The sequence below is a fragment of the Glycine soja genome, chromosome 15 (genome assembly GCF_004193775.1).
Source record: "Glycine soja cultivar W05 chromosome 15, ASM419377v2, whole genome shotgun sequence".
NCBI classification, from domain to species: Eukaryota; Viridiplantae; Streptophyta; class Magnoliopsida; order Fabales; family Fabaceae; genus Glycine; species Glycine soja.
In genome coordinates, this window is record NC_041016.1 from 16375343 (window position 1) to 16447431 (window position 72089).

General features: G+C 35.6%; 4 protein-coding genes and 1 pseudogene across 6 annotated transcripts; all 5 read left to right on the forward strand.

Moving 5' to 3' along the window:
* The first annotated feature begins 4102 nt into the window (after positions 1-4102).
* On the forward strand, positions 4103-7111 carry LOC114388420 (zinc finger CCCH domain-containing protein 48-like). 2 transcript variants are annotated; one of them, XM_028348905.1, is made up of 8 exons: positions 4103-4193; positions 4688-5098; positions 5406-5591; positions 5692-5793; positions 5891-6040; positions 6165-6344; positions 6479-6576; positions 6681-7111. In XM_028348905.1, the coding sequence occupies exons 2-8, from the start codon at positions 4694-4696 to the stop codon at positions 6823-6825; spliced, it is 1266 nt and encodes a 421-aa protein (XP_028204706.1). In that variant the 5' UTR covers positions 4103-4193; positions 4688-4693; the 3' UTR covers positions 6826-7111. The 2 variants fall into 2 exon arrangements, with proteins under 2 accessions (XP_028204706.1, XP_028204707.1); XM_028348906.1 differs by having other exon boundaries at positions 4103-5098; positions 6479-6580; positions 6681-6710.
* A 12567-nt stretch (positions 7112-19678) lies between these two features.
* LOC114388421 (zinc finger CCCH domain-containing protein 48-like) lies at positions 19679-22605 on the forward strand. The gene is made up of 7 exons (XM_028348907.1): positions 19679-20723; positions 21032-21217; positions 21318-21419; positions 21517-21666; positions 21791-21970; positions 22099-22196; positions 22301-22605. Exons 1-7 carry the CDS (start codon positions 20319-20321, stop codon positions 22443-22445), a joined length of 1266 nt encoding a protein of 421 aa, XP_028204708.1. The 5' UTR covers positions 19679-20318; the 3' UTR covers positions 22446-22605.
* Positions 22606-37462: 14857 nt separating this feature from the next.
* Positions 37463-40474, forward strand: LOC114388419 (zinc finger CCCH domain-containing protein 48-like). Of its 2 annotated transcripts, XM_028348904.1 has the most exons (8): positions 37463-37553; positions 38048-38458; positions 38769-38954; positions 39055-39156; positions 39254-39403; positions 39528-39707; positions 39842-39939; positions 40044-40474. In XM_028348904.1, the coding sequence occupies exons 2-8, from the start codon at positions 38054-38056 to the stop codon at positions 40186-40188; spliced, it is 1266 nt and encodes a 421-aa protein (XP_028204705.1). In that variant the 5' UTR covers positions 37463-37553; positions 38048-38053; the 3' UTR covers positions 40189-40474. The 2 variants fall into 2 exon arrangements, with proteins under 2 accessions (XP_028204705.1, XP_028204704.1); XM_028348903.1 differs by having other exon boundaries at positions 37463-38458.
* A 20325-nt stretch (positions 40475-60799) lies between these two features.
* On the forward strand, positions 60800-63729 carry LOC114386833 (zinc finger CCCH domain-containing protein 48-like). The gene is made up of 7 exons (XM_028346889.1): positions 60800-61836; positions 62145-62330; positions 62431-62532; positions 62630-62779; positions 62904-63083; positions 63218-63315; positions 63420-63729. The coding sequence occupies exons 1-7, from the start codon at positions 61432-61434 to the stop codon at positions 63562-63564; spliced, it is 1266 nt and encodes a 421-aa protein (XP_028202690.1). The 5' UTR covers positions 60800-61431; the 3' UTR covers positions 63565-63729.
* Positions 63730-70501: 6772 nt separating this feature from the next.
* LOC114386834 overlaps positions 70502-72089 on the forward strand; it is a 2393-nt pseudogene continuing 805 nt past the window's right edge.

A 72089-nucleotide genomic window follows, 5' to 3' on the forward strand; every position in this document is an offset into this window, starting at 1 on the left:
AGAATTTTCTTGATAATGAGTGTCATCATCAAAAAGGGGGAGAATGTGAATCATGCATGTTTTGATGATGCTGAAAAGAAATCACTTGATGATGATTGTCATCATAAAAAAAGGGGAGAATGTGAATGTATGAATACATGATTTTGATGATGTCAAAAAAGAATCAAACAAGGTTGCTTTAAAGGTTAAACATTCCTTCAAGATTAATACAAGGTTGCTTTAACAAACAAAGCCTTGCTTCAAGTTTAATTCAAGATCAAGTCTTGCCTCAAAACAAAGTGTTTCCAAGATATTCAAGGCTCTGGTAATCGATTACCAGAGGACAATTTTGGAAAATAGTAGTTAAAAAAGGTTTTGAATTTGAATTTTGAACCTGTAATCGATTACCAGATGTTTGTAATCGATTACCAGCAATGGAACTCTTGAAATTCAAATTCAAAAGTCATGACCCTTCAAAATATAATTGTGTAATCGATTACCAGAAATCTGTAATCAATTACCAATGAAAATTTTCCAAAAAAGCTTTTTGAAAATACATATCTCTTCAAACCATTTTGAAAAGGTACGAAGGGCCTATATATATGTGTGTCTGACATAAAAATGTAAGAGAGATATTCCAAGAGAACTTAATTGTCAAATGCTCTCTCAACAACTCTTGGGCAAACACTTGCAAATCTATTGAAAGTTTATCCAGGAACTTCAAATTGTATTATCCACTCTAAAGGAGAGCAATCTTTCTGTTCTTCTCAAAAAGTCAATTGTAATCAAGAGACTGGTTGTTTCTTGAATTATGAGTTTCTTGAACACAAGGGAAAGGGATTCATTGGGTGTTCAGAAGTTGTAAAAAGGATTTTTACAAAGATAGTGGAAAATCTCAAGTGGGTTGTTTGAGGACTAGACGTAGGCAAGGGAAGTGGTTGAACGAGTATAAATCGAGTTTGCATTTCTCTCTTCCCTTATCTCATTTATGTTATTGCAATCAATTTTTCCTTTTATGTTTAAAGAACATTTTTAAATTGATTGCTTCTTCTTCTTATGCATTCTGAGCCTATCATTTAGAAGGGGATTAAAAGTGTGTTAGTGAGACTTAATTCACCAACCGTCTTAAGTTATTGAGGCCACTTGTCCAACAAATTTTTTGCTGATGTCGGCCAATGATTTTTTTTTTCGTTGTCATCAAGGTTTTTTCAGTTGATGCAACCTATTAAATGTCGACCGAAAAATAGTCTTGGTTGATGTAGGTTTTAAAACATCACTAATTATGGTCAGGCAAAACAATCATACTTAAAATTATAAATATTTTGTATTTTTACATTATTAAAAATTGAAAAATATTTTTTTAATTTATATTTCAAAATTAGATTGTGTCTGTTTTTTATAAAGTTTAATATTAAAATTTCATCTATTTAAAATATAAAATTGAAAATTTGCATGTGGAGAAAATTGAATTGTCTTATCCAAATAAAAACTTTAAAATTGAAGAAATTTGAATTGATTTATCCAAACAAAGCATGTAAAAAATAAATGAAATTAAAATCAAAGCAAGTTAAATTCTAAACATTTCAAATTCCTTAGAATTTTAAAATTTCTAATCCAAACAAAAGGTAACGTCACACACTAGAAATAATTTTATAAATAGACATTTTGGTTCCTGACTTTTGACCCTTTTTGCAGTCCCTATCTTTTTGAAATGTTAAAAATAGTCCCTATCTTTGCATAAGTTTTGCAAAATAGTCATTGCCATTAAATTTGAAAGTAACGTCGTTAGTGAGGTACATTATTGGCAATTTTAATCCCACATAGACTATCCAACGTGACAAATTATCCCAGATTGTGACACGTAGACTGGACTTTGATACAAAATTTAAAAAGTTGTCAAATATTTTCTTCTTCACTTGCTTCTTCTTCCTCAAATTAGGGTTTCTAAAGCTTCTCTCCTCTCAATTCCAACATGGTGGAGTCTTAAGTGTGTGTTTCTCCCTAGTCTTATTTGTTCCCCTCGCTCCATCTTTTTCCTCTCCTCACTTCATCTTTTTCCTAGTGGGCTTTGATTTCTCCATGTCTGCAAGTGACAGTTCTTCTACATTTTCTGGTAGAATCATTCGTCGTTACCACCATGGAAGACGTACAGCTATTCTAACTGCAAGAAAAAGGAGAAACCCAAGAAGAAAACTAAGTTTCTAATCCTTCTTCTGTCACAAGAGAATCAATGATAGTGACTAATTTGAACTTTCAAATTGAAGCATTGCAGAAGAAAATGAGAAATTTAGCAAACATTGTGTTGTTAGGTTTTTCAATTTTAATTTTAATGTTAGTTTTAGGGGAAATATATTTTAGGAAAAATTTGTAGTAACATCTTTTGATATTATAAGTGTTGTTTTGCTAAAGAAATATTGTGAATGAAGTTCCTCAAGGTTTTATTGCTACTGTCAATTACTTTGCAGTTCCTCAAGTTTTTCAGTTGAAATTTGATTTGAGTCTATCTACTGTCAATTACTTTGCAGAACAATAGAGTGACTCTCAACTTGATCAAATATCATATAATTGGTTATACTTTTCTGGTGTTGATTGCATACATCTAAAGCATAATTATCTAAAAAATCTATATAAGTCATTAAACTATCCTAAAATCATTACCATGGAAGAAGCCTACAAATTGGTTGAAGAAATGATAAAACTAAAGCAAACCATCCACCGGAGAGCAATTATCAAAGTGTCTCACTTTAGATTTAGCATTTGTGATAGTTTCAGATATCTTGGTAGACTCATCCTGTGCTCTGGCCAGTGATTCCTTGCACACAGTCTCCTTTTTTCCAATGTCTTCTTTTCTGCTTCACATCGTTCCAATTCTCTCTTGATACTTTCAACGATCTTTTTGCTTTTAGTAATGGTCATTCCTTGTTCTCTCTAATTCAAAGTTCAAATACCAGCTCCAAAACAATGTGTAAATTACAAGAGAAAGAGAAGAATAGGACATTAAATCATGTGATTATTTTTCAAACACTACAAGCTGCTTTAAGGTTTAACAGTGGTCCTAGTCCATATGAATAGTTCCTTACTATTATGGAAATTGTACAAATGCAGAGAAAATTGCTAGCACGAATTCCTCCAAAGTCTGCATAAAAGCTCCAACACCTGAGCAGAAAACTACTAGCAAATTTCATTTGACACTTCCTAAACCAAAGAACCAACATGGCTCGACCATAATTTCATTTCAGACTAAAGCATATGATGCGCACACGCACCACTGCATGCTAGTTAAGTACCGTAAGCTTTCACACCATAAACCAAAATACTCAAGCTTTCATAGATAAGTACCATAATGTTTAGGTCATTCAAGCTTTCAAATGTAATAATCTCGACTCATGTCAGCTGACAAATATTTTCAGCATACTTTGACAAAAAAAAAACTCCATTTGATATCAGCCGAAAAATAGTCTTGGTTGATGTTGATTTTAAAACATCACCAATTATGATCAGACAAAACAATCTTAGTTAAAATTATCAATATTTTATATTTTTAAATTATTAAAAATTGAAAAATATTTTTTAATTAATATTTCAAAATTAGATTGTGTTTGTTTTCTATAAAGTTTAATATTGAAATTTCATCTATTTAAAATATAAAAATGAAATTTTGCATATGTAAAAAATTGAACTGCCTTATCTAAACAAATGATTTAAAATTCAAGAAATTTGAATTAATATATCCAAACAAAGCATCTGAAAAATAAAATAAATTAAAATCAAAACAATTTTAATTATACACATTTAAAATTCTCTAAAATTTTAAAATTTCTAATCCAAACAAAAGGTAACTTCACACACTAGAAATAATTTTATAAATTGAAACTCAAAACAAATATTTTCATAAGTAAATTCAAACTATCTTCAAAATATTAAATTTCAGAAATGATTATCTTTTTTGAAAGAAAATAACTATCTATTTTTAAGCCTTAATTTATCCTTATATGACGGCTAATGTCCTTTTTTTAAAAAATAAAAAATAAAAATCCTATATCTCATCTTATTGTTGCGTGCTTTACAAGCTAACAGAGAAACTATAAATAAGCCTAACACAACATTGGCAACAAACACCAACGTTTGATTAAGAAAATAGAAGCCTTATTTTGCTCTGTGTTCTTTCTCTCAACAATCGTTCCAACAAATCAAGCTACGTTTCTACCACTCAGGTTTGTTTCTCCGAACGCGAAAATCTAATACTTCTTTTAGGGTTTGTGATGGATGATCTACGAGAATCTATGTTCTATCCGACTTCATTTATCTCAGTGAAGCTTAGGGTTCCTTTCAATTTATTTATTTCGGGGTTTTCATAAGGATCGGCAATACCCTAATTTGGGGTTTGGGCAGAGTCTCTAATGACGTTGCTGATCAGGGTTAAATTATTGGTCTTTGATCCAAGTCTTCAATGGGTTTTGATCTGGATGTTGTTGATCTTCCTCGATCAACATAGTTTTGTTGCCGTTCATCACTTGCTTTACGATTGTTATTTTGGGAATGGAAAATTTGGGAGCCAAAAGGTTTTGGGTTTTGGATGAAGAATTAAGTCTATGGCTGGGATTTAATCATTGAGTTAATGACTGAAAGCATGAGCCATGGAGAATTTTATTGATAGGATACAGTACCTGATCTGGGATGTCATTACAATGCCATGTTTGTTTCTTAGAATATCATGGATACAAAGTTTGCACGAAGGACTGAGCGCATTGGTAGTACAACATGCTCTTATTGGAGAGCTGGAAGATGTAACAGGAATCGTTGCAGATTTTTGCACATAGAGACACCATCTCCCCCTGCTGCTTGTGGTTATGGCAATACTGCATATAGCTACGGAAAAAAGCCCCATTCCTCCTCTGAGAATACCCCGAAATATGGTTCAAAGAAAGCATTGCTTGGAGATAATGGAGATAGAGGAGATGCAACAAGGGTTGCTAAGGCTTTCAAGAAATCATCACCAAGGATATGTAAATACTGGATCAACAACAATTGTGTACATGGTGAACAATGCCTGTATCTGCATTCATGGTTTCGTGGTGATGGGTTTTCCACAGTAACGAAACTTCATGAACATAAGAAGGTACTTGACTCTTGAACCTCCATTTAGTATTTAACACACCGAAATTATATTTAAAGTTCTTTCATAGTTCATTTTTAGCATAATGATTAAATCAAAATTGATATCTGACTTAATAATCGACTAATGTTTTAACAATTATTGATTACAGTCAGAGTTTTATAATCTAACTATATGCTAGAATAACGGAATAAGTTTTTTTTTGAAAAAGCATTCTCTTCCCTTGTTTCCTAGGAAATGCTAGAATTTGTGAGCCTCTGCATCATGTTAATATTTTTGTTAGTAGTTAAATTAAAGCTTTTGACATCAGGTTATCACTGGCATCGCACTTCCTGTTGGATCCGACAAACTTTATTCTGGCAGCACTGATGGGACAGTTAGGATATGGGACTGCCATACTGGTCAATGTGCTAAAGTCATCAATCTTGGTGCTGAGGTTACCTCTTTGATCAGTGAGGGGTCATGGATTTTTGTTGGTCTGCAAAATGCTGTCAAGGTAAGCTCTTATCTGTCATTGTTTTGTTTTGATGTATGATAATGTCTAATTATAGGAGTAGTACATGCAAACTGATTATGTGGCTGTGGTTGTTGTGAAGGCTTGGAATATCCAGACCATGTCAGAGTTTACTCTTGATGGACCCAAAGGCCGAGTCCGTGCCATGACTGTTGGCAACAATACACTCTTTGCTGGTGCAGAGGTAACTAACCATGTTATTAATATTGTCCAATGATATTCCCCTAACCGAATTCTTTTTTTCTGGGGTGAGTTAAAATTTGTTTTATTTAAAATTTCAGGATGGTGTCATTTTTGCTTGGAGAGGAAGCTCTAAAGCCGATTCTCCTTTTGAACTGGTTGCGTCACTCACTGGCCACACTAAAGCAGTGGTTTGTCTGGCGGTTGGATGCAAGATGATGTACTCCGGGTCCATGGACCAAAGCATAAAGGTATGTCTGCTGTTGAGGATTCTATTTTTCTTTATTAACATGAGAATTTTTTCTGAGAAAAGGATATGTAATTTTCTTTGAACTGTCCTATAACGACCGGATGTTGTTATTTTGTCTTCTTCAGGTCTGGGACATGGATACATTACAGTGTACAATGACACTAAATGATCATACTGACGTAGTCACATCCCTTATCTGTTGGGATCAATATCTGTTGTCAAGTTCATCTGACCGCACAATTAAGGTCTGGGCTTGCATTGAAGCAGGATCTTTGGAAGTGATATATACACACACCGAAGAAAATGTAAGCGTTGACTTAATCTTATGTGTTGAAATATCATTTGGTGTTATTTTCATGTGTAAGAAGTCAAGCTGATATTTCTTATAATGCTGACGAGTTGGTCAATCTCCTAAGTTGATGATTTTTTTATATTACAGGGTGTTGTTTCACTTTTTGGGATGTCTGATGCAGAGGGAAAGCCAATATTATTTTCCTCGTGCAGAGACAATTCAGTTCACATGTATGAATTGCCATCGTAAGTAAATCTAAATTATTCACGTTTCTTTTTGTTACTGTACCTCCGTCATGGTAATATTTCTTATTTTTTTGTTGAATCCTCTGATGATGTTTTTTCAACAGATTTTCAGAGAGGGGACGTTTATTTGCCAATAAAGATGTGGCATTAATTGAGTTAGGTCCTGGTGGCCTCTTCTTCACTGGAGATGAGAGTGGTTTGCTGATGGTATGGAAATGGTTGGAGGTACCCAAGGTGGCATCCTCATGACATGTGTTTCCTTTCAACATTGGAGTTGTATTATCCCATCTATTTCCTCTTGAAGTAGATGGCGATAAGGATGAATTTATTTGTCTGAGCAGTAAATTCACTATAAAAACAATTGTATAGAAATTGACAATTTTATAGAAATACCAATTTCATTCTTTTATATTCTTCCCAGCAGATGTAATGTTCTCCTGCTTTGATAAATATATTACTATTGTAAGTAACATGGTTTGTAATGAAGTCCGTTTTCAAATTCTTTCCATCATTATCAAAGAATACATTTTTGGAATCCAAATATAAGTTCGACCCAAAATATAGTTTTTCTTACTTGTTAAAAATCGTTATTGTAATTCAATTATTTTGGCATTACTGCTATTGTAATTCAATACATATATTTTGGAGGAGTGTGGGGGCGTGGGTGTCATCATCTACACCTGAGCCTTCATCATAATCACCATCTGTCTAGACAACATCTTCATCTTTTGTTCAAGAGAAGAACCAGATGAATTAACTTCCACCTACCTGATGAACCCTAGAGGATCTCCTGTCACCCATGCCATTGTAAGCATTAGAGGCCTATAGTTGTGGAAAGAAAATAGGAAGGGGAAATTGAGACTCCATATTTTGTTGACTCCGCAACAGTGGTTTTTTTTTTTTCAGTTACAATATAGACTGTTTCTAGTAATTCTGTCCGGGTGTTAATGATTGAAATGAATTTGTATTAACATAGCAGGATCTTGTGATATTCTTTGAACCATTGTACCTTGTGGCCCAGTTTCTTTGGAAAGTTACCATGTCATATTCGTATTACTATGTCAAAATATTGTTTCACTCCTCAGAAGCTTAGACGAGGGAGCAAGTAGAGAAACAGCCGTGTAGAGCTGCCTAGCTCAGTTTACGTTCAGAAAATTATTTTAAACATTCTATATGTTTCTTGTTATTATCCCGTGAATATAAAAATTAAACCAAGAAAAATATTGCACTGCAAATAAGCATGTCTTCATAGTTTTACCATACACTTTTGGAAGCTTCAAGTTCTCAATTTTGTTTGATGGGTTATAGAAAGCTTTGGAAAGCTTGATTTTTCTTCTTATTATTCCGAGAATATGAAAGCAATGGAGGAAAGATATTGCATAGCTAAAAACGTATGTCGTCCTAAGTATACTATACACGTTGAAAGCTGCTGCTGCTTGAAGTTTTTGTAACGTAAAAACTTTACACTGTCATATTCGAGTGAACTTCATTTTAGTTCTCATATATATTTTTATAGAAACATCATGCGTACGTGGTATTAGTATTTTCTAATAGACGATTATCACATCATCCGTTAATAATGACAAGGACCAGAATCGTAAAATAATAAATAGTGACAACAACGATAATAAAATAATTTATCAAAATTAAAATTATAATGTAACTACATAAGTTAAATATGAACAAAATTATAATAACATTCTTAAGATTTGGTCAAATTACATAAATATTTTTGTTTTTTTTTTGTAACTCTGGGACAAATCTCTTCTTATTGTTTGAAAAAATATTACACGGATTCTTCATTCTACTTAACACACCCTCCTTTGAATCAAGGCTAAAATGCATTGTTTGGTCATTCCATTTTATTAAATATGGGATTTTATTTCCCTTATTTAATTAGACATTTAAATATTTTAACCTTTTGTGATATTTTTTAGTGTACTTGGTGCACTATTCTGATCCCGTTTTAAATTTAGACTCCCCAAGCACTATAATTATAGAATTTAAGAAATAAATATATTTGAAACGAAATTATAAGCAACTTTCATGGAAGAAAATAACATGAATTATAAATTCAGTAGTGTGTTTGCATGGAGCAATTCAACAAGAGAATTCATTTTTTCAAAGAATTTTAAAGAATTCATGATAAAATGTCTTGTTTTGATAGAATATTTGAAATGCGATTTAATTTTAGGTATGAATCAATTTGATTGACTAAAACAGTGAGATTTTAAATTCTCTAAAAAATTATAGAATTTGAAATTCTTTCTTCGGAGATGCTCACTCTAACTCACGACGTTCTTGCTCGCGACTGATTCTCGCTCAACACTCGCAACTATGGGTGATCAAATTTTTTACGGTCGACAACAACATAAGTTGTTTTTTACTGACGTTGGCCGAGAATTTTTCGGTCAGAATTTTTTTGTATCATGTCAACCTAAGCTATTTTTTGCCGATATCGACTAATATTTTTTTTAGATGATGTTGGTTAGGGTTATTTTCTCACTGACGTCATTCATGGGAATTTTTTGCTAACGTCGGCCAAGGATTTTTTTGGCCGTTGTCATCCAGGTTTTTTCAGTTGATGTCGACAAATGTTTTTTTACCCGATGTTGACTAGATTTTTTCTACTGACATCGGTCATGGCTAACTTTTCAGCCAACGTCAACTAGGTTTTCCAGCCAACATTAGCCAAAGTTATTTTTTAGCCAATATCGGGCAGGATTATTTTTCCGCCGATGTTAGCTAAGGTGTTGTCATACACTAGTTTCGTCTGGGGAGCATTTTTTGTCGGCATGTGACATCTGTTTGACCACTTCAAAATGTTTAATACCCATTGCCATGAGATCCGTAAAGTTTCAGGACCTTTCGGAAAGAAAACAGCCAAAAACACAAAAGTGGGGGGTGAACTTATCAAACATAGGGGTGCACTCAGGAAACTTCATCCAGAACATTCTAGAAGGGGGGTGAACTTATAAATTATGGGGTGCATTCAGAAATCTTTCTCAAGAAGCCTCTTGGCGGCAACCACCTCCATTTATTTAAACAATGGCGTTTGGGGCATCTGGGGCATCCGTAATGCTTCCGTAAAATTTCCAAAAACCTTGGGTTAGCATATTTCACTTAATATTGGTGAAAGGGAAGAGAAAAAAGAGGAAAATCAAGTCCAAAATGCTTCTGTAAGGCTTCCATAACTTTTCTGTAAAGTACGAAAAGGGGGGTGAACTTAGTAATTGAGTGCGCTCAGAAATCTTCCTCAAGAAGCCTCTGGGCGGCAAGCACCTCCCCATTACTCCTATAAATAGGGGGAGGAGGTTGAGTTTCAAGGGTCCCTGACCTCTATGCTAAGCATTTCAGCTGTTTTGGGTGGAAAAAAAATGTGTTTCCATGAAGAAAATCCAAATCGAGGTGCTTCCGTAACACTTCCGAGACGTTTTCATGAGCAAATCCGTGAAGATTTTCCGTCGTTCTTCACCGTTCTTCGTTCGTTCTTCGGTCTTCAACTAATAAGTGTTCCAATCTGAGACTTTCAATTCATTTCTTATTTTGTTTGCTTTCATCTTCATCTCGTTCACTTTCGATTTTCTTTTCTTCCGTTTTTAACGAGCTTTAACCGATCGTTTAAGCCGTTATCTCGCCTAATAAAATGAATTTCAACCGATCATTTGTGTTGTAATCTCGTTTAATCACTGTTAAAATAAAATCCAACCGATCGTTCATGTTGTAACCTCGGTTAAATAAAAAAATGCAAAATAATAATAAAATAATCAAAATATCTTGAAAAAAATATAATAAAATAATCAAAATATCTTGAAAAAAATAATAATAAAATAATCAAAATATCTTTGAATAAAGTAATCAAAAAAATCAATCAGACATTTTTCTTTGGAAGTTTCCTTGAATGAATTGACTAATAACCAAAGTGAAACTAAGGCTAAAATCAACTCACAAATCAAGTTTTGTCCGCAAAAGTCACTTAAAACCGTTTTAAGGTCCAACGCCTTAAACGGTTCTCTTTGCTTTTATCGGTTAACATGGACCGTTCAAAAGTATAAAATCAACCCATAACATTACCGCTTTTGCAAGAACTACATAGGTCTGAGTTCCTCATCGCAATTGAGGATACGTAGGAGCAAAAGCCCCGCTTTTGTCGACCATCCCAAGAGATCGTTAATGGTCCAACGCCTTAACGTTTCTCTCCTTTCAAAAAAACAAGAGATCGTTAATGTTGGATCGAGTGGCCTCAGAATAATTAAGAAGGGGGAGTTGAATTAATGATTAATGTGTCTTGACTAATTAAAATTTATCCTTCTTAATATTACTAGATTCAATTAGGCTTTACTACTAAGTTATGATAAAGTAAAGAACAAAAACAAGATTTATACTGGTTCGGCAACAACCTGTGCCTACGTCCAGTCCCCAAGCAACCACTAATTCTTGAGATTTCTAATAACCTTGTAAAATCCTTTACAAGCAAAGATCCATAAGGGATGTACCGTCCATTGTTCTCTTTGAACAACCAAGTGGATGTACGCTCCACTTGAACTGATCCAAAAGAGATGTACCCTCTCTTGTTCTCAGTATCACAACCCAAGTAGATGTACGCTCTACTTGTACCACAAAGGATGTACGCTCCAATGTGTTAAGACAAAGAATTCTTAGGCGGTTAGCCCCTTGAATCTTTGTAAGGGGAAACAAAAGATATCTCAGGCGGTTAGTCGTTTGAAATCTTTTGTTTAAAGGGAAAGGGAAGAATCAAAAGAATTCTCAAGCGGCTACTCCTTTGAATCTTTTGTCAAGAGGGAGAAGGGAGAATCAAAAGAATTCTCTGGCGGTTAGTCCTTTGAATCTTTTGGCAAGAGGGAGAAGGAAGAAAAGATAGCACACTTTTGTTTTCTACAGAATTTCCACTTGCAGAAAAAAAAAAGTTTTGAAACAAAGTTTAGAAAGCTTTTTGGCAAAGAAAAAGCAATGGCAATGGTTAGAGAAAGATTGTGAAAAAGAATTGCTTGGAAGAATATCATACATATGTTAAACGTGTGCCAAAGTCATGCTTTTATAGACTCTTCATGTCTGGTCAAAGAAACCATTGGAAGAGTTGTGACTTTAGAGAAAACCATGTTAAGAGTTATAACTCTTAACTTTTTCTTCAAAACTGTTCACCGGTAATCGATTACCACAAAGGTGTAATTGATTACACAATGTGTTTTATGAAAAGTTGTGACTCTTCACAATTGGATTTGAATTCCAACGTTCAGATTCACTTGTAATCGATTACTAATATAGTGTAATCGATTACACTATTTGAAAATCATTTTGGAACGTTATAAATCATTTGAAAACCAAACTGGTAATTGGTAATCGATTACCAGAGAGTAATCACTATGGTAACTTAGAAAATTTGAGAAAATTCTTTTGTATAACAAAATTGTGCTATTTGGTTTTTGAAAAAATCTTTTAATAGTTATTCTATATGAAGTCTTGACATTTTGCTTCTTGATTTCTTTTCTTGAATCTTGAATCTTGGATTGGATTCTTGATGCTTGATCTTGAAGTCTTGAATCAATCACTTGGGCTTTTGGCATCATCAAAATTGCTTGGTTCATCATCATGAAACTTGCTTCTATAGTTAATGGTTCAATGCCTTAATGTTTCTCTTCTTTCACCCTAATAGATCGTTAATGGTCCAACGCCTTAACATTTCTCTCCTTTAAAAAAAAATCAAAAGATCGTTTAATGGTCCAACGCCTTAAAACGACTTTTGTTCGGTTTAAATTGATCTTGTGGAAAAAGATCAAAACAATTTAACCAATGTTTAGTTTTGAAAGAATTACGTAGGTCTGATTTTCTCATTGCAATTAAGGAATACGTAGGAGCGAGGGAAACACCCTTGTCGACCACAAAAAGAAAAAAAATACAAAAAGGCCCATAAAATGCTAAAAAAACATAAAAAAGGGAAAAATACATAAATTTTGAAGTCATGTCTTGCACACTTGATTAGAGGTTGTCGTCCTTTGTGATGGACGCGTGGGGTGCTAATACCTTCCCCGTGCGTAAAAACAAATCCCAAATCTTTCACACTTAAAGTTCGTAGACCACACGTTCTGGTTTTTCCGACGTTTTCCTGGAATAAATGTTGGTGGCGACTCCGCGCGTCTTCCTCCTTTGGAAGACGCACCCGTGAGCCCCGCGTCGCCCTTCCGTCGAAGGGTAGGTTGCGACTCCACTGCGGACTATTTTTAGAGAGTTAGGCATATTAATCTTTTGTGCAAAAGTTGTGTTTTCCCTTTCATGGGTTTCCCTTTTGCTTTATGTTCTTGTATAAACTTTTTCGATGTTGTAAGCATGTTTTAATGTATGCATGAGATAAATATGTATTCATTTGATGCACACAACACCAATACCTTTTTGCACACACAGTGAGTTGAAAAGGGGCCTTATACCCGGGTCCATGGAAACATAAGGAGTGGAAGTGAATCTATGGTCATGCTGGGTCTCCGACTTGCTTGATAACAATGAACCCTCATCTAGAGTTTTTCTCTTTGATAACATATTGTTGTTGGTAGTCCCTACTGCCGCAATATGTTTTTCGAAGGGGATGATACCTCTAGAAACCATTAAGAGAGATATGACCACCTTGGGAATTATCACTAAAAGCCTTTTAGTTCCTCCCATTTAGGTCCCTAAAATAGGGACACGAAGCGAACACGCTACGTGCCTTTTAAACACTGCCATGCATATAACCTAAATGTCATGTACGTCTTTGTTGTATGATTATTTATGGATATTGCCATACTGTGTACATCCCCGTGTTGTGCTTTTGCGCGTCTGCATCATGTCGTCACACATGCGTTGTATGTTGGTCTCGTCTTTTGTCACGGGAAGCCGAAAGGTCCATATCACCTTCTTAATTGCACACATAGGGCACTGCGTCCCCAAATGTGAAAGTAAGAAGAGATGATTTTCCGGGCTCTCGTGTCCATAAATGCATTCATATCATGCATCGCATAAACTATTCGAACGAGTAGCCTCAGAATAATTAAGAAGGAGGGGTAGAATTAATTATTAATGTGTCTTGACTAATTAAAAATTTATCCTTCTTAATGTTACTAGATTCAATTAGGCTTTACTACTAACTTATGGGAAAGTAAAGAACAGAAACAATAACTTAGACAAAAGTAAAGCGGAAATAAAAAGTACACAGCGGAAGGATAAAGAGTATAGGGAAGAAGAAACCAAACACAAGATTTATACTGGTTCGGCAACAACCCGTGCCTACGTCCAGTCCCCAAGCAACCATCGGTTCTTGAGATTTCCAATAACCTTGTAAAATCCTTTACAAGCAAAGATCCACAAGGGATGTACCCTCCCTTGTTCTCTTTGAACAACAAAGTGGATGTACACTCCACTTGAACTGATCCACAAGAGATGTACCCTCTCTTGTTCTCAGTATCACAACCCAAGTAAATGTACGCTCTACTTGTACCACAAAGGATGTACGCTCCAATGTGTTAAGACAAAGAATTCTTAGGCGGTGAAAAGTAGCACACTCTTGTTTTCGACAAAATTTCCACTAGCAGACAAAACGAAGTTTAGAAAGCTTTTTGGCAAAGAAAAAGAAATGGGCAATGGTTAGAGATAGATTGTGAAAAATAATTGTTTGGAAGAATATCATACATATGTTAAATGTGTGCTAAAGTCATGCTTTTATAGATTCTTCATGTCTGGTCAAAGAAACCATTGGAAGAGTTGTGACTTTAGAGAAAACCATGTTAAGGGTTATAACTCTTAACTTTTTCTTCAAAACTATTCACTGGTAATCGATTACCACAAAGGTGTAATCGATTACAAAATGTATTTTATGAAAAATTGTGACTCTTCACAATTGGATTTGAATTTCAACGTTCAGATTCACTTGGAATCGATTACTAATATAGTGTAATCGATTACACTATTTGAAAATCATTTTGGAACGTTGTAAAACATTTGAAAATATTTTGAAAACCAAACTGGTCACTGGTAATCGATTACTGCCAACTGGTAATCGATTACCAGAGTGTAATCACTCTGGTATTTTAGAAAATTTGAGAAAATTCTTTTATAAAACAAAACTGTGCTATTTGATTTTTGAAAAAACATATTTTAATACTTATCCTATATGAAGTCTTGACTTGTTGCTTCTTGATTTCTTCTCTTGAATCTTGGATTGGATTCTTGATGCTTGATCTTGAAGTCTTGAATCAATCATTTGGGCTTTTGGCATCATAAAAATTGTTTGGTTCATCATCATAAAGCTTGCTTCTACATAAGTATCTCTTCATGGCATCGTAATGGACGTATCGTTCCTGCATTTGTCTCTTATCATTTCATGCATTGCATTTTGCATAAGTCATTTATTCACCGTGCATCTGCATCTAACATGTTTTTTGTACACCTTCTATTTTCATGTTCGCTCATGCATGATCCTTGCATTTTCGTCTGCAAAACAAAGAAAGTCACAATAAAGCTCAAACAATGCATCATTCGCATACATCCGTGCTTTTCATTGGTTGCATTGCTCATTGCATTCTTTCCAAGAAAACCAAACTTTAATCATTGTTATCATAAGGGAAGAACGCACTTTATGATACCCTTACTGAACGCATGCTAGAGCTGGAGTAATGGCTGAAGTAGACGAGGTGCAAGAGGGATGAAGGCTGACATGGAGGCCATGAAAGAAGAGATGGCCACAATGATGGAGGCCATGATGAGCATGAAGAAGATAATGGAGGTCAATGCGATTGCAGTTCCCGCTATTAGCGCTGTTTCTGGGGTGGACCCGACTCCCCCATCTGGCCTCAACCAAATAAATCATCTAACCGCGGATACGGGAGACCCCCATTTTTTGCAAGCCTAGAACAAGCAGGTTTTCCCCCCATTTTGTGACCGCAGGTTTTATCAGTTTCTGGGCTGCATGCCCTCACCTTTAGAGGGCTACACGCCCTCGCCTTCAGAGGACTGCATGTCCTCGCCTTCATAGGATTGCACGTCCTCGTCTTTAGAGGATTTTTCATCCTCGCCTTTAGAGGACTACACGTCCTCGCCTTTAGAGGGCTGCACATCCTCCCCTTCAGAGGGCTACACGTCATTGCCTTCAGAGGGCTGCATGCCCTCGCCTTCAAAGGGCTACACGCCCTTGCCTTCAGAGGACTACACGTCCTCACCTTCAGAGGAGTACACGTCCTCCCCTTCAGAGGGCTACAGGTCCTCGCCTTCAAAGGACTACAGGTCCCTTGCCTTTAGAGGACTACATGTCCTCACCTTCAAAGGACTACACGTCCTCACCTTCAGAGGACTACATGTCCTCGCCTTCAGAGGACTACACATCCTCACCTTCAGAGGACTACACGTCCTCCCCTTCAGAGGACTACACGTCCTCGCCTTCATAGGGCTACACGCCCTCGCCTTCAGGGGGCTACACGTCCTCACCTTCAGAGGACTACATGTCCTCGCCTTCATAGGGCTACACGCCCTCGCCTTTAGGGGGCTACACGTCTTCACCTTCAGAGGACTACACACCCTCGACTTCAGAGGACTACACCTCTTCACCCTCAAAGGGCTACACGCCCCCGACTTAAGAGGACTACACGTCCTCGCCTTCATAGGGCTACACGCCCTCGCCTTCAGGGGGCTACACGCCCTCGCCTTCAGGGGGCTACACGTCCTCACCTTCAGAGGACTACACACCCTCACCTTCAGAGGACTACACGTCCTCGCCTTTAGAGGACTGCACGTCCTCGCTTTTAGAGGGCTCCACATCTGCGCCTTCAGAGAACTCAAGGTCCTCTGCCCTTAATGCTTAATCGAGGGTTGCGCTCCCGGGTGAGGGGCTAGTTGTTTACTTTTATCAGTTCCTGGGCCACCCCCTGATATTGGAGGGTGACCAACTGTGCAAGCACAACCAGAGGGGGAGACTCTCGCACAACTACTATGCATACCAGGGCAAGATTTCACCCAGCCGCTGCAAGGAGACGAGTGTGGATCGTGTGCATCAAAATATGGATGATGTTGCTACTTAGCAACCTTCTTACTAGCGACCACCACTCCGATCTCCCCCTACCGAAGTGTCAGCTGGTTTATTGATCAATCTTTGTTCTTTTCATTGACAAAATTACCCAGTGAAGGTGTTCCTTTTGAGGGCACCATTGTTGATGACTGGAAGTTTGATTATTCTAGTCATGATGCTCGGTGTATGGTCTGCAATGACCAGGCTGATATGACCGACAAATTACTTGTTGGGTCATTAACCTTTGATTGCCGCATCATGCACTATATTATTGTTCGTATTTTACTTTTCCGTTCTTCTAACCTTGCTCAAGCCTTCGAGGAGAATTTGATTTTTATGTGGGCTTTTCTTACCAGTCGTTAGATCGACTGGGCTCACTTGATTCGGTACCGGATGCATAAGGCATTACGGGCCAATGCACCTCTCCCTTATCCTCACCTCGTCACCCTTTTTCTTCATCATTTCAAAATTCCTTTGGAAGATGAACCATTTGTTCAAGTAAAAAGATCTTTTGCTATTGGTGTTGGTGCGGTTATCTTGTTTGGTTACCGTAAGGATGATGATGGTCAGTGGGTTCGGAAACAAGACTTACCTCAGCCAATCCATGACGAACGTACTCTTTCTCCTCCACCGCAAAGGGTTGATTCCTCTTCACTTCTGAACGATGTTCTCTCTGAATTCCACAATCTTTGAGCTTTTGTGGGTGACCGATTTGATGCTATGGATACTCCCCTGGATGCCATGGATGCTCACTTCGATGGGATGGATACGAGGATTACTCGACTTGAGGACAATATGAGCTTCATTAGGCGTTGCTTCGATCCACCAGCCAACCCTTAGTTATCTCTACTATCTTAAGTAGTTATTTATTTCAGTTGTGTATTTTGGCTTTTTGTTGCTTTAGTTATGGTTCTCTTGGACTTTTACCATTGTGTTGGATATTTCTAGACTTTGTGTTTGGTTATTTCTAGACTTTGAATTGGTTAATTAAGACTTGTGTGGATTATTCTCTGGATTGATTTAGTTTATGAATGACTTGTGCTTTGTTTAGATATTTACTTAGTTTTTTTCATTAACCATTTTTGGATTTTTGATGTTGCCAAAGGGGGAGAGAACAAGGGTAAGATTTATAAACTTAGGCATAAATTCCAAAAGTTAGGGGGAGTAAGGGTTGTGTGAATGCATTATCAATTGTATGTAGTTTATCTTGATTTCAGGATATTGTCATCATAAAAAAGGAGGAGATTGTATAAGCAAATATATCATGAAGTTTTGATGATGCCAAAGAAACGCGCTTCTTATGGTTGATCCAAGACAAGACTCCAAGAAATCCAATATAAATGTTGAAGTTAGTCCATAAGAGTCTTAGAAAGCTTTCACTAATTGATGATGCAAAGATTTGGCCAAAGGATGCTTGTTTGAAATTTTAAAATATGGTATTTACTCTCTGGTAATCGATTACCAGAGGATGTAATCGATTATCAGTGGCCAAAACGCTTTCTGAAATGTTTTTAAATATTTTGGAAAGCATGTAATCGATTACACAATTCTTTTAATCAATTACCAGCAGTTGAAACTGTTTATAACAGCTATTAAAAATTTGAATTCAAATTTTAAAGCCTGTAATCGATTACACAATGCTTGTAATCGATTACCAGGAGGAATTTTCGAAAATAACTCTCAAGAGTCACATCTGTTCAAGAGTTTTTTTAATAGCTTTCAAAGGCCTATAAATAGGTGACTTGGGACACGAATTTCCTTAGAGTTTTTCTACACAAAGAGTCTCATCCTCTCAAAAACAAAATTGTCTTATCCTCTAAAACATTTCTTGGCCAAAACACTTGCAAATTCAATAAGGAATCATTGAGTGATCTTCATTATATCATCTTTCTCTTAAAAAGATAATTCTTCTTCTTCCTTTTCTTATTCACAAGAATTGATTAAGAGATCGAGGGTCTCTTGTAGTAAGGTTATCTGAACACAAAGGAAGAGTTGTCCTTGTGTGGTTCAGACATTGTAAAAGGAATTTTACAAGATAGTTGAAATCTCAAGCAGGTTGCTTGGAGACTAGACGTTGACACAAGGCGTGGCCGAACCAGTATAAACTAACTGAGTTTGCACTTTCTCTTCCCTTAAACTTCTTTTATTTATTGTTTTTTGTCTTTTGTATTAAAGAAGTTTATTTTAAATTGTCTTGTTAAGTAATTCATAATAAGGGTACATTGAAAATTTTAAAATGGAGAGTTAAAATTTTAATTAGGGAAATAGTTTCTAATATCTTAATTCAATCTCACTTCTTAAGATATCTGAGGTCACTTGTCTAACAGACAAATATTTGCGGCATACTTTGACAAAAAAATCTCATTTGATATTAGTCAAAAAATAGTCTTGGTTGATGTCAATTTTAAAACATCACCGATTGTGGTCAGACAAAACAACCATAGTTAAAATTATAAAGATTTTGTATTTTTAAATTATTAAAAATTGAAAAACATTTTTTAATTAACATTTCAAAATTAGATTGTGTTTGTTTTCTATAAAGTTTAATATTAAAATTTCATCTATTTAAAATATAAAATTGAAATTTTGCATATCGAGAAAATTAAATTGTGTTATCAAAACAAAGAATTTAAAATTGAAGAAGTATGAATTGATTTATCTAAACAAAGCATTTAAAAAATAAAAGAAATTAAAATCAAAACAAGTTAAATTCTAGAAATTCCAAATTCCCTAGAATTTTAAAATTTTTAATCCAAACAAAAGGTAACTTCACACACTAGAAATAATTTTATAAATTGAAACTCAACAAATATTTTCATAAGTAAATTCAAACTATCTTCAAAATATTAAATTTCAGAAATAATTATTTTTTTTGAAAGAAAATAACTATCTTTTTTTAAGCCTTAATTTATCCTTATATGACTGCAAATGTCTTTTTATAAAAAAAAATAAAAAAAATCATATATCTCATCTTATTGTTGCGTGCTTTACAAGCTAACAGAGAAACTATAAATAAGCACACAACATTGGCAACTTACACCAACGTTTGATTAAGAAAATAGAAGCCTTATTTTGCTCTCTGTTCTTTCTCTCAACAATCGTTCCAACAAATCAAGAGAGTTGAATTCTGAAGCTTTTGCTACGTTTCTACCACTCAGGTTTGTTTCTCCGAACGCGAAAATCTAATACTTCTTTTAGGGTTTGTGATGGATGATCTGCGAGAATCTATGTTCTATCCGACTTCATTTATCTCAGTGAAGTTTTCTGCGCTTCCACGATGCAAATATAGGGTTTCGCGTTTAGGGTTCCTTTCAATTTATTTATTATAAGGGTTTTCATAAGGATCGGCGATACCATAATTTGGGGTTTTGGGAGAGTCTCTATTGACGTTGCTGATCAGGGTTAAATTATTGGTCTTTGATCCAAGTCTTCAATGGGTTTTGATATTGATGTTGTTGATCTTCCTCGATCAACATAGTTTTGTTGCCGTTCATCACTTGCTTTACGATTGTTATTTTGGGAATGGAAAATTTGGGAGCCAAAAGGTTTTGGGTTTTGGATGAAGAATTAAGTCTATGGCTGGGATTTAATCATTGAGTTAATGACTGAAAGCATGAGCCATGGAGAATTTTATTGATAGGAAACAGTACCTGATCTGGGATGTCATTACAATGCCATGTGTGTTTTTTAGAATATCATGGATACAAAGTTTGCACGAAGAACTGAGCGCATTGGTAGAACAACATGCTCTTATTGGAGAGCTGGAAAATGTAACAGAAATCCATGCAGATTTTTGCACATAGAGACACCATCTCCACCTGCTGCTTGTGGTTATGGCAATACTGCATATAGCTACGGAAAAAAGCCCCATTCCTCCTCTGAGAATACCCCGAAATATGGTTCAAAGAAAGCATTGCATAGAGATAATGGAGATAGAGGAGATGCAACAAGGGTTGCTAAGGCTTTCAAGAAATCATCACCAAGGATATGTAAATACTGGATCAACAACAATTGTGTACATGGTGAACAATGCCTGTATCTGCATTCATGGTTTCGTGGTGATGGGTTTTCCACAGTAACGAAACTTCAAGAACATAAGAAGGTACTTGACTCTTGAACCTCCATTTAGTATTTAACACACCAAAATTATATTTAAAGTTCTTTCATAGTTCATTTTTAGCATAATGATTAAATCAAAATTGATATCTGACTTAATAATTGACTAATGTTTTAACAATTATTGATTACAGTCATAGAGTTTTATAATGTAACTATATGCTAGAATAGCGGAATAAGTGTTTTTTGAAAAAGCATTCTCTTCCCTAGTTTCCTAGGAAATGCTAGAATTTGTGAGCCTCCGCATCATGTTAATATTTTTTGTAGTAGTTAAATTAAAGCTTTTGAAAACAGGTCATCACTGGCATCGCACTTCCTGTTGGATCCGACAAACTTTATTCTGGCAGCACTGATGGGACAGTTAGGATATGGGACTGCCATACTGGTCAATGTGCTAAAGTCATCAATCTTGGTGCTGAGGTTACCTCTTTGATCAGTGAGGGGTCATGGATTTTTGTTGGTCTGCAAAATGCTGTCAAGGTAAGCTCTTATCTGTCATTGTTTGGTTTTGATGTATGATAATGTCTAATCATAGGAGTAGTACATGCAAACTGATTATGTGGCTGTGGTTGTTGTGAAGGCTTGGAATATCCAGACCATGTCAGAGTTTACTCTTGATGGACCCAAAGGCCGAGTCCGTGCCATGACTGTTGGCAACAATACACTCTTTGCTGGTGCAGAGGTAACTAACCATGTTATTAATATTGTCCAATGATATTCCCCTAACCGAATTCTTTTTTTCTGGGGTGAGTTAAAATTTGTTTTATTTAAAATTTCAGGATGGTGTCATTTTTGCTTGGAGAGGAAGCTCTAAAGCCAATTCTCCTTTTGAACTGGTTGCGTCTCTCACTGGCCACACTAAAGCAGTGGTTTGTCTGGCGGTTGGATGCAAGATGCTGTACTCCGGGTCCATGGACCAAAGCATAAAGGTATGTCTGTTGTTGAGGATTCTATTTTTCTTTATTAACATGAGAATTTTTTCTGAGAAAAGGATATGTAATTTTCTTTGAACTGTCCTATAACAACCGGATGTTGTTATTTTGTCTTCTTCAGGTGTGGGACATGGATACATTACAGTGTACAATGACACTAAATGATCATACTGATGCAGTCACATCCCTTATCTGTTGGGATCAATATCTGTTGTCAAGTTCATCTGACCGCACAATTAAAGTCTGGGCTTGCATTGAAGCAGGATCTTTGGAAGTGATATATACACACACCGAAGAAAATGTAAGCGTTGACTTAATCTTATGTGTTGAAATATCATTTGGTTTTATTTTCATGTGTAAAAGCTGATATTTCTTATAATGCTGACGAGTTGGTCAATCTCCTAAATTGATGATTTTTTTATATTACAGGGTGTTGTTTCAGTCTTTGGGATGCCTGATGCAGAGGGAAAGCCAATATTATTTTCCTCGTGCAGAGACAATTCAGTTCACATGTATGAATTGCCTTCGTAAGTAAATCTAAATTATTCACGTTTCTTTTTGTTACTGTACCTCCGTCATGGTAATATTTCTTATTTTTTTGTTGCATCCTCTGATGATGTTTTTTCAACAGATTTTCAGAGAGGGGACGTTTATTTGCCAAGAAAGATGTGGCATTGATTGAGTTAGGTCCTGGTGGCCTCTTCTTCACTGGAGATGAGAGTGGTTTGCTGATGGTATGGAAATGGTTGGAGGTACCCAAGGTGGCATCCTCTTGACATGTGTTTCCTTTCAACATTGGAGTTGTATTATCCCATCTATTTCCTCTTGAAGCAGATGGTGATAAGGATGAATTTATTTGTCTGAGCAGTAAATTCACTGTAAAAACAATTGTATAGAAATTGACAATTTTATAGAAATACGAATTTCATTCTTTTATATTCTTCCCAGCAGATGTAATCTTCTCCTGCTTTGATAAATATATTACAATTGTAAGTAACATGGTTTGTAATGAAGTCTGTTTTCAAATTCTTTCTATCATTATCAAAGAATACATATTTGGAATCCAAATATAAGTTCGACCCAAAATATAGTTTTTCTTACTTGTTAAAAATCGTTATTGTAATTCAATTATTTTGGCATTACTGTTATTGTAATTCAATACATATATTTTGGAGGAGTGTGGGGGCGTGGGTGTCATCATCTACACCTGAGCCTTCATCATAATCTTCATCTGTCTAGAAAACATCTTCATCTTTTGTTCAAGAGAAGAACCAGATGAATTAACTTCCACCTACCTGATGAACCCTAGAGGATCTCCTGTCACCCCTGCCATTGTAAGCATTAGAGGCCTATAGTTGTGGAAAGAAAACAGGAAGGGGAAATTGAGACTCCATATTTTGTTGACTCCGCAACAGTGGTTTTTTCTTTTTTCAGTTACAATGTAGACTGTTTCTAGTAATTCTGTCCGGGTGTTAATGATTGAAATGAATTTGTATTAACATAGCAGGATCTTGTGATATTCTTTGAACCATTGTCCCTTGTGGCCCACTTTCTTTGGAAAGTAACCATGTCATATTCATATTACTATGTCAAAATATTGTTTCACTCCTCAGAAGCTTAGACGAGCGAGCAAGTAGAGAAACAGCCGTGTAGAGCTGCCTTGCTCAGTTTACGTTCAGAAAATTATTTTAAACCTTCTATATGTTTCTTGTTATTATCCCGTGAATATAAAAATTAAACCAAGAAAAATATTGCAATACAAATAAGCATGTCTTCATAGTTTCGGAAGCTTCAAGTTCTCAATTTTGTTTGTTGGGTTATAGAAAGCTTTGGAAAGCTTGATTTTTCTTCTTATTATTCCGAGAATATGAAAGCAATGGAAGAAAGATATTGCATAGCTAAAAACGTATGTCGTCCTGAGTATACTATACACGTTGAAAGCTGCTGGTGCTTGAAATTTTTGTAACGTACAAACTTTACACAGTCATATTCGAGTGAACTTCATTTTAGTTCTCATATATATTTTTATAGAAACATCATGGGTACGTGGTATTAGTATTTTCTAATAGATGATTATCACATTAGTGACAAGGACCAGAATCGTAAAACAATAAATAGTGACAACAACGAAAATAAAATAATTTATAAAAATTAAAACTATAATGTATATAATGTATACTACATAAGTAAAATATGAACAAAATTATAATAACATTATGAAGATTTGGTCAAATTATACAAATATTTTTGTTTTTTTTTAACTCTCGGATAAATCTCTTCTTATTGTTTGAAAAAATATTACATGGATGTTTTATTCTACTTAACACACCCTCCTTTGAATCAAGGCTAAAATGCATTTTTTGGTCATTCCATTTTCTTAAATATGGGATTTTATTTCCCATATTAAATTAGACATTTCATCTCCTTTTAAAATGTTGGTTATTTTAGTCTTTTATTTCTTAATTGAGATATTTCATCAGTAACTTTTAAAAGATTCACAATTTTAGTCTTTTGTCCAATTTCAAATGTTCATCTATGTATTGACCCTTATACTTTTATGTTTTTATTTAAATATTGTTATATATTTCATTGTTCTTCAATGTTAGCCTTTTACTTTTGTGTTTTATGCTTGCTATCGATTGGTTGGTGACCCGTATCTTAATTTTTAGATAAGATTGCAATTGAAAAATGCTTTCTTTTATCTTGAACTTGAACTGTGGTAAAATATCCATTAAACCTTAGAGCTTGGAATATGATGAAGGATAATGATTATCTTTTGGTCATGGAACTTAAAACAATTTCTTTGTTAAATATGCAAGAGATTGACTTTTAATGGAAGAACTTAGATATTATCACCTAAGGAATTAAGGATTAAAATATCATTTTTGAACTATGTCTTATATTAACATTGAATAACAAGTTGAGTATGTTATCTTAGTGTAAGGAGAGTTTGATTTGGTGAAATATAATTCCGATAATTTTTGTCATTTGAATTTCATATCATTTTATTGAGTGCTTGTAAAAAAATCCCAAAAATATTATAACTTGTACCTTTGTTTTAATTTATCTTTATTATTGAATATCGTGTTCAAATCATCATTGTTCATTTTTTAGTTTAATTAGTAAAAATTTTCTAATATTTGTTAAGAGTATTATCAAGTTCTTGTGGGAATAATAACTTTTATTTATGGAATACTACTTGACAATTTGATATGATTGTCAATGAATTAATTTAAGCTTATAATTTTTTTCTCTTAAAAGAAAAAACTTATTGAAGGAACCTATCATGAGTTATCAGAGTTTTTTTTTTCATGGTCCACTTCAAATTTCGACCGTCGCTATTTTCATTTTTTTAGTTTCATTTACCATTCTATTCTATTTTCACTTATTTGAGTAATTTCAACACTCAAATTTTTGTGTACGTGGCATCAATATATTACTATATTACTAATATATATAAAAACAAAATATAGCCCGTGACGTTCATATTGACTAAATTATATGTGTGTGGCTTTTTCAAATAATAAATTTGTTTTTATTTTTTAAAAATATTAGTAAATGATAATATATAATAACTTAAGCATTTAAATATTTTAACCTTTTGTGATATTTTTAAGTGTACTTGGTGCACTCTTTCGATCCCGTTTTAAATTTAGACTCCCGTTTGGAGCACTATAATTATAGAATTTAAAAAATAAATATATTTGAAATGAAATTATAAGCAACTTTCATGGAAAGAAAATAGCATGAATTATAAATTTTGTAGTGTTAGGATGGAGCAATTCAGCAAGGAAATCCATTTTTTCAAGGAATTTAAAAGGATTCATGATAAAATAACTTGTTTGGATAAAATATTTGAAATGAGATTTAATTTTTGATACTTTTATAAATCATTTTGATTGACCAAAAACAGTGAGATTTCAAATCCTCTAAAAAACTATAGAATTTGAAATTCTTTTTTCGGAGATGCCCACTTGAACTCACGACGTTATTGCTCGCAACTCATTCTCGTTCAACACTCGCAACTACAGGTGACAAATGTTTTTACGACCGACATCGACATAAGTTTTTTTTCACTGACGTTGCCCGATGTTTTTTCGGTAAGAATATTTTTTTCTCGCTGACATCAATGATGGGAATTTTGTAAATCATGGATGTTTTGATGATGCTGAAAAGAAATCACTTGATAATGATTGTCATCATCAAAAAGGGGGAGAATGTGAATATATGAATACATGATTTTGATGATGCCAAAAAAGAATCAAACAAGGTTGCTTCAATGGTTAAGCATTGCTTCAATATTAATACAAGGTTTCTCCAACAAACAAAGTCTTGCTTCAAGATTAACTCAAGATCAAGCCTTGCCTCAAAATAAAGTGTTTTCAAGACATCTAAGACTCTGGTAATCGATTATTAGGCAGTGTAATCGATTACCAAAAGACAATTTTGGAAAATAGCTGTTAGAAAGGGTTTTGAATTTAAATTTTGAACCTGTAATCGATTATCATATGTTTGTAATCGATTACCGGCAACAAAATTCTTGAAATTCAAATTCAAAAGTCATAACCCTTCAAAATATAACTGTGTAATCGATTACCATTGAAAATTTTCAAAAAAAGGTTTTGAAAAGACACATCTCTTCAAACCATTTTGAAAAGGCACAAAGGGCCTATATATATGTGTCTGACATCAAAAAGTGAGAGAGAGATATTCCAAGAGAACTTCATTGTGAAATGCTCTCTCAACAACTCTTGGGCAAACATTTGCAAGTCTATTGAGAGTTCATCCAGGAACTTCAAATTGTATTATCCACTCTAAAGGAGAGCAATCTTTCTGTTCTTCTCAGAAAGTCAATTATAATCAAGAGACTGGTTGTTTCTTGAATTGTGAGCTTCCGGAACACAAGGGAAAGGGATTCCTTGGGTGTTCAGAAGTTGTAAAAAGGATTTTTACAAAGATAGTGGAATATCTAAAGTGGGTTGCTTTAGGACTGGACGTAGGCATGGGAAGTGGCCGAACCAGTATAAATCGAGTTTGCATTTCTCTCTTCCCTTATCTCATTTATGTTATTGCAATCAATTTTTCCTTTCATGTTTAAAAAACATTATTAAATTGATTGTTTCTTCTTCTTCTTCTGCATTTTGAGCCTATCATTTAGAAGGGGGTTAAAAGTTTGTTAGTGAGACTTAATTCACCTCCCATCTTAAGTTATTGAAACCACTTGTTCAACAAGTGGTATCAGAGTAGGATTCTTGTCTAAAATTTTAAAACTTATAGAATAAATATGGCCTCATTTAACTTTCCATTTCCTGAGGGAAATTCTATTAATAGGCCTCTTGTTTTCAATGGAAAGGGTTATCACTATTGGAAAACTCGAATGCAAATCTTTATTGAAGCCATAGATTTAAATATATGGGAAGTCATTGAAATTGGTCCCTTCATTCCTACAATGGTAGTGGGAAATGCAACTATAGAAAAATTTAGATAAGAATGGGATGATGATGAAAGAAGGAGAAGATTCCTCCTTAGCCCCAAAATGCTATGAATGAGATCAACATGGGCACATGAGTTTCAATTGTCCTGTCTTTAAAAGAAGAATGGAAAAATCCGACAAGAGGAATTTCAAAGAAAAGAAAGTAGAGAAAGCATACATCACTTGGGAAGATAATGGCATAAATTCTTCAAGTGATTCAAAAAATAAAATCATAAATTTGGGTCTCATGGTGAAAGATTATGAAAGTGGAGAAGAGTAAAGTTAATACATTGATAGCGATTGCTCCAAACACAAGGCGGCAAAAGCATAAGAGTTTATTCATATTTCTACCAAAAATAGTGAACATGTGATCTATGGAGACAACAAATAAAGGTAAAATTGTTGGAATTGGAAAAATAGGTATGAATTCCTCTATCTCCAAAGAAGATGCCTTAAATATTGATGATCTTAAGAATAGTTTATTAAGTATTCATCAATTATGTGATAAAGACCATTTATCTAAGAAGAGGATTTTAATGTTTGTCTACTTTTTTTATTATTTTTGCTTATGATTGTTAATTTTTTGACTGAGTTTTGATGCTTGTTTTCTGCTTGAGTTTTGATTGTCTTTGATAATTATGTTTGATAGTTATGATGATTGTATTTGAGAGTTATGTTGATTGTCTTTGATGATTGTTTTTTTATTGAGTTTTTTCTTGGCTATGATGATTGTGTTTAAGAGTTATGTTGATTGTCTTTGATGATTGATTTTGATGATTGTGTTTGAAGGTTATGTTGATTATTGATTACTTTTGATGATTTTTTTTTCTTATTATATATTTTGAATTTTTTATATTCGATATGTATTTTTGTGGGTGCAAAATAGTTTTTTTTAATGCCTTTTGGTATCAATTGACTCTCATACATTGCTACAAGTGGTAATATTTTTTCTTTTAGGCCATGAAATGATACTTGTATAGTACGACATTCTCTACTCTTTTAATTCATTATAAATTGTTGAATGATTTTCTCCTCTCTGCTCATGATTTTGTTTTTTATGTTGACAAAAGGAGAGAGATAGATAAAAGATAAGATAGTAAGGAAAATTATTTATTCTTTATGAGACAACTTTTTATATATGAAAACTTCAACTGTCTCATATAAGCAATCATTGCAAAATCAAGGGGGAGTAAACTATACAGATAGATCTTTTTTTGTTGTTGCTCCTAACCTACAGATGGTTTTCATCATCAAAAAGGGGAAGAATGTAAATCATGCAGGTTTTGATGATGTCAAAAAGAATTTTCTTGATAATGAGTGTCATCTTCAAAAAAGGGGAGAATGTGAATCATGCATGTTTTGATGATGCTGAAAAGAAATCACTTGATGATGATTGTCATCATAAAAAAAGGGGAGAATGTGAATGTATGAATACATGATTTTAATGATGTCAAAAAAGAATCAAACAAGGTTGCTTTAAAGGTTAAACATTCCTTCAAGATTAATACAAGGTTGCTTTAACAAACAAAGCCTTGCTTCAAGTTTAATTCAAGATCAAGTCTTGCCTCAAAACAAAGTGTTTCCAAGACATTCAAGGCTCTGGTAATCGATTACCAGAGGACAATTTTGGAAAATAGTTGTTAAAAAAGGTTTTGAATTTGAATTTTGAACCTGTAATCGATTACCAGATGTTTGTAATCGATTATCAGCAATGGAACTCTTGAAATTCAAATTCAAAAGTCATGACCCTTCAAAATATAATTGTGTAATCGATTACCAGAAATCTGTAATCAATTACCAGTGAAAATTTTCCGAAAAAGCTTTTTGAAAATACATATCTCTTCAAACCATTTTGAAAAGGTACGAAGGGCCTATATATATGTGTGTCTGACATAAAAAAGTAAGAGAGATATTCCAAGAGAACTTAATTGTCAAATGCTCTCTCAACAACTCTTGGGCAAACACTTGCAAATCTATTGAAAGTTTATCCAGAAACTTCAAATTGTATTATCCACTCTAAAGGAGAGCAATCTTTCTGTTCTTCTCAAAAAGTCAATTGTAATCAAGAGACTGGTTGTTTCTTGAATTATGAGTTTCTTGAACACAAGGGAAAAGGATTCATTGGGTGTTCAAAAGTTGTAAAAAGGATTTTTTACAAAGATAGTGGAAAATCTCAAGTGGGTTGCTTGAGGACTAGACGTAGGCAATGGAAGTGGTTGAACGAGTATAAATCGAGTTTGCATTTCTGTCTTCCCTTATCTCATTTATGTTATTGCAATCAATTTTTCCTTTCATGTTTAACGAACATTTTTAAATTGATTGCTTCTTCTTCTTCTGCATTCTGAGCCTATCATTTAGAAGGGGATTAAAAGTGTGTTAGTGAGACTTAATTCACCAACCGTCTTAAGTTATTGAGGCCACTTGTCCAACAAATTTTTTGCTGATGTCGGCCAATGATTTTTTTTGCCGTTGTCATCCAGGTTTTTTCAGTTGATGCAACCTATTTGATGTCGACCGAAAAATAGTCTTGGTTGATGTAGGTTTTAAAACATCACTAATTATGGTCAGGCAAAACAATCATACTTAAAATTATAAATATTTTGTATTTTTACATTATTAAAAATTGAAAAATATTTTTTTAATTTATATTTCAAAATTAGATTGTGTTTATTTTCTATAAAGTTTAATATTAAAATTTCATCTATTTAAAATATAAAATTGAAAATTTGCATGTGGAGAAAATTGAATTGTCTTATCCAAATAAAAACTTTAAAATTGAAGAAATTTGAATTGATTTATCCAAACAAAGCATGTAAAAAATAAATGAAATTAAAATCAAAGCAAGTTAAATTCTAAACATTTAAAATTCCCTAGAATTTTAAAATTTCTAATCCAAACAAAAGGTAACGTCACACACTAGAAATAATTTTATAAATAGACATTTTGGTCCCTGACTTTTGACCCTTTTTTGCAGTCCTTATCTTTTTGAAATGTTAAAAATAGTCCCTATCTTTGCATAAGTTTTGCAAAATAGTCATTGTCATTAAATTTGAAAGTAACGCCGTTAGGGAGGTACATTATTGGCAATTTTAATCCCACATAGACTATCCAACGTGACAAATTATCCCAGATTGTGACACGTAGACTGGGCTTTGATACAAAATTTAAAAAGTTGTCAAATATTTTCTTCTTCACTTGCTTCTTCTTCCTCAAATTAGGGTTTCTAAAGCTTCTCTCCTCTCAATTCCAACATGGTGGAGTCTTAAGTGTGTGTTTCTCCCTAGTCTTATTTGTTCCCCTCGCTCCATCTTTTTCCTCTCCTCACTTCATCTTTTTCCTAGTGGGCTTTGATTTCTCCATGTCTGCAAGTGACAGTTCTTCTACATTTTCTGGTAGAATCATTCGTCGTTGCCACCATGGAAGACGTACAGCTATTCTAACTGCAAGAACAAGGAGAAACCCAAGAAGAAAACTAAGTTTCTAATCCTTCTTCTATCACAAGAGAATCAATGATAGTGACTGATTTGAACTTACAAATTGAAGCATTGCAGAAGAAAATGAGAAATTTAGCAAACATTGTGTTGTTAGGTTTTTCAATTTTAATTATAATGTTAGTTTTAGGGGAAATATATTTTAGGAAAAATTTGTAGTAACATCTTTTGATATTATAAGTGTTGTTTTGCTGAAGAAATATTGTGAATGAAGTTCCTCAAGGTTTTGTTGCTACTGTCAATTACTTTGCAGTTCCTCATGTTTTTCAGTTGAAATTTGATTTGGGTCTATCTACTGTCAATTACTTTGCAGAACAATAGAGTGATTCTCAACTTGATCAAATATCATATAATTGGTTATACTTTTCTGGTGTTGATTGCATACATTTAAAGCATAATTATCTAAAAAATCTATATAAGTCATTAAACTATCCTAAAATCATTACCATGTAATAGAGTATACCAAAAGTATAGTGATAGTATAGTCATGTATATGAATACTTGTATGAATACCTTGTACAATGTAGGTATAGTAGTATATGCTGAGCTGTCATGCTGTTAGGCTTAGCTGTGGCAGTTACATTGCAGTTAGGAATCAAGGCTATATATAAGAGCCTTCCATCACAAGATTGAGCAGCTTGTATAATTCATTCTATGAAATGAAAGTAAAGGAAAACAGAATTTCAACATGGTATCACTGAGTCTCTAAGATTCAGTTACAAGTTTGTTACGTTTCCGCGCCAGAAACTCTTCGTCTTCCATGGAAGAACCTCCATTAATGGCGGACGATGAGCACCAGAACGTGAATTCGCTTGCTGATCTACCAGCTACAACGAAAGCATCCACCAAATCTGGGCTCACACATTCTCTCACAATCAAGCTTGATGAGAAGAATTTTCTCCTGTGGAGTCAACAGGTAAATGGAGTAATCACTGCGCATAATCTTCATCGATTTGTTGTAAATCCGCAGATTCCGTTGCAATTTGCGTCGATTGAAGATTGCGCACTTGGAATCAACTCCGATGAGTATCAACAATGGCTAATCAAAGATCAAACACTCTTCACTTGGTTGCTATCCACCCTCTCCGATGGTGTACTTCCTCGTGTGCTGAGTTGTAGACACGCACATGAAGTCTGGGACAAGATCCACAAATACTTCAACTCTGTACTCAAATCTCGTGCTCGTCAATTGAGATCTGAACTCAAGAACACGAAGAAACTCTCAAGATCCGTCAATGAATACCTTCTGCGCATCAAATCGAGTGTGAACTCACTCGTTGCGGTTGGTGACATGGTTTCTGAACAAGAACAAGTTGATTCAATCCTTGAGGGACTGCCAGAAGAGTTCAATTCGTTTGTCATGATGGTGTATAGTCGCTTTGACACACCAACTGTCGAAGATGTTGAAGCATTGCTCCTTCTTCAAGAAGCACAGTTTGAAAAGTTCAAGCAAGAACTTACGAGTCCAAGTGTGTCAGCAAATGTGGCACATACTGAAACCAATGCCAGTGATTCAAATTCTGAGCATGAGAGTCAAGAACTGGGAACAGAGCACTACAATGTCAATGCCAATCGTGGAAGAGGTCGTGGTAAAGGCCGTGGCCGAGGTCGTGGAAAAGGTCAAGCTCAAAATCAAGGCAAAGTCAAGTGCCAGATCTGTGCTAAACCAAATCATGATGCCATTAACTGCTGGTACAGGTATGATCCTCAAGCCATGAATCAAAACTCACGCGGTGGTTACCAAGTAGGACCCTCCAACAGGCCTCAGAACTTCAACCCTTACATGAGGCCTACTGCACACTTGGCCATGCCTCAGCCCTATGCCATGCCTAATATGGATCAGTTCTCCAATGGAGCTTGGTACCCTGATTCTGGTGCCTCACATCACCTCACCTATAATCCCAACAACCTGTCCTACAGCTCTCCCTACACTGGTCAGGACCAAGTTGTGATGGGAAATGGTCAAGGTGTGTCAATTCACTCTCTAGGTCAATCTCAATTTCATTCACCTAATGAACCTAATGTGAAGCTCACTCTTAAAGATTTACTCCATGTGCCTAATATCTCTAAAAATCTGTTATCAGTTAGCAAATTTGCCCAAGATAACAATGTCATATTTGAGTTTCATCCTTATCATTGTTTTGTCAAATATCAGGATTCTAAACAAGGTCTCCTTGAAGGCACTGTTGGAGCTGATGGCCTTTATCAGTTCAAGCCTTTCAAGTTTCTCACCAACAGTGGTGCTGCCTCAAACTCAGATTCAAGCTCAATGTCTAGTTCCAGTCAATTTTCTGTTTTCAATAATCCTGTCAATTGTAATAACATTGTTTCTGTTATGCAAAATGACAATGTATTTCAAATGTGGCACCTTCGGCTGGGCCATGCCCACACCAGTGCTGTTAAGAACATTCTAAATCTGTGTAATATACCTTTTTCTAACAAAACTGCAACTCTTCCTTGCACTTTCTGTTGTATGGGCAAATCTCATAGACTGCACTCTCCTTTATCCAATACTATTTACACTAAACCGTTTGAAGTCATTCACTGTGACTTATGGGGGCCAGCTCCCTTTGTATCCTACTATGGCTACAGTTACTATATCACCTTTGTGGATACTTATACCAAGTTTACTTGGATATACTTCCTAAAAGCCAAAAGTGATGCACTTAAAGCCTTTACTCAATTTAAAGCACTTATCCAAAACCAATTTCAAGCATCCATTAAGGCCATACAATCTGATTGGGGAGGTGAATTCAGAGCCTTCACAGCCCTGCTCAATGAGTTAGGTATCCAACACAGACTTACCTGTCCACATACCTCTCATCAAAATGGGACTGTTGAAAGGAAGCACAGACACATTGTTGAAATGGGACTTACACTACTCTCACATGCAGCTTTACCTCTAAAATTTTGGGATCACAGTTTCACTCAAGTTGTATATCTCATTAACAGGTTACCCTCCAGTGCTATCCCACTGTTTCAGTCACCTTACCATGCATTGCATCAATCTCAACCTGATTATTCTCAGATCAAAGTGTTTGGCTGTCTCTGTTTTCCTCACTTGAGACCCTATAACAACCACAAACTTCAATATAGGTCCAGTCCATGTGTCTATCTAGGAGTATCACCTCAACATAAAGGTCACAAGTGCCTTGATGCAACTGGTCGAATTTACATCTCCAAGGATGTGATATTTCATGAGTCTCAATTTCCCTACTTGTCTCTATTTGCTTCATCATCCAGTAATTCACACATGTCTCACACTTACCCTGCACAAATTCCGTTTCCCTCAGTAAACACAAACACAAATCTGCACCCTGAGACATCATCAGCTCCTGACACTGATCCACCTGATCCAGTCTCACCATTACCAGGATCAGTGTCACCATCATCTTCCACACCTCTAACTATATCTCAAATCAACTCCCTCATATCTCAACCAATATCTACTACTTCACCAAGTGTCCCTACACCTCCTGCAGATCCTGTGCCAGCAATCAGACCTGCTTCTCAAAACATATCTCACCACAATGCTCACCCCATGATCACTAGGGCCAAAACTGGTAATCTCAAGCCTAAAGTATTTGTGGCTGCTCTTGAACCCAAATCTGTCAAAAGTGCTCTCAATGATCCTGCCTGGCTGCAAGCTATGCAGGCAGAATATAAAGCTCTCATGGACAACCAAACCTGGACACTGGTGCCTCTTCCACAACATAGGAAAGCAATTGGATGTAAATGGATATTTCGGGTAAAAGAAAATCCTGATGGTACTGTTAACAAGTTCAAAGCCCGACTTGTAGCTAAGGGCTTCCTGCAAACTGCTGGCTTTGATTTCACAGAAACTTTCTCCCCTGTCATCAAGCCCATCACCATCAGAATTATTCTAACTCTGGCTATTACCTTCAAGTGGTCTGTGCAACAGATTGATGTGAATAATGCCTTCCTCAATGGCATACTACAAGAGGAAGTATATATGGCCCAACCTGCTGGCTTTGAGGCTTCAGACAAGTCCCTAGTCTGCAAACTTCACAAGTCTTTATATGGCCTAAAACAGGCTCCTCGAGCCTGGTATGACAGATTGACACAAGCCTTACTGCAACTGGGATTTGTCAAGAGCAAATGTGATCCATCTCTGCTTATTCACACTCAAAATGGTGCATGTACTTATGTACTGATTTATGTTGATGACATTCTAATCACAGGCTCAGCACCACACCTCATTAGTGATCTCATTCACAAGCTAAATATGAAGTTTGCATTAAAGCAACTGGGCCAGATTGACTACTTCTTAGGCATTGAGGTTCATCACTTACCCTCAGGAGCTCTTCTACTTAATCAAACTAAGTACATCAGAGACTTGTTATGCAAGGCACATATGGAAGACTCTGCACCAATTGGCTCACCCATGGTAAGCAGCTGCAGACTTAGCAAATACGGCTCAGACACCATGACTGATCCCACTCTCTACAGATCCATTGTTGGAGCTCTCCAATATGCTACATTGACAAGGCCTGACATTGCTTTCAGTGTTAACAAAGTGTGTCAATTCATGGCACATCCTCTGGAGTCTCATTGGAAAGCTGTCAAAAGAATACTTAGGTACCTCAATGGCACCCTCAGTCATGGCCTACTGCTCACTCCATCACCCACCAGTCCTCCATTCTCTTTAAGAGCTTACAGTGATGCAGATTGGGCCACTGATCAAGATGACAGACGTTCAACATCTGGTTCATGTATCTATTTTGGCCCTAATCTCATCTCATGGGGATCAAAGAAACAACAACTAGTAGCTAGATCAAGCACTGAGGCTGAGTATCGCAGCATGGCAAACACCACTGCAGATTTACTCTGGATTCAGTCCCTTCTCCGTGAACTCCAAGTGCCATTTCTTACTCCTACCTTACTGTGTGATAACCTCAGTGCAGTTTCCCTATCTCACAATCCCATCTTACACTCCAAAACCAAGCACATTGAGCTTGATATTCATTTTGTACGAGAAAAAGTGCTCTCCAAACAACTCAATATACTACATGTGTCTGCCCAAGATCAACTGGCTGATCCTCTAACTAAGCCTCTGTCACCTTCTCAGCATACTGCAATTCGTACCAAACTCAAGGTGTTTCCTTTGGCATGAATCTCCTTGAGTTTGTGGGGGGAATAATAGAGTATACCAAAAGTATAGTGATAGTATAGTCATGTATATGAATACTTGTATGAATACCTTGTACAATGTAGGTATAGTAGTATATGCTGAGCTGTCATGCTGTTAGGCTTAGCTGTGGCAGTTACATTGCAGTTAGGAATCAAGGCTATATATAAGAGCCTTCCATCACAAGATTGAGCAGCTTGTATAATTCATTCTATGAAATGAAAGTAAAGGAAAACAGAATTTCAACACCATGGAAGAAGCCTACAAATTGGTTGAAGAAATGATAAAACTAAAGCAAACCATCCACCGGAGAGCAATTATCAAAGTGTCTCACTTTAGATTTAGCATTTGTGATAGTTTCAGATATCTTGGTAGACTCATCCTGTGCTCTGGCCAGTGATTCCTTGCACGCAGTCTCCTTTTTTCCAATGTCTTCTTTTCTGCTTCACATCGTTCCAATTCTCTCTTGATACTTTCAACGATCTTTTTGCTTTTAGTAATGGTCATTCCTTGTTCTCTCTAATTCAAAGTTCAAATACCAGCTCCAAAACAATGTGTAAATTACAAGAGAAAGAGAAGAATAAGACATTAAATCATGTGATTATTTTTCAAACACTACAAGCTGCTTTAAGGTTTAACAGTGGTCCTAGTCCATATGAATAGTTCCTTACTATTATGGAAATTGTACAAATGCAGAGAAAATTGCTAGCACGAATTCCTCCAAAGTCTGCATAAAAGCTCCAACACCTGAGCAGAAAACTACTAGCAAATTTCATTTGACACTTCCTAAACCAAAGAACCAACATGGCTCGCCCATAATTTCATTTCAGACTAAAGCATATGATGCGCACACGCACCACTACATGCTAGTTAAGTACCATGAGCTTTCACACCATAAACCAAAATCCTCAAGCTTTCATAGATAAGTACCATAATGTTTAGGTCATTCAAGCTTTCAAATGTAATAATCCCGACTCACGTCAGCTGACAAATATTTCCAGCATACTTTGACAAAAAAAAACTCCATTTGATATCAGCCGAAAAATAGTCTTGGTTGATGTTGATTTTAAAACATCACCAATTATGGTCAGACAAAACAATCCTAGTTAAAATTATCAATATTTTGTATTTTTTAATTATTAAAAATTGAAAAATATTTTTTAATTAATATTTCAAAATTAGATTGTGTTTGTTTTCTATAAAGTTTAATATTAAAATTTCATCTATTTAAAATATAAAAATGAAATTTTGCATACGTAAAAAATTGAACTGCCTTATCTAAACAAATGATTTAAAATTCAAGAAATTTGAATTAATATATTCAAACAAAGCATCTGAAAAATAAAATAAATTAAAATCAAAAGAATTTAAATTATACGCATTTAAAATTCTCTAAAATTTTAAAATTTCTAATCCAAACAAAAGGTAACTTCACACACTAGAAATAATTTTATAAATTGAAACTATCTTCAAAATATTAAATTTCAGAAATGATTATTTTTTTTGAAAGAAAATAACTATCTATTTTTAAGCCTTAATTTATCCTTATATGACGGCAAATGTCCTTTTTATAAAAAATAAAAAATAAAAATCCTATATCTCATCTTATTGTTGCGTGCTTTACAAGCTAACAGAGAAACTATATATAAGCCTAACACAACATTGCCAACAAACACCAACGTTTGATTAAGAAAATAGAAGCCTTATTTTGCTCTGTGTTCTTTCTCTCAACAATCGTTCCAACAAATCAAGCTACGTTTCTACCACTCAGGTTTGTTTCTCCGAACGCGAAAATCTAATACTTCTTTTAGGGTTTGTGATGGATGATCTACGAGAATCTATGTTCTATCCGACTTCATTTATCTCAGTGAAGCTTAGGGTTCCTTTCAATTTATTTATTTCGGGGTTTTCATAAGGATCGGCAATACCCTAATTTGGGGTTTGGGCAGAGTCTCTATTGACGTTGCTGATCAGGGTTAAATTATTGGTCTTTGATCCAAGTCTTCAATGGGTTTTGATCTGGATGTTGTTGATCTTCCTCGATCAACATAGTTTTGTTGCCGTTCATCACTTGCTTTACGATTGTTATTTTGGGAATGGAAAATTTGGGAGCCAAAAGGTTTTGGGTTTTGGATGAAGAATTAAGTCTATGGCTGGGATTTAATCATTGAGTTAATGACTGAAAGCATGAGCCATGGAGAATTTTATTGATAGGATACAGTACCTGATCTGGGATGTCATTACAATGCCATGTTTGTTTCCTAGAATATCATGGATACAAAGTTTGCACGAAGGACTGAGCGCATTGGTAGTACAACATGCTCTTATTGGAGAGCTGGAAGATGTAACAGGAATCCTTGCAGATTTTTGCACATAGAGACACCATCTCTCCCTGCTGCTTGTGGTTATGGCAATACTGCATATAGCTACGGAAAAAAGCCCCATTCCTCCTCTGAGAATACCCCGAAATATGGTTCAAAGAAAGCATTGCTTGGAGATAATGGAGATAGAGGAGATGCAACAAGGGTTGCTAAGGCTTTCAAGAAATCATCACCAAGGATATGTAAATACTGGATCAACAACAATTGTGTACATGGTGAACAATGCCTGTATCTGCATTCATGGTTTCGTGGTGATGGGTTTTCCACAGTAACGAAACTTCATGAACATAAGAAGGTACTTGACTCTTGAACCTCCATTTAGTATTTAACACACCGAAATTATATTTAAAGTTCTTTCATAGTTCATTTTTAGCATAATGATTAAATCAAAATTGATATCTGACTTAATAATCGACTAATGTTTTAACAATTATTGATTACAGTCATAGAGTTTTATAATCTAACTATATGCTACAATAACGGAATAAGTTTTTTTTTTGAAAAAGCATTCTCTTCCCTTGTTTCCTAGGAAATGCTAGAATTTGTGAGCCTCTGCATCATGTTAATATTTTTGTTAGTAGTTAAATTAAAGCTTTTGACATCAGGTTATCACTGGCATCGCACTTCCTGTTGGATCCGACAAACTTTATTCTGGCAGCACTGATGGGACAGTTAGGATATGGGACTGCCATACTGGTCAATGTGCTAAAGTCATCAATCTTGGTGCTGAGGTTACCTCTTTGATCAGTGAGGGGTCATGGATTTTTGTTGGTCTGCAAAATGCTGTCAAGGTAAGCTCTTATCTGTCATTGTTTTGTTTTGATGTATGATAATGTCTAATCATAGGAGTAGTACATGCAAACTGATTATGTGGCTGTGGTTGTTGTGAAGGCTTGGAATATCCAGACCATGTCAGAGTTTACCCTTGATGGACCCAAAGACCGAGTCCTTGCCATGACTGTTGGCAACAATACACTCTTTGCTTGTGCAGAGGTAACTAACCATGTTATTAATATTGTCCAATGATATTCCCCTAACCGAATTCTTTTTTTCTGGGGTGAGTTAAAATTTGTTTTATTTAAAATTTCAGGATGGTGTCATTTTTGCTTGGAGAGGAAGCTCTAAAGCCGATTCTCCTTTTGAACTGGTTGCGTCACTCACTGGGCACACTAAAGCAGTGGTTTGTCTGGCGGTTGGATGCAAGATGCTGTACTCCGGGTCCATGGACCAAAGCATAAAGGTATGTCTGCTGTTGAGGATTCTATTTTTCTTTATTAACATGAGAATTTTTTCTGAGAAAAGGATATGTAATTTTCTTTGAACTGTCCTATAACGAACCGAACTTGTTATTTTGTCTTCTTCAGGTCTGGGACATGGATACATTACAGTGTACAATGACACTAAATGATCATACTGACATAGTCACATCCCTTATATGTTGGGATCAATATCTGTTGTCAAGTTCATCTGACCGCACAATTAAGGTCTGGGCTTGCATTGAAGCAGGATCTTTGGAAGTGATATATACACACACCGAAGAAAATGTAAGCGTCGACTTAATCTTATGTGTTGAAATATCATTTGGTTTTATTTTCATGTGTAAGAAGTCAAGCTGATGTTTCTTATAATGCTGACAAGTTGGTCAATCTCCTAAGTTGATGATTTTTTTATATTACAGGGTGTTGTTTCACTTTTTGGGATGCCTGATGCAGAGGGAAAGCCAATATTATTTTCCTCGTGCAGAGACAATTCAGTTCACATGTATGAATTGCCATCGTAAGTAAGTCTAAATTATTCACGTTTCTTTTTGTTACTGTACCTCCGTCATGGTAATATTTCTTATTTTTTTGTTGAATCCTCTGATGATGTTTTTTCAACAGATTTTCAGAGAGGGGACGTTTATTTGCCAAGAAAGATGTGGCATTAATTGAGTTAGGTCCTGGTGGCCTCTTCTTCACTGGAGATGAGAGTGGTTTGCTGATGGTGTGGAAATGGTTGGAGGTACCCATGGTGGCATCCTCTTGACATGTGTTTCCTTTCAACATTGGAGTTGTATTATCCCATCTATTTCCTCTTGAAGTAGATGGCGATAAGGATGAATTTATTTGTCTGAGCAGTAAATTCACTATAAAAACAATTGTATAGAAATTGACAATTTTATAGAAATACCAATTTCATTCTTTTATATTCTTCCCAGCAGATGTAATGTTCTCCTGCTTTGATAAATATATTACTATTGTAAGTAACATGGTTTGTAATGAAGTCCGTTTTCAAATTCTTTCCATCATTATCAAAGAATACATTTTTGGAATCCAAATATAAGTTCGACCCAAAATATAGTTTTTCTTACTTGTTAAAAATTGTTATTGTAATTCAATTATTTTGGCATTACTGTTATTGTAATTCAAATATAGTTTTATTTCCCTGAGCCTTCATCATAATCTCCATCTGTCTAGACAACATCTTCATCTTTTGTTCAAGAGAAGAACCAGATGAATTAACTTCCACCTACCTGATGAGCCCTAGAGGATCTCCTGTCACCCATGCCATTGTAAGCATTAGAGGCCTATAGTTGTGGAAAGAAAACAGGAAGGGGAAATTCAGACTCCATATTTTGTTGACTCCGCAACAGTGATTTTTTCTTTTTTCAGTTACAGTGTAGACTGTTTCTAGTAATTCTGTCCGGGTGTTAATGATTGAAATGAATTTGTATTAACATAGCAGGATCTTGTGATATTCTTTGAACCATTGTACCTTGTGGCCCAGTTTCTTTGGAAAGTTACCATGTCATATTCATATTACTATGTCAAAATATTGTTTCACTCCTCAGAAGCTTAGACGAGGGAGCAAGTAGAGAAACAGCCGTGTAGAGCTGCCTAGCTCAGTTTAAGTTCAGAAAATTATTTTAAACATTCTATATGTTTCTTGTTATTATCCCGTGAATATAAAAATTAAACCAAGAAAAATATTGCACTGCAAATAAGCATGTCTTCATATTTTACTATACACTTTTGGAAGCTTCAAGTTCTCAATTTTGTTTGTTGGGTTATAGAAAGCTTTGGAAAGCTTGATTTTTCTTCTTATTATTCCGAGAATATGAAAGCAATGGAGGAAAGATATTGCATAGCTAAAAACGTATGTCGTCCTAAGTATACTATACACGTTGAAAGCTGCTGGTGCTTGAAGTTTTTGTAACGTACAAACTTTACACTGTCATATTCGAGTGAACTTCATTTTAGTTCTCACATATATTTTTATAGAAACATCATGCGTACGTGGTATTAGTATTTTCTAATAGACGATTATCACATCATCCGTTAATAATGACAAGGACCAAAGTCGTAAAATAATAAATAGTGACAACAACGATAATAAAATAATTTATCAAAATTAAAATTATAATGTAACTACATAAGTTAAATATGAATAAAATTATAATAACATTCTTAAGATTTGTCAAATTACATAAATATTTTTGTTTTTTTCTTGTAACTCTGGGACAAATCTCTTCTTATTGTTTGAAAAAATATTACACGGATTCTTCATTCTACTTAACACACCCTCCTTTGAATCAAGGCTAAAATGCATTTTTTGGTCATTCCATTTTATTAAATATGGGATTTTATTTCCCTTATTTAATCAGACATTTAAATATTTTAACCTTTTGTGATATTTTTTAGTGTATTTGGTGCACTATTCTGATCCCGTTTTAAATTTAGACTCCCCAAGCACTATAATTATAGAATTTAAGAAATAAATATATTTGAAACGAAATTATAAGCAACTTTCATGGAAGAAAATAACATGAATTATAAATTCAATAGTGTGTTTGCATGGAGCAATTCAACAGGAGAATTCATTTTTTCAAAGAATTTTAAAGGATTCATGATAAAATGTCTTGTTTGGATAGAATATTTGAAATGAGATTTAATTTTAGGTATGAATCAATTTGATTGACTAAAACAGTGAGATTTTAAATTCTCTAAAAAATTATAGAATTTGAAATTCTTTTTTCGGAGATGCTCACTCTAACTCACGACGTTCTTGCTCGCGCCTGATTCTCGCTCAACAATCGCAACTACAGGTGACCAAATTTTTTACGGTCGACAACAACATAAGTTGTTTTTCACTGACGTTGGCCGAGGATTTTTCGGTCAGAATTTTTTTGTATCATGTCAACCTAAGTTATTTTTTGCCGATATCGACTAAGATTTTTTTTAGATGATGTTGGTTAGGGTTATTTTCTCACTGACGTCATTCATGGGAATTTTTTGCTGACGTCGGCCAAGGATTTTTTTGGCCGTTGTCATCTAGGTTTTTTCAGTTGATGTCGACAAATGCTTTTTTACCCGATGTTGACTAGATTTTTTCTACTGACATCGGTCATGGCTAACTTTTCAGCCAACGTCAACTAGGTTTTCCAGCCAACATTAGCCAAAGTTATTTTTTAGCCAATATCGGGCATGATTATTTTTCAGCCGATGTTAGCTAGGGTGTTGTCATACACTAGTTTCGTCTGGGGAGCATTTTTTGTCGGCATGTGACATCTGTTTGACCACTTCAAAATGTTTAATACCCATTGCCATGAGATCCGTAAAGTTTCGGGACCTTTCGGAAAGAAAACAACCAAAAACACAAAAGTGGGGGGTGAACTTATCAAACATAGGGGTGCACTCAGGAAACTTCATCCAGAACATTCTAGAACGGGGGTGAACTTATAAATTATGGGGTGCATTCAGAAATCTTTCTCAAGAAGCCTCTTTGCGGCAACCACCTCCATTTATTTAAACAATGGCGTTTGGGGCATTTGGGGCATCCGTAATGCTTCCGTAAAATTTCCAAAAACCTTGGGTTAACATATTTCACTTAATATTGGTGAAAGGGAAGAGAAAAAAGGGGAAAATCAAGTCCAAAATGCTTCTGTAAGGCTTCCATAACTTTTCTGTAAAGTACGAAAAGGGGGGTGAACTTAGTAATTGAGTGCGCTCAGAAATCTTCCTCAAGAAGCCTCTGGGCGGCAAACACCTCCCCATTTCTCCTATAAATAGGGGGAGGAGGTTGAGTTTCAAGGGTCCCTGACCTCTATGCTAAGCATTTCAGCTATTTTGGGTGAAAAAAAATGTGTTTCCATGAAGAAAATCCAAATCGAGGTGCTTCCGTAACACTTCCGAGACGTTTTCGTGAGCAAATCCGTGAAGATTTTCCGTCGTTCTTCACCGTTCTTCATTCGTTCTTCGGTATTCAACTAATAAGTGTTCGAATCTGAGACTTTCAATTCATTTCTTATTTTGTTTGCTTTCATCTTCATCTCGTTCACTTTCGATTTTCTTTTTTTCCGTTTTTAACGAGCTTTAACCGATCGTTTAAGCCGTTATCTCGCCTAATAAAATGAATTTCAATCGATCATTTGTGTTGTAATCTCGTTTAATCACTGTTAAAATAAAATCCAACCGATCGTTCATGTTGTAACCTCGGTTAAATAAAAAAATGCAAAATAATAATAAAATAATCAAAATATCTTGAAAAAAATATAATAAAATAATCAAAATATCTTGAAAAAAATAATAATAAAATAATCAAAATATCTTTGAATAAAGTAATCAAAAAAATCAATCGGATATTTTTCTTTGGAAGTTTCCTAGAATGAATTGACTAATAACCAAAGTGAAACTAAGGCTAAAATCAACTCACAAATCAAGTTTTGTCCGCAAAAGTCACTTAAAACCGTTTTAAGGTCCAACGCCTTAAACGGTTCTCTTTGCTTTTATCGGTTAACATGGACCGTTCAAAAGTATAAAATCAACCCATAACATTACCGCTTTTGCAAGAACTACATAGGTCTGAGTTCCCCATCGCAATTGAGGATACGTAGGAGCGAAAGCCCCGCTTTTGTCGACCATCCCAAGAGATCGTTAATGGTCCAACGCCTTAACGTTTCTCTCCTTTCAAAAAAACAAGAGATCGTTAATGTTGGATCGAGTGGCCTCAGAATAATTAAGAAGGGGGAGTTGAATTAATGATTAATGTGTCTTGACTAATTAAAATTTATCCTTCTTAATATTACTAGATTCAATTAGGCTTTACTACTAAGTTATGATAAAGTAAAGAACAGAAACAATAACTTAGACAAAAGTAAAGCGGAAATAAAAAGTACACAACGGAAATTAAAGAGAGTAGGGAAGAAGAAACCAAACACAAGATTTATACTGGTTCGACAACAACCCGTGCCTACGTCCAGTCCCCAAGCAACCACTGATTCTTGAGATTTCTAATAACCTTGTAAAATCCTTTACAAGCAAAGATCCACAAGGGATGTACCGTCCATTGTTCTCTTTGAACAACCAAGTGGATGTACGCTCCACTTGAACTGATCCACAAGAGATGTACCCTCTCTTGTTCTCAGTATCACAACCCAAGTAGATGTACGCTCTACTTGTACCACAAAGGATGTACGCTCCAATGTGTTAAGACAAAGAATTCTTAGGCGGTTAGTCCCTTGAATCTTTGTAAAGGGAAACAAAAGATATCTCAGGCGGTTAGTCCTTTGAAATCTTTTGTTTAAAGGGAAAGGGAAGAATCAAAAGAATTCTCAAGCGGCTACTCCTTTGAATCTTTTGTCAAGAGGGAGAAGGAAGAATCAAAAGAATTCTCTGGCGGTTAGTCCTTTGAATCTTTTGGCAAGAGGGAGAAGGAAGAAAAGATAGCACACTTTTGTTTTCTACAGAATTTCCACTTGCAGATAAAAAAAAGTTTTGAAACAAAGTTTAGAAAGCTTTTTGGCAAAGAAAAAGCAATGGCAATGGTTAGAGAAAGATTGTGAAAAAGAATTGCTTGGAAGAATATCATGCATATGTTAAACGTTTGCCAAAGTCATGCTTTTATAGACTCTTCATGTCTGGTCAAAGAAACCATTGGAAGAGTTGTGACTTTAGAGAAAACCATGTTAAGAGTTATAACTCTTAACTTTTTCTTCAAAACTGTTCACTGGTAATCGATTACCACAAAGGTGTAATTGATGACACAATGTGTTTTATGAAAAGTTGTGACTCTTCACAATTGGATTTGAATTCCAACGTTCAGATTCACTTGTAATCGATTACTAATATAGTGTAATCGATTACACTATTTGAAAATCATTTTGGAACGTTATAAATCATTTGAAAACCAAACTGGTCACTGGTAATCGATTACCAGAGAGTAATCACTTTGGTAACTTAGAAAATTTGAGAAAATACTTTTGTAAAACAAAATTGTGCTATTTGGTTTTTGAAAAAATCTTTTAATAGTTATTCTATGTGAAGTCTTGACATTTTGCTTCTTGATTTCTTTTCTTGAATCTTGAATCTTGGATTGGTTTCTTGATGCTTGATCTTGAAGTCTTGAATCAATCACTTGGGCTTTTGGCATCATCAAAATTGCTTGGTTCATCATCATGAAACTTGCTTCTACAATCTCTCCCTTTTTGATGATGACAAACCTGAAATCAAGAAACACATGCAAGCTCTATCTTCTAATCGATCACTCACATAATTCTCCCCCTTTGTTTTTGAGTTTAAGCTTTACTTGAAATTAAGTTGTTTGATTATATGAGTTCTTGATTTAATCCCAACTTTCTCTTCGCCTTTGGCATCAACAAAAAGCCAAAGTGCGTATAGAGACATAAAATCATACATTCATCCATAATCATCCAAGCAAGGAAGACAATAATGCATACATAAACTAAGCAAGTATGATAATAATTCATTCATAAACTATAATGTCAGATAATTTAGAGAGTCATCCAAGATAACTTAATTAAAACAACTAAATTAGAAAGTAACATACTAATAAGTGTTTCAAAACATAGCCAAATACACGGCTAGAAATCAAAATACTAATAATAATAGTAATGTCTAAACTGATGGTGGTGGTGGAGGTAAATCAAGGCAGTCACGAATGATGGTGACATCTTCTTCAACCTTTGCAATCCTTGAGTTCATCTCCTCGAATCGTGTGTCCACTTGACGTTCCAAGGAGTCAAACCTCTCACCAACATAGGTTTGAAGTCCATCAAACCTGTCCAAAATACTCTGAAGGAGAGAAGAGTCTCCTTCAACCGGTAAGTGTCTTTCATCATCATTTGGTTGAGCACCATTTTTTACCAAAGAGCCATCACGCTCTTTGCGGTAACCAAAGGAGGAAACCACAACAGCACCGATCAAGAAAGATCTCTTGATTGGAACATAAGGTTCAGAATCAATAGGGGTGTTAAAATGTTGAAGGAACAAAGTAACTAAGTGAGGATAGGGCAAAGGAGCATTTAATCGCAATGCCTTATGCATGCGATACCAGACTAGATGTGCCCAATCAATTTGTCAGCCGGTATGAAAGGCCCACATTACTATTAAATCTTCTTCAGAAACATGTGCAAGGTTTGAAGATCTGGGGAGTAAGATACAGACAATTAGATAATGGAGGATGCAGCTTTCAGGAACCAATGAACCGGCAAACAGCCTTCCGATCATATCCGCTTGGTTGGTGCAAACCAACCGACGGGCATCATGCACAAAAAATCAAACTTCCAATCATCATCCAGTGCACCTTCAAATGGTACACCGTCACTAGACAATTAGGTCAAATCATAAAAGAGGGATTGGTCAATGACCATCTTTATCCCATAGACCTTAGAAATCAAGGTACTTTCTTGAATTTCATGGTTAGAATAAAAGGCTTTTACCAATTCAGAATACACAGGCATTTGAAAGGGAATGAGATTTGAGTTATGAAATGCTTGAATGCATTTGAAACTCTCATCAGAAAGGAAATCCATATCTATGAACTTAGGGTCAATGATAGAACGAGAGGAGAAGAGGTTAGTGTATCGTGTACGTTGTTCTTGCGATGAGAACAATGAGGAGGAGGAAATGGAGGAAGGAATTGGAGTATCCTAAGCCTTAGAGTGTCGTTGGCTTCTACTCGAAGAACATTTGCACTTCTTTGATGGTTCTTCCATTTGAGAGACTTATTTGAAATTTCAATCAGTTGAAATGAAAGAGAATGAAAAAAGATGAATTTTGGGCTTTGTGGGACGTGATTTGGATAAGAAATGAGTTAGTTATGGCAGAAAGAAAATTTGGGAATAAGGGTTTCGCGAGAAAGACAAAGTTGAAGTTTCGTGAATTCTTAAATTTGAATTTATAAGCATCAGGGACGTGTTGTAATTGATTACATTTTTTTGTAATCGATTACACTTAGTGTGCCTTGTTATAATCGATTACACATTGTGGTGATCGATTACCAGAGAGCATTTTAGGAGAACTAAGTGTTGAATGAATTCTTAGGGTGAACAGATTTGAAAGGGGGTCAAAATACTTTATATCTAAAAACTCTTATACGAATATATATATATATATATATATATATATATATATATATATATATATATATATATATATATATATAACATAATAGATTTTTGAAAAAGCTTTATGAATAACTTTTAAGCAAGTAATTCACATATCATACTAAAAATCATGCAAGAATCATAGGCACTATCAAGTATTTGTTTTAATAATAAACTTCATGCTTCGAGAAAGAAAATAACTCAATCAAACATATAAGCACATACTCATAATAGCAATCAATTAAGACAAACAAATAAAATTTTGTTAGTCATCATATAAACAAGTTAATTGAAAGGAAAGTTTCAACCAACTTAATTTAAAAGAGAATGGTTTTGATGTTACCTTTTTCATGATTTAAGTGCTTAGATCTTCAAAGATGGAAGTCAGACTTTTGCTTTTTGCTTAATCTTCTTGAGAGATGTTCTCATCACTCTCATAGTCCTTGGATAGAAGGTTGATCTCCTTCTCCGAACCATCGGATGAGTCATTGTCATCCTAAGCAATATACGCCTTCTTGGATCTTCTTTCTTCATGACTTTTCTTCTCTGGCCATGATTCATTTGTGGGGCAGTGTGCCTTTATGTGACCGGGTCGATTACACTTATAGCATTTAAGTGTTGGGGAACCTTCTTGAGATCTCTTCCCATTGTCGAAGTTATGGCGTCTCTCCATTCTTCTATGTTGGATCGAGTGGTCTCAGAATAATTAAGAAGGGGGGGTTGAATTAATTATTCCTAAACCTGTACTAATTAAAAAATTACTCTTCTAAGGCTTTTAGTATGTTGTTAAGTGAATAAAGAGTAGAAGAGAAACTTAACCAAAAGTAAAAGCAGCAATTAAAATGCACAGCGGAAAGTAAAATAGTAGGGAAGAAGGAGACAAACACACAAGAGTTTTTATACTGGTTCGACAACAACCTGTGCCTACATCCAGTCCCCAAGCGACCTGCGGTCCTTGAGATTTCTTTCAACCTTGTAAAAATCCTTTTACAAGCAAAGATCCACAAGGGATGTACCCTCCCTTGTTCTCTTTGAACCTAGTGGATGTACCCTCCACTAGAACTGATCCACAAGAGATGTACCCTCTCTTGTTCTCAGTCAACAACCCAAGTAGATGTACCCTCTACTTGTACCACAAAGGATGTACCCTCCAATGTGTTAAGACAAAGATCTCTGGCGGTTAAACCTTTGATACTTTGTGAATGGGGATACAAAAGAATTCTCAGGCGGTTAGTCCTTTGAACACTTTTGTATAAGGGAATGAGAAGAATCAAAAGAATTCTCAGACTGTGTCGTTTTGAATTCTTTGACAAGGGAGAAGGGAGACACAAAAGAATTTAGACGGTTATTCCTTTGTTCTTTTGGGAAAGGGAGAAGAGAGACACAAAAAGAATTTAGGCGGTTAGTCCTTGGCCAATTCTTTTTGGCAAAGGGAGAAGAGATGAAAAGAATGAATAGCACAAGTTTTCAAGGTTTAGAAAACCAGAAAACTTTGGAAAGCTTTTGGCACAAAGAAGAAGATGAAGTTCACAAAGATTCAAGGCTTGTAAAGGATTGTAATGAATTGATTGGATTGATAGAAAGATTGATTGAAAATGCAAAAATAAGCCTTGCTTTTATAGACTCTTCATGTCTGGTCAAGAGAACCATTTATAAGAGTTATGACTTTTAGAAAAACTTAAAACCAATTTGAAAAAGTCAAAATCCATTTGAAGAGTTACATCTTTTGATTTATTCAGAAATAATCACTGGTAATCGATTACCAAATCAGTGTAGTCGATTACACAAAGCTTTTATGTGAAAGGATGTGACTCTTCACATTTGAATTTGAATTTCAACGTTCAAAGGCACTGGTAATCGATTACCAAAACATTGTAATCAATTACAACTTTTTTGAAATCAATTGGAACGTTGTAAATTCATTTGAAAACTTTTTCAAATTCATTTTCCTACTAGTAATTGATTACAACAATCTGGTAATCAATTACCAGAGAGTAAAAACTCTTTGGTAAACATGTTTTGAGAAAAATCCATGTGCTACTCAGTTTTTGAAAAAAAACCATTTCATACTTATCTTGATTAACTCTTCTCTTGATTCTTGAATCTTGAGTCTTGAATCTTGATCTTGATTCTTGAAGCTTGATCCATGAATCTTGATTCTTGAATTCAACTTTCCTCTTAAATCTTGAAGTGTTCTTCAACTTTCCTCTTGAATCTTGAAGTGTTCTTGATTCTATCTTGAATATCTTGAACTCATTCTTTGATTGACCATTGAGCTTTTTGTCATCACCTTTGTCATCATCTTTTGTTATCATCAAAACATCTTTGAATCACTCTTGATTCATCATGAAGCTTTGCTTCTACATTCTATTTTTGATGAATTTCTGAAACTTCTTCACAAAGAGTGAGAAGTCTTCTTCATCATCAGATTCTTCTTCTTCTTCTTCTTCTTCTTCTTCTTCTTCTTCTTCTTCTTGCATTGAGGAGGAGGCTTTGAGTGCTATGCTTTTTTTCCTTTTCTCGGTCTCTTCATTTTGGTTGAGACGTTGAAGTTTCATTTTTATGTTCCTGCAGTTTGCCAAAAAGAGTGGCAAGAGACATAGAAGAAAGATCTTTACTTTCAAAAATGGCAGTTACCTTGGGCTGCCATTCCCTACTTAAGCATCTCAAAACTTTATTAATTAAATCTTCATTAGGAAAGGTTTTTCCTAAGGAGGCAAGGTGATTGGCTATGCGTGTGAATCTTTTCTGCATGCTTTGGATGTTCTCATTAGTGTTCATCCTAAATAATTCATATTCATGTGTAAGGGTATTGACTCTAGATCTTTTCACATCATTGGTGCCTTCATGTGTAAGTTGGAGAGTATCCCACATCTCCTTTGCATTTGAACAGTTTGACACTTTAAAATATTCATCTATTCCTAGGGCAGAAGTGATTATGTTTTTGGCTTTAAGATTATATTGGAATCTTCTTCAATCCTCTTCAGTCCATTTATCTATAGGTTTTTCTGTTGTTGTGCTTGTACTTGCATCTACTATGGTGGGTACATAAAGTCCTATTTCTATTGCTTCCCGAATGTTTAAATCTATGGCTTCAATAAAGATTTGCATTCGGGTTTTCCAGTAGTGGTAACCCTCACCATTAAAGATAGGTGACCTATGGATTGATTTTCCTTCGGGAAACAGAGAATTTGAGGAGGCCATGAATCTTGAGGTTGTGAAACTTTTCTCAAGAAACCTACTATGATACCACTTGTTGGATCGAGTGGCCTCAGAATAATTAAGAAGGGGGAGTTCAATTAATGATTAATGTGTCTTGAATAATTAAAATTTATCCTTCTTAATATTACTAGATTAAATTAGGCTTTACTACTAAGTTATGAGAAAGTAAAAAACATAAACAACAACTTAGACAAAAGTAAAGCGGAAATATAAAGTACACAACGAAAATTAAAGAGTGTAGGGAAGAAGAAGACAAACACAAGATTTATACTAGTTCGGCAACAACCCGTGCCGACATCCAGTCCCCAAGCAACCACCGATTCTTGAGATTTCCAATAACCTTGTAAAATCCTTTACAAACAAAGATCTACAAGGGATGTACCCTCCCTTGTTCTCTTTGAACAACCAAGTGGATGTACGCTCCACTTGAACTGATCCACAAGAGATGTACCCTCTCTTGTTCTCAGTATCACAACCCAAGTAGATGTACGCTCTACTTGTACCACAAAGGATGTACGTTCCAATGTGTTAAGACAAAGAATTCTTAGGCGGTTAGCCCCTTGAATCTTTGTAAGGGGAAACAAAAGATATCTCTGGCGGTTAGTCCTTTGAAATCTTTTGTTTAAAGGGAAAGGGAAGAATCAAAAGAATTCTCAAGTGGTTAGTCCTTTGAATCTTTTGTCAAGAGGGAGAAGGGAGAATCAAAAGAATTCTCTGGCGGTTAGTCCTTTGAATCTTTTGGTAAGAGGGAGAAGGAAGAAATGATAGCACACTTTTGTTTTCTACAGAATTTCCACTTGCAGAAAAAAACAAAGTTTTGAAACAAAGTTCAGAAAGCTTTTTGGCAAAGAAAAAGCAATGGGCAATGGTTAAAGAAAGATTGTGAAAAAGAATTGTTTGGAAGAATATCATACATATGTTAAACATGTGCCAAAGTCATGCTTTTAAAGACTCTTCATGTTAGGTCAAAGAAACCATTGGAAGAGTTGTAACTTTAGAGAAAACCATGTTAAGAATTATAACTCTTAACTTTTTCTTCAAAACTGTTCACTGGTAATCGATTACCACAAAGGTGTAATCGATTACACAATGTGTTTTATGAAAAGTTGTGACTCTTCACAATTGGATTTGAATTCCAATGTTCAGATTCACTTGGAATTGATTACTAATATAGTGTGATCGATTACACTATTTGAAAATCATTTTGGAACGTTATAAATCATTTGAAAATATTTTGAAAACCAATCTGGTTTATGGTAATCGATTACTGATAACTGGTAATCATTTGCTAGAGAGTAATCACTCTGGTAACTTAGAAAATTTGAGAAAATTCTTTTGTAAAACAAAACTGTGCTATTTGGTTTTTGAAAAAATCTTTTAATACTTATCCTATATGAAGTCTTGACTTGTTGCTTCTTGATTTCTTCTCTTCAATCTTGAATCTTGGATTGGATTCTTGATGCTTGATCTTGAAGTCTTGAATCAATCACTTGGGCTTTTGGCATCATCAAAATTGCTTGGTTCATCATCATGAAACTTGCTTCTATAGTTAATGGTTCAATGCCTTAACGTTTCTCTTCTTTCACCCTAAGAGATCGTTAATGGTCCAACGCCTTAACATTTCTCTCCTTTAAAAAAAAAATCAAAAGATCGTTTAATGGTCCAACGCCTTAAAACGACTTTTGTTCGGTTTAAATTGATCTTGTGGAAAAAGATCAAAACAATTTAACCAATGTTTAGTTTTGAAAGAATTACGTAGGTCTGATTTTCTCATTGCAATTAAGAAATACGTAGGAGCGAGGGAAACACCCTTGTCGACCACAAAAAGAAAAAAAAATACAAAAAGGCCCATAAAATGCTAAAAAACATAAAAAAAGGGAAAAATACATAAATTTTGAAGTCATGTCTTGCACACTTGATTAGAGGTTGTCATCCCTTGTGATGGACGAGTGGGGTGCTAATACCTTCCCCGTGCGTAAAAACAAATCCCAAACCTTTCACACTTAAAGTTCGTAGACCACACGTTCTGGTTTTTCCGACAATTTCCTCGAATAAATGTTGGTGGCTACTCCGCGCGTCTTCCTCCCTTGGATGACGCACCCGTGAGCCCTGCGTTGCCCTTCCGTCGAAGGGTAGGTTGCAATAGTTAGCGACTCCACTGCGGACTATTTTTAGAGAGTTAGGCATATTAATATTTTGTGCAAAAGTTGTGTTTTCCCTTTCATGGGTTTCCCTTTTGCTTTATGTTCTTGTATAAACTTTTTCGATGTTGTAAGCGTGTTTTAATGTATGCATGAGATAAATATGTATTCATTTGATGCACACAACACCAATACCTTTTTGCACACACGGTGAGTTGAAAAGGGGCCTTATACCCGGGTCCATGGAAACATAAGGAGTGGAAGTGAATCTATGGTCATGCTGGGTCTCTGACTTGCTTGATAACAATGAACCCTCATCTAGAGTTTTTCTCTTTGATAACATATTGTTGTTGGTAGTCCCTACTGCCGCAATATGTTTTTCGAAGGGGATGATACCTCTAGAAACCATCAAGAGAGATATGACCACCTTGGGAATTATCACTAAAAGCCTTTTAGTTCCTCCCGTTTAGGTCCCTAAAATAGGGACACGAAGCGAACACGCTGCGTGCCTTTTAAACACTGCCATGCATATAACCTAAATGTCATGTACGTCTTTGCTGTATGATTATTTGTGGATATTGCCATACTGTGTACATCCTCGTGTTGTGCTTTTGCGCGTCTGCATCATGTCGTCACACATGCGTTGTATGTTGGTCTCGTCTTTTGTCACGGGAAGCCGAAAGGTCCATATCACCTTCTTAATTGCACACATAGGGCACTGCGTCCCCAAATGTGAAAGTAAGAAGAGATGATTTTCCGGGCTCTCGTGTCCATAAATGCATTCATATCATGCATCGCATAAACTGTTCGAACGAGTAGCCTCAGAATAATTAAGAAGGAGGGGTTGAATTAATTATTAATGTGTCTTGACTAATTAAAAATTTATCCTTCTTAATGTTACTAGATTCAATTAGGCTTTACTACTAACTTATGGGAAAGTAAAGAACAGAAACAATAACTTAGACAAAAGTAAAGCGGAAATAAAAAGTACACAGCGGAAGGATAAAGAGTGTAGGGAAGAAGAAACCAAACACAAGATTTATACTGGTTCGGCAACAACCCGTGCCTACGTCCAGTCCCCAAGCAACCATTGGTTCTTGAGATTTCCTATAACCTTCTAAAATCCTTTACAAGCAAAGATCCACAAGGGATGTACCCTCCTTTGTTCTCTTTGAACAACAAAGTGGATGTACACTCCACTTGAACTGATCCACAAGAGATGTACCCTCTCTTGTTCTTAGTATCACAACCCAAGTAAATGTACGCTCTACTTGTACCACAAAGGATGTACGCTCCAATGTGTTAAGACAAAGAATTCTTAGGCGGTGAAAAGTAGCACACTTTTGTTTTCGACAGAATTTCTACTTGCAGAAAAAACGAAGTTTAGAAAGCTTTTTGGCAAAGAAAAAGCAATGGGCAATGGTTACACATAGATTGTGAAAAATAATTGTTTGGAAGAATATCATACATATGTTAAATGTGTGCTAAAGTCATGCTTTTATAGACTCTTCATGTCTGGTCAAAAAAACCATTGGAAGAGTTGTGACTTTAGAGAAAACCATGTTAAGGGTTATAACTCTTAACTTTTTCTTCAAAACTGTTCACTGGTAATCGATTACCACAAAGGTGTAATCGATTACACAATGTATTTTATGAAAAATTGTGACTCTTCACAATTGGATTTGAATTTCAACGTTCAGATTCACTTGGAATCGATTACTAATATAGTATAATCGATTACACTATTTGAAAATCATTTTGGAACGTTGTAAACCATTTGAAAATATTTTGAAAACCAAACTGGTCACTAGTAATCGATTACTGCAAACTGGTAATCGATTACCAGAGTGTAATCACTCTGGTATTTTAGAAAATTTGAGAAAATTCTTTTGTAAAACAAAACTGTGCTATTTGATTTTTGAAAAAACATATTTTAATACTTATCCTATATGAAGTCTTGACTTGTTACTTCTTGATTTCTTCTCTTGAATCTTGGATTGGATTCATGATGCTTGATCTTGAAGTCTTGAATCAATCATTTGGGCTTTTGGCGTCATCAAAATTGTTTGGTTCATCATCATGAAGCTTGCTTCTACATAAGCATCTCTTCATGGCATCGTAATGGACGTATCGTTCCTGCATTTGTCTCTTATCATTTCATGCATTGCATTTTGCATAAGTCATTTAGTCACCGTGCATCTGCATCTAACATGTTTTTTGTACACCTTCTATTTTCATGTTCGCTCATGCATGATCCTTGCATTTTCCTCTGCAAAACAAAGAAAGTCACGATAAAGCTCAAACAATGCATCATTCGCATACATCCGTGCTTTTCATTGGTTGCATTGCTCATTGCATTCTTTCCAAGAAAACCAAACTTTAATCATTGTTATCATAAGGGAAGAACGCACTTTATGATACCCTTATTGAACGCATGCTAGAGCTGGAGTAATGGCTGAAGTAGACGAGGTTCAAGAGGGATGAAGGCTGACATAGAGGCCATGAAAGAAGAGATGGCCACAATGATGGAGGCCATGATGAGCATGAAGAAGATAATGGAGGTCAATGCGACTGCAGTTGCCGCTATTAGCGCTGTTTCTGGGGTGGACCCGACTCCCCCATCTGGCCTCAACCAAATAAATCATCTAACCGCAGATACGGGAGACCCCCATTTTCTGCAAGCCTAGAACAAGCAGGTTTTCCCCCCATTTTGTGACCGCAGGTTTTATCAGTTTCTGGGCTGCATGCCCTCACCTTTAGAGGGCTACACGCCCTCTTCTTCAGAGGACTGCATGTCCTCGCCTTCATAGGATTGCACGTCCTCGTCTTCAAAGGATTGTACATGCTCGCCTTTAGAGGACTACACGTCCTCGCCTTCAGAGGGCTGCACATCCTCCCCTTCAGAGGGCTACACGTCATTACCTTCAGAGGGCTGCATGCCCTCGCCTTCAAAGGGCTACACACCCTGTTAGTGCTTAGCTCTACTGAGCTTTAAAAGATTGGCTAAGATTTTGTTAAAACATAAGCACTTAGACAATGAAGGAAAGCTGGAGTTGCTGCACATGATGTCCAACGTTATGTCAAGGAATGAGATCGGGCTGCACAATGCACAAGGCAAGATAAAAGTCAAGTGCAGAAGTGAAGTTGCAGGATCCACGATGTCGGATACAATGTCCTGACATCCTGCCCGAGAATACTGGAGTTGCTGTACAATGCAAGATAAAAGTCAAGTGCAGAAGTGAAGCTGCAGGATCCACGATGTCGGACACGATGTCCTGACATCCGGCCCGAAAATACTGGACATATAAATCTGTTATATCTTTAACAGATTATTGTGCAGTTAGCAAGAGATTAGATGATCTATCTTCTGGAACGAATTAAAAGATCATTAAAGTTCGAATTTCAAAGTAGAAGAGTTCGTTCAGGGATTAAAGATTAAAGATTAAAGATTCAAACTAAAAGATCAAAAGTTATCTTTTAGTTCTTTAACTGCAGATTTTTTCAGAAGAAGATAGATCTCCTCCAGCACAAGCCGTTGCAGCCCAGAATCGTACACGGCTATATAATCATGGAGGCTGCACGAGTTCTGTACCAAGTCCGGGATTGAAGAGTTATTTTGTGAGTTTTGGGACTTGAGTGTTTTGTGAGCCACCTTGATGGTACCCTAACATCAAGTGTTGGACCTATGTGTGTAGAGTTGATCTCTTGTGTCTAGAGTTGATCTCTAGTGTGTAGAGTTGATCTCTTTTGTTCAGAGTTGATCTCTGGTGTGTCTTTGACTTAATTGTAAACACGGGAGTGTGAGTGAGAGGGAGTGAGCGGAGGTTCTCATATCTAAGAGTGGCTCTTAGGTAGAGATCACACGGGTAGTGGTTAGGTGAGAAGGTTGTAAACAGGGGCTGTTAGACCTTGAACTAACACTATTGAGAGTGGATTTCCTCCCTGGCTTGGTAGCCCCCAGATGTAGGTGAGGTTGCACCGAACTGGGTTAACAATTCTCTTGTGTTATTTACTTGTTTAATCTGTTCATACGGACACATACGATCTGCATGTTCTGAAGCGTGATGTCGTGACATCCTGTACGACATCTGTCCCCTGGTATCAGAATTTCACACCCTTACCTTCAGAGGACTACACTTCCTCACCTTGAGAGGAGTACACGTCCTCCCCTTCAGAGGGCTACAGGTCCTCGCCTTCAAAGGACTACAGGTCCCTTGCCTTTAGAGGACTACATGTCCTCACCTTCAGAGGACTACACGTCCTCACCTTCAGAGGACTACATGTCCTCGCCTTCAGAGGACTACACATCCTCACCTTCAGAGGACTACACGTCCTCCCCTTCAGAGGACTACACACCCTCACCTTCAAAGGACTACACCTCTTCGCCTTCAAAGGGCTACAGGTCCTCGCCTTCAGAGGACTACACGTCCTCGCCTTCATAGGGCTACACGCCCTCGCCTTCAGGGGGCTACACGTCCTCACCTTCAGAGGACTACATGTCCTCGCCTTCATAGGGCTACACGCCCTCGCCTTCAGGGGGCTACACGTCCTCACCTTCAGAGGACTACACCTCTTCACCTTCAAAGGGCTACACGCCCTCGCCTTCAAAGGACTACACGTCCTCGCCTTCATAGGGCTACACACCCTTGCCTTCAGGGGGCTACACGCCCTCGCCTTCAGGGGGCTACACGTCCTCACCTTCAGAGGACTACACACCCTCACCTTCAGAGGACTACACGTCCTCGCCTTTAGAGGACAGCACGTCCTCGCTTTTAGAGGGCTCCACATCTGCGCCTTCAGAGAACTCAAGGTCCTCTGCCCTTAATGCTTAATCGAGGGTGGCGCTCCCGGGTGAGGGGCTAGTTGTTTACTTTTATCAGTTCCTGGGCCACCCCCTGATATTGGAGGGTGACCAACTATGCAAGCACAACCAGAGGAGGAGACTATCGCACAACTACTATGCATACCGGGGCAAGATTTCACCCAGCCGCTGCAAGGAGACGAGTGTGGATCGTGTGCATCAAAATATGGATGATGTTGCTACTTAGCAACCTTCTTACCAGCGACCACCACTCCGATCTCCCCCTACCGAAGTGTCAGCTGGTTTATTGATCAATCTTTGTTCTTTTCATTGACAAAATTACCCAGTGAAGGTGTTCCTTTTGAGGGCACCATTGTTGATGACTGGAAGTTTGATTATTCTAGTCATGATGCTCAGTGTATGGTCTGCAACGACCAGGCTGATATGACCGGCAAATTACTTGTTGGGTCATTAACCTTTGATTGCCGTATCATGCACTATATTATTGTTCGTATTTTACTTTTCCGTTCTTCTAACCTTGCTCAAGCCTTCGAGGAGGATTTGATTCTTATGTGGGCTTTTCTTACCAGTCGTCAGATCGACTAGGCTCACTTGATTCGGTACCGGATGCATAAGGCATTACGGGCCAATGCACCTCTCCCTTATCCTCACCTCGTCACCCTTTTTCTTCATCATTTCAAAATTCCTTTGGAAGATGAACCATTTGTTCAAGTAAAAAGGTCTTTTGCTATTGGTGTTGGTGAGATTATCTTGTTTGGTTACCGTAAGGATGATGATGGTCAGTGGGTTCGAAAACAAGACTTACCTCAGCCAATCCCTGACGAACGTACTCTTTCTCCTCCACCGCAAAGGGTTGATTCCTCTTCACTTCTGAACGATGTTCTCTCTGAACTCCACAGTCTTCGAGCTTTTGTGGGTGACCGATTTGATGCTATGGATACTCCCCTGGATGCCATGGATGCTCACTTCGATGGGATGGATACGAGGATTACTCGACTTGAGGACGATATGAGCTTCATTAGGTGTTGCTTCGATCCACCAGCCAACCCTTAGTTATCTCTACTATCTTAAGTAGTTATTTATTTCAGTTGTGTATTTTGGCTTTTTGTTGCTTTAGTTATGGTTCTCTTGGACTTTTACCATTGTGTTGGATATTTCTAGACTTAGTGTTTGGTTATTTCTAGACTTTGAATTGGTTAATTAAGACTTGTGTGGATTATTCTCTGGATTGATTTAGTTTATGAATGACTTGTGCTTTGTTTAGATATTTACTTAGTTTTTTTCATTAACCATTTTTGGATTTTTGATGTTGCCAAAGGGGGAGAGAACAAGGGTAAGATTTATAAACTTAGGCATAAATTCCAAAAGTTAGGGGGAGTAAGGGTTGTGTGAACGCATTATCAATTGTATGTAGTTTATCTTGATTTCAGGATATTGTCATCATCAAAAAGGAGGAGATTGTATAAGCAAATATATCATGAAGTTTTGATGATGCCAAAGAAACGCGCGTCTTATGGTTGATCCAAGACAAGACTCCAAGAAATCCAATATAAATGTTGAAGTTAGTCCATAAGAGTCTTAGAAAGCTTTCACTAATTGATGATGCAAAGATTTGGCCAAAGGATGCTTGTTTGAAATTTTAAAATATGGTATTTACTCTCTGGTAATCGATTACCAGAGGATGTAATCGAATATCAGTGGCCAAAACGCTTTCTGAAATGTTTTTAAATATTTTGGAAAGCATGTAATCGATTACACAATTCTTTTAATCAATTACCAGCAGTTGAAACTGTTTATAACAACTATTAAAAATTTGAATTCAAATTTTAAAGCCTGTAATCGATTACACAATGCTTGTAATCGATTACCAGGAGGAATTTTCGAAAATAACTCTCAAGAGTCACATTTGTTCAAGAGTTTTTTTAATAGCTTTCAAAGGCCTATAAATAGGTGACTTGGGACACGAATTTCCTTTGAGTTTTTCTACACAAAGAGTCTCATCCTCTCAAAAACAAAATTGTCTTATCCTCTAAAACATTTCTTGGCCAAAACACTTGCAAATTCAATAAGGAATCATTGAGTGATCTTCTTCTTCCTTTTCTTATTCACAAGAATTGATTAAGAGACCGAGGGTCTCTTGTTGTAAGGTTATCTGAACACAAAGCAAGAGTTGTCCTTGTGTGGTTCAGGCATTGTAAAAGGAATTTTACAAGATAGTTGAAATCTCAAGCGGGTTGCTTGGGGACTGGACGTTGACCCAAGGCGTGGCCGAATCAGTATAAACTAACTGAGTTTGCACTTTCTCTTCCCTTAAACTTCTTTTATTTATTGTTTTTTGTCTTTTGCATTAAAGAAGTTTATTTTAAATTGTCTTGTTAAGTAATTCATAATAAGGGTACATTGAGAATTTTAAAATGGAGAGTTAAAATTTTAATTAGGGAAATAGTTTTTGATATCTTAATTCAATCTCACTTCTTAAGATATCTTAAAATATTTTTTAATTAATATTTCAAAATTAGATTGTGTTTGTTTTCTATAAAGTTTAATATTAAAATTTCATCTATTTAAAATATAAAATTGAAATTTTACATATGGAGAAAATTAAATTGCGTTATCAAAACAAAGAATTTAAAATTGAAGAAGTATGAATTGATTTATATAAACAAAACATTTAAAAAATAAAAGAAATTAAAATCAAAACAAGTTAAATTCTAGACATTCCAAATTCCCTAGAATTTTAAAATTTTTAATCCAAAAAAAAAGGTAACTTCATACACTAGAAATAATTTTATAAATTGAAACTCAAAACAAATATTTTCACAAGTAAATTCAAACTATCTTCAAAATATTAAATTTCAGAAATAATTATTTTTTTTTGAAAGAAAATAACTATCTTTTTTTAAGCCTTAATTTATCCTTATATGACTGCAAATGTCTTTTTATAAAAAAAATAAAAAAAAAATCCTATATCTCATCTTATTGTTGCGTGCTTTACAAGCTAACAGAGAAACTATAAATAAGCACACAACAGTGGCAACATACACCAACGTTTGATTAAGAAAATAGAAGCCTTATTTTGTTCTCTGTTCTTTCTCTCAACAATCGTTCCAACAAATCAAGAGAGTTGAATTCTGAAGCTTTTGCTACGTTTCTACCACTCAGGTTTGTTTCTCCGAACGCGAAAATCTAATACTTCTTTTAGGGTTTGTGATGGATGATCTTCGAGAATCTATGTTCTATCCGACTTCATTTATCTCAGTGAAGTTTTCTGCGCTTCCACGATGCAAATATAGGGTTTCGCGTTTAGGGTTCCTTTCAATTTATTTATTATCGGGGTTTTCATAAGGATCGGCGATACCATAATTTGGGGTTTTGGGAGAGTCTCTATTGACGTTGCTGATCAGGGTTAAATTATTGGTCTTTGATCCAAGTCTTCAATGGGTTTTGATATTGATGTTGTTGATCTTCCTCGATCAACATAGTTTTGTTGCTGTTCATCACTTGCTTTACGATTGTTATTTTGGGAATGGAAAATTTGGGAGCCAAAAGGTTTTGGGTTTTGGATGAAGAATTAAGTCTATGGCTGGGATTTAATCATTGAGTTAATGACTGAAAGCATGAGCCATGGAGAATTTTATTGATAGGATACAGTACCTGATCTGGGATGTCATTACAATGCCATGTTTGTTTTTTAGAATATCATGGATACAAAGTTTGCACGAAGGACTGAGCGCATTGGTAGAACAACATGCTCTTATTGGAAAGCTGGAAAATGTAACAGAAATCCATGCAGATTTTTGCACATAGAGACACCATCTCCACCTGCTGCTTGTGGTTATGGCAATACTGCATATAGCTACGGAAAAAAGCCCCATTCCTCCTCTGAGAATACCCCGAAATATGGTTCAAAGAAAGCATTGCTTAGAGATAATGGAGATAGAGGAGATGCAACAAGGGTTGCTAAGGCTTTCAAGAAATCATCACCAAGGATATGTAAATACTGGATCAACAACAATTGTGTACATGGTGAACAATGCCTGTATCTGCATTCATGGTTTCGTGGTGATGGGTTTTCCACAGTAACGAAACTTCAAGAACATAAGAAGGTACTTGACTCTTGAACCTCCATTTAGTATTTAACACACCAAAATTATATTTAAAGTTCTTTCATAGTTCATTTTTAGCATAATGATTAAATCAAAATTGATATCTGACTTAATAATTGACTAATGGTTTAACAATTATTGATTACAGTCATAGAGTTTTATAATGTAACTATATGCTAGAATAACTGAATAAGTGCTTTTTGAAAAAGCATTCTCTTCCCTAGTTTCCTAGGAAATGCTAGAATTTGTGAGCCTCCGCATCATGTTAATATTTTTTGTAGTAGTTAAATTAAAGCTTTTGACAACAGGTTATCACTGGCATCGCACTTCCTGTTGGATCCGACAAACTTTATTCTGGCAGCACTGATGGGACAGTTAGGATATGGGACTGCCATACTGGTCAATGTGCTAAAGTCATCAATCTTGGTGCTGAGGTTACCTCTTTGATCAGTGAGGGGTCATGGATTTTTGTTGGTCTGCAAAATGCTGTCAAGGTAAGCTCTTATCTGTCATTGTTTTGTTTTGATGTATGATAATGTCTAATCATAGGAGTAGTACATGCAAACTGATTATGTGGCTGTGGTTGTTGTGAAGGCTTGGAATATCCAGACCATGTCAGAGTTTACTCTTGATGGACCCAAAGGCCGAGTCCGTGCCATGACTGTTGGCAACAATACACTCTTTGCTGGTGCAGAGGTAACTAACCATGTTATTAATATTGTCCAATGATATTCCCCTAACCGAATTCTTTTTTTCTGCGGTGAGTTAAAATTTGTTTTTTTTTAAATTTCAGGATGGTGTCATTTTTGCTTGGAGAGGAAGCTCTAAAGCCGATTCTCCTTTTGAACTGGTTGCGTCACTCACTGGCCACACTAAAGCAGTGGTTTGTCTGGCGGTTGGATGCAAGATGCTGTACTCCGGGTCCATGGACCAAAGCATAAAGGTATGTCTGCTGTTGAGGATTCTATTTTTCTTTATTAACATGAGAATTTTTTCTGAGAAAAGGATATGTAATTTTCTTTGAACTGTCCTATAATGACCGGATGTTGTTATTTTGTCTTCTTCAGGTCTGGGACATGGATACATTACAGTGTACAATGACACTAAATGATCATACTGACGCAGTCACATCCCTTATCTGTTGGGATCAATATCTGTTGTCAAGTTCATCTGACCGCACAATTAAAGTCTGGGCTTGCATTGAAGCAGGATCTTTGGAAGTGATATATACACACACCGAAGAAAATGTAAGCGTTGACTTAATGTTATGTGTTGAAATATCATTTGGTTTTATTTTCATGTGTAAGAAGTCAAGCTGATATTTCTTATAATGCTGACGAGTTGGTCAATCTGCTAAATTGATGATTTTTTTATATTACAGGGTGTTGTTTCACTTTTTGGGATGCCTGATGCAGAGGGAAAGCCAATATTATTTTCCTCGTGCAGAGACAATTCAGTTCACATGTATGAATTGCCATCGTAAGTAAATCTAAATTATTCACGTTTCTTTTTGTTACTGTACCTCCGTCATGGTAATATTTCTTATTTTTTTGTTGCATCCTCTGATGATGTTTTTTCAACAGATTTTCAGAAAGGGGACGTTTATTTGCCAAGAAAGATGTGGCATTGATTGAGTTAGGTCCTGGTGGCCTCTTCTTCACTGGAGATGAGAGTGGTTTGCTGATGGTGTGGAAATGGTTGGAGGTACCCAAGGTGGCATCCTCTTGACATGTGTTTCCTTTCAACATTGGAGTTGTATTATCCCATCTATTTCCTCTTGAAGCAGATGGTGATAAGGATGAATTTATTTGTCTGAGCAGTAAATTCACTGTAAAAACAATTGTATAGAAATTGACAATTTTATAGAAATACCAATTTCATTCTTTTATATTCTTCCCAGCAGATGTAATCTTCTCCTGCTTTGATAAATATATTACTATTGCAAGTATCATGGTTTGTAATGAAGTCTGTTTTCAAATTCTTTCCATCATTATCAAAGAATACATATTTGGAATCCAAATATAAGTTCGACCCAAAATATAGTTTTACTATACACTTTTGGAAGCTTCAAGTTCTCAATTTTGTTTGTTGGGTGATAGAAAGCTTTGGAAAGCTTGATTTTTCTTCTTATTATTCCGAGAATATGAAAGCAATGGAAGAAAGATATTGCATAGCTAAAAACGTATGTCGTCTATACACGTTGAAAGCTGCTGGTGCTTGAAGTTTTTGTAACGTACAAACTTTACACTGTCATATTCGAGTGAACTTCATTTTAGTTCTCATATATATTTTTATAGAAACATCATGCGTACGTGGTATTAATATTTTCTAATAGACGATTATCACATAATCCGTTAATAGTGACAAGGACCAGAATCCTAAAATAATTTTTCAAAATTAAAATTATAATGTATACTACATAAGTTAAATATGAACAAAATTATAATAACATTCTTAAGATTTGGTCAAATTATACAAATATTTTTGTTTTTTTTTGTAACTCTGGGACAAATCTCTTCTTATTGTTTGAAAAAATATTACACGGATTCTTCGTTCTACTTAACACACCCTCCTTTGAATCATGGCTAAAATGCATTTTTTGGTCATTCCATTTTATTAAATATGGGATTTTATTTCCCTTATTTAATTAGACATTTAAATATTTTAACCTTTTGTGATATTTTTCAGTGTACTTGGTGCACTATTCTAATCCCGTTTTAAATTTAGACTCCCCAAGCACTATAATTATAGAATTTAAGAAATAAATATATTAGAAATGAAATTATAAGCAACTTTCATGGAATAAAATAACATGAATTATAAATTCAGTAGTGTGTTTGGATGGAGCAATTCAACAGGAGAATTCATTTTTTCAAGGAATTTTAAAGGATTCATGATAAAATGTCTTGTTTGGATAGAATATTTGAAAGGAGATTTAATTTTTTGTATTTTTATGAATCAATTTGATTGACTAAAATAGTGAGATTTTAAATTTTCTAAAAAATTATAGAATTTGAAATTGTTTTTTCGGAGATGCTCACTCTAACTCACGACGTTCTTGCTCGCGACTGATTCTCGCTCAACACTCGCAACTACGGGTGACCAAATTTTTTATGGTCGACATCAACATAAGTTGTTTTTCACTGACGTTGGCCGAGGATTTTTCGGTCAGAATTTTTTGTATCATGTCAACCTAAGCTATTTTTTGCCGATATCGACTAAGATTTTTTTTAGATGATGTTGGTTAGGGTTATTTTCTCGCTGACGTCATTCATGAGAATTTTTTGCTGATGTCGGCCAAGGATTTTTTTGGCCGTTGTCATCCAGGTTTTTTCAGTTGATGTCGACAAATGGTGTCTTGCCCGATGTTGACTAGATTTTTTCTACTGACATCGGTCATGGCTAGCTTTTCAGCCAACGTCAACTAGATTTTCCAGCCAACATTAGCCAAAGCTATTTTTTAGCCAATATCGAGCAGGATTATTTTTCAGCCGATGTTAGCTAAGGTGTTGTCATACACTAATTTCGTCTGGGGACCATTGTTTGTCGGCATGCGACATCTGTTTGACCACTTCAAAATGTTTAATACCCATTGTCATGGGATCCGTAAAGTTTCAGGACTTTTCAGAAAGAAAACAGCCAAAAACACAAAAGTGGGAGTGAATTTATCAAACATGGGGGTGCACTCAGGAAACTTCATCCAGAACATTCTAGAAGGGGGGTGAACTTATACATTATGGGGTGCGTTCAGAAATCTTTCTCAAGAAGCCTTTGGGCGACAACCACCTCCATTTATTTAAACAATGGCGTCCGGGCATTTGGGGCTTCCGTAATGCTTCCGTAAAATTTCCGAAAATCTTGGGTTAGCATATTTCACTTAATATTTGTGAAAGGGAAGAGAAAAAAGAGGAAAATCAAGTCCAAAATGCTTTCGTAAGGCTTTCATAACTTTTTTGTAAAGTACGAAAAGGGGGGTGAACTTAGTAATTGAGTGCGCTCAGAAATCTTCCTCAAGAAGCTTCTGGGCGGCAAGCACCTCCCCATTTCTCCTATAAATAGGGGGAGGAGGCTGAGTTTCAAGGGTCCCTGACCCCTATGCTATGCATTTCAGCTGTTTTTGGTGAAAAAAAATGTGTTTCCATGAAGAAAATCCAAGCCGAGGTGCTTCCGTAACAGTTCCGAGACGTTATCGTGAACAAATCCGTGAAGATTTTCCATCGTTCTTCACCGTTCTTCGTTCGTTCTTCGGTCTTCAATCGGTAAGTGTTCGAATCTGAGACTTTCAATTCATTTCTTATTTTGTTTGCTTTCATCTTATCTCGTTCACTTTCGATTTTCTTTTCTTCCGTTTTTAACGAGTTTTAACCGATCGTTTAAGTCGATATCTCGCCAAATAAAATGAATTTCAACCGATCATTTGTGTTGTAATCTCCTTTAGTCACTGTTAAAATAAAATCCAACCGATCGTTCATGTTGTAACCTCGGTTAAATAAAAAAATGCAAAATAATAATATAATAATCAAAATATCTTGAAAAAAATAAAAATAAAATAATCAAAATATCTTGAAAAAAATAATAATAAAATAATCAAAATATCTTTGAATAAAGTAATCAAAAAAATCAATCGGACGCTTTTCTTTGAAAGTTTCCTTCAATGAATTGACTAATAACCAAAGTGAAACTAAGGCTAAAATCAACTCACAAATCAAGCTTTGTCCGCAAAAGTCACTTAAAACCGTTTTAAGGTCCAACGCCTTAAACGGTCCTCTTTGCTTTTATCGGTTAACACGGACCATTCAAAAGTATAAAATCAACCCATAACTTTACCGCTTTTGCAAGAACTACGTAGGTCTGAGTTCCTCATCGCAATTGAGGATACGTAGGAGCAAAAGCCCCGCTTTTGTCGACCACCCCAAGAGATTGTTCATGGTCGAACGCCTTAACGTTTCTCTCCTTTCAAAAAAACAAGAGATCGTTAATGTTGGATCGAGTGGCCTCAGAATAATTAAGAAGGGGGGGTTGAATTAATGATTAATGTGTCTTGACTAATTAAAATTTATCCTTCTTAATATTACTAGATTCAATTAGGCTTTACTACTAAGTTATGAGAAAGTAAAGAATAGAAACAATAACTTAGACAAAAGTAAAGCGGAAATAAAAAGTACACAGCGGAAATTAAAGAGTGTAGGGAAGAAGAAGACAAACACAAAATTTATACTGGTTCGGCAACAACCCGTGCCTACGCCCAGTCCCCAAGCAACCACCAGTTTTTGAGATTTCTAATAACCTTGTAAAATCCTTTACAAGCAAAGATCCACAAGGGATGTACCCTCCCTTGTTCTCTTTGAACAACCAAGTGGATGTACGCTCCACTTGAACTGATGCACAAGAGATGTACCCTCTCTTGTTCTCAGTATCACAACCCAAGTAAATGTACGCTCTACTTGTACCACAAAGGATGTACGCTCCAATGTGTTAAGACAAAGAATTCTTAGGCGGTTAGTCCCTTGAATCTTTGTAAGGGGAAACAAAAGATATCTCAGGCGGTTTGTCCTTTGAAATCTTTTGTTTAAAGGGAAATGGAAGAATCAAAAGAATTCTCAAGCGGTTAGTCTTTTGAATCTTTTGTCAAGAGGGAGAAGGGAGAATCAAAAGAATTCTCAAAAGAATCAAAAGAGGGATTGGTCAATGACCATCTTTATCCCATAGACCTCAGAAATCAAGGTACTTTCTTGAATTTCAAGGTTAGAATAAAAGGCTTTTACCAATTCAGAATACACAGTCAGTTTTAAAGACATAAAGGGAATGAGATTTGAGTTATGAAATGCTTGAATGCATTCGAAACTCTCATCAGAAAAGAAATCCATATCTATGAACTTAGGGTCAATGATAGAACGAGAGGAGAAGAGGTTAGTGTACCGTGTACGTTGTTCTTCCGATGAGAACAATGAGGAGGAGGAAATGGAGGAAGGAATTGGAGTATCCTGAGCCTTAGAGTGTTAATTCAGACTTGTGTGGATTATTCTCTGGATTGATTTAGTTTATGAATGACTTGTGCTTTGTTTAGATATTTACTTAGTTTTTTTCATTAACAATTTTTGGATTTTTGATGTTGCCAAAGGGGGAGAGAACAAGGGTAAGATTTATAAACTTAGGCATAAATTCCAAAAGTTAGGGGGAGTAAGGGTTGTGTGAACGCATTATCAATTGTATGTAGTTTATCTTGATTTCAGGATATTGTCATCATCAAAAAGGAGGAGATTGTATAAGCAAATATATCATGAAGTTTTGATGATGCCAAAGAAACGCGCTTCTTATGGTTGATCCAAGACAAGACTCCAAGAAATCCAATATAAATGTTGAAGTTAGTCCATAAGAGTCTTAGAAAGCTTTCACTAATTGATGATGCAAAGATTTGGCCAAAGGATGCTTGTTTGAAATTTTAAAATATGGTATTTACTCTCTGGTAATCGATTACCAGAGGATGTAATCGATTATCAGTGGCCAAAACGCTTTCTGAAATGTTTTTAAATATTTTGGAAAGCATGTAATCGATTACACAATTCTTTTAATCAATTACCAGCAGTTGAAACTGTTTATAACAGCTATTAAAAATTTGAATTCAAATTTTAAAGTCTGTAATCGATTACACAATGCTTGTAATCGATTACCAGGAGGAATTTTCGAAAATAACTCTCAAGAGTCACATCTGTTCAAGAGTTTTTTTAATAGCTTTCAAAGGCCTATAAATAGGTGACTTGGGACACGAATTTCCTTAGAGTTTTTCTACACAAAGAGTCTCATCCTCTCAAAAACAAAATTGTCTTATCCTCTAAAACATTCCTTGGCCAAAACACTTGCAAATTCAATAAGGAATCATTGAGTGATCTTCATTATATCATCTTTCTCTTAAAAGAGATAATTTTTCTTCTTCCTTTTCTTATTCAAGAGAATTGATTAAGAGACTGAGGGTCTCTTGTTGTAAGGTTATCTGAACACAAAGGAAGAGCTGTCCTTGTGTGGTTCTGACATTGTAAAAGGAATTTTACAAGATAGTTGAAATCTCAAGCGGGTTGCTTGGGGACTGGACGTTGACACAAGGCGTGGCCGAACCAGTATAAACTAATTGAGTTTGCACTTTCTCTTCCCTTAAACTTCTTTTATTTATTGTTTTTTTGTTTTTTGCATTAAAGAAGTTTATTTTAAATTGTCTTGTTAAGTAATTCATAATAAGGGTACATTGAGAATTTTAAAATGGAGAGTTAAAATTTTAAGTAGGAAAATAGTTTTTGATATCTTAATTCAACCCTGCTTCTTAAGATATCTGATGTCACTTGTCTAACAGACAAATATTTCCGGCTTACTTTAACAAAAAAAACTCCATTTGATATTAGTCAAAAAATAGTCTTGGTTGATGTCAATTTTAAAATATCACTAATTGTGATCTGGCAAAACAATCATACTTAAAATTATAAATATTTTGTATTTTTACATTATGAAAAATTGAAAAATATTTTTTAATTAATATTTCAAAATTAGATTGTGTTTGTTTTCTATAAATTTTAATATTAAAATTTCATCTATTTAAAATATAAAATTGAAAATTTTGCATATGAAGAAAATTGAATTGCCTTATCAAAACAAAGAATTTAAAATTGAAAAAATTTGAATTGATTTATCTAAACAAAAAATAAAAAAAATTAAAATCAAAACAAGTTAAATTCTAGACATTCCAAATTCCCTAGAATTTTAAATTTTTTAATCCAAACAAAAGGTAACTTCGCACACTAGAAATAATTTTATAAATTGAAACTCAAAACTAATATTTTCATAAGTAAATTCAAATTATTAAATTTCAGAAATAATTATTTTTTTTTGAAAGAAAATAACTCTTTTTTTAAGCCATAATTTATCCTTATATAACGGCAAATGTCTTTTTTTTAAAAAAAATCCTATATCTCATCTTATTGTTGCGTGCTTTACAAGCTAACAGAGAAACTATAAATAAGCACACAACATTGGCAACATACACCAACGTTTGATTAAGAAAATAGAAGCCTTATTTTGCTCTCTGTTCTTTCTCTCAACAATCCTTCCAACAAATCAAGAGAGTTGAATTCTGAAGCTTTTGCTAGTATCTACCACTCAGGTTTGTTTCTCCGAACGCGAAAATCTAATACTTCTTTTAGGGTTTGTGATGGATGATCTGCGAGAATCTATGTTCTATCCGGCTTCATTTATCTCAGTGAAGTTTTCTGCGCTTCCACGATGCAAATATAGGGTTTCGCGTTTAGGGCTCCTTTCAATTTATTTATTATCGGGGTTTTCATAAGGATCGGCAATACCCTAATTTGGGGTTTGGGGAGAGTCTCTATTGACGTTGCTGATCAGGGTTAAATTATTGGTCTTTGATCCAAGTCTTCAATGGGTTTTGATCTTGATGTTGTTGATCTTCCTCGATCAACATAGTTTTGTTGCCGTTCATCACTTGCTTTACGATTGTTATTTTGGGAATGGAAAATTTGGGAGCCAAAAGGTTTTGGGTTTTGGATGAAGAATTAAGTCTATGGCTGGGATTTAATCATTGAGTTAATGACTGAAAGCATGAGCCATGGAGAATTTTATTGATAGGATACAATACTTGATCTGGGATGTCATTACAATGCCATGTGTGGTTTTTAGAATATCATGGATACAAAGTTTGCACGAAGGACTGAGCGCATTGGTAGAACAACATGCTCTTATTGGAGAGCTGGAAAATGTAACAGAAATCCATGCAGATTTGTGCACATAGAGACACCATCTCCACCTGCTGCTTGTGGTTATGGCAATACTGCATATAGCTACGGAAAAATCCCCCATTCCTCCTCTGAGAATACCCCGAAATATGGTTCAAAGAAAGTATTGCTTAGAGATAATGGAGATAGAGGAGATGCAATAAGGGTTGCTAAGGCTTTCAAGAAATCATCACCAAGGATATGTAAATACTGGATCAACAACAATTGTGTACATGGTGAACAATGCATGTATCTGTATTCATGGTTTCGTGGTGATGGGTTTTCCACAGTAACGAAACTTCAAGAACATAAGAAGGTACTTGACTCTTGAACCTCCATTTAGTATTTAACACACCAAAATTATATTTAAAGTTCTTTCATAGTTCATTTTTAGCATAATGATTAAATCAAAATTGATATCTGACTTAATAATTGACTAATGTTTTAACAATTATTGATTACAGTCATAGAGTTTTATAATGTAACTATATGCTAGAATAACGGAATAAGTGTTTTTTGAAAAAGCATTCTCTTCCCTAGTTTCCTAGGAAATGCTAGAATTTGTGAGCCTCCGCATCATGTTAATATTTTTTGTAGTAGTTAAATTAAAGCTTTTGACAACAGGTTATCACTGGCATCGCACTTCCTGTTGGATCCGACAAACTTTATTCTGGCAGCACTGATGGGACAGTTAGGATATGGGACTGCCATACTGGTCAATGTGCTAAAGTCATCAATCTTGGTGCTGAGGTTGCCTCTTTGATCAGTGAGGGGTCATGGATTTTTGTTGGTCTGCAAAATGCTGTCAAGGTAAGCTCTTATCTGTCATTGTTTTGTTTTGCTGTATGATAATGTCTAATCATAGGAGTAGTACATGCAAACTGATTATGTGGCTGTGGTTGTTGTGAAGGCTTGGAATATCCAGACCATGTCAGAGTTTACTCTTGATGGACCCAAAGGCCGAGTCCGTGCCATGACTGTTGGCAACAATACACTCTTTGCTGGTGCAGAGGTAACTAACCATGTTATTAATATTGTCCAATGATATTCCCCTAACCGAATTCTTTTTTTCTGCGGTGAGTTAAAATTTGTTTTATTTAAAATTTCAGGATGGTGTCATTTTTGCTTGGAGAGGAAGCTCTAAAGCCGATTCTCCTTTTGAACTAGTTGCGTCACTCACTGGCCACACTAAAGCAGTGGTTTGTCTGGCGGTGTGATGCAAGATGCTGTACTCCGGGTCCATGGACCAAAGCATAAAGGTATGTCTGTTGTTGAGGATTCTATTTTTCTTTATTAACATGAGAATTTTTTCTGAGAAAAGGATATGTAATTTTCTTTGAACTGTCCTATAACGACCGGATGTTGTTATTTTGTCTTCTTCAGGTCTGGCACATGGATACATTACAGTGTACAATGACACTAAATGATCATACTGACGCAGTCACATCCCTTATCTGTTGGGATCAATATCTGTTG

Bases quoted from the DNA above. Each gene is read 5' to 3' on its own strand.
- LOC114388420 (XM_028348905.1), top strand. From the start codon at position 4,694: ATGGATACAAAGTTTGCACGAAGGACTGAGCGCATTGGTAGTACAACA. The intron at 5,794-5,890 runs GTAACTAACCAT...TTAAAATTTCAG, and splicing joins CACTCTTTGCTGGTGCAGAG to GATGGTGTCATTTTTGCTTG. The intron at 6,345-6,478 runs GTAAGCGTTGAC...TTTATATTACAG, and splicing joins ATACACACACCGAAGAAAAT to GGTGTTGTTTCACTTTTTGG.
- LOC114388421 (XM_028348907.1), top strand. From the start codon at position 20,319: ATGGATACAAAGTTTGCACGAAGAACTGAGCGCATTGGTAGAACAACA. The intron at 21,420-21,516 runs GTAACTAACCAT...TTAAAATTTCAG, and splicing joins CACTCTTTGCTGGTGCAGAG to GATGGTGTCATTTTTGCTTG. The intron at 21,667-21,790 runs GTATGTCTGTTG...TGTCTTCTTCAG, and splicing joins CCATGGACCAAAGCATAAAG to GTGTGGGACATGGATACATT.
- LOC114388419 (XM_028348903.1), top strand. From the start codon at position 38,054: ATGGATACAAAGTTTGCACGAAGGACTGAGCGCATTGGTAGTACAACA. The intron at 39,157-39,253 runs GTAACTAACCAT...TTAAAATTTCAG, and splicing joins CACTCTTTGCTTGTGCAGAG to GATGGTGTCATTTTTGCTTG. The intron at 39,940-40,043 runs GTAAGTAAGTCT...TTTTTTCAACAG, and splicing joins CACATGTATGAATTGCCATC to ATTTTCAGAGAGGGGACGTT.
- LOC114386833 (XM_028346889.1), top strand. From the start codon at position 61,432: ATGGATACAAAGTTTGCACGAAGGACTGAGCGCATTGGTAGAACAACA. The intron at 62,331-62,430 runs GTAAGCTCTTAT...GTTGTTGTGAAG, and splicing joins GTCTGCAAAATGCTGTCAAG to GCTTGGAATATCCAGACCAT. The intron at 63,316-63,419 runs GTAAGTAAATCT...TTTTTTCAACAG, and splicing joins CACATGTATGAATTGCCATC to ATTTTCAGAAAGGGGACGTT.